We start from the raw sequence: 60,948 nt of genomic DNA on the forward strand, positions 1-60,948 counted from the left end.
GTGTTTCTCAACGCATCGCAAAATTGGATCTCGTTGATATTTTCTAAAGTGTCGTAAAATGACAGCTGTCACCTTGTGTTAACGAGAGGAACTGATAAAATACACTTACAATTGGGTCGCTGTACAACGTCAAACAAATATGTTGGGTCAAGCAGCAAGAAAAGTTGAGAAAAACTGCTTTCAACAACACAACAATTATTATTTTACATTTTGCAGTGGAGACAAAACTCACAATTAATAAAAGTAAAACAGAAAAGAATGAAAGCAATATTAATGGAAGTAAATTTGTAAAAATAAAAAAATGGAAATTTTGTTACTAATATTAATTCAATGATAAAACATGCAATTTCGGTGAAAGTGATCCTCTTGATCAAACATGTTTTTACATCTTTTTTTTATTACCTTGTTAATCGTATTCGTCCTCGCTGTAATCCCTGGACGATATAAAAGTGTTCAGTTTTTAACAATTTAATATATTAAGCAACGCAACATGAAGCAAATAATTCAAAGTTAGAAACAAATTCATTAAATTAACAAAAAACAGTTACAAATTCTTTCTTTCAGTATTTATTTTATATTTGGGAGTAGCCCATGGAATTGCGACATGTGATAACTTTGAATGCATCCCGGGTTTCGAGCAACGAGTAAACCTATCTGGAAATGTTCTGATGTGTCCTGATGATCAGATATGCAACATAAATCCAAAGACTTGTACTCCGTAAGTTGAAGAAACGATCAGTAAATTTTAGAAAATAGTTATAATGATTCTTCTAGATGCGTCGACTGTTTTGAAATTTATAAATGTGATCCCACAGACAGTGAAATTGTTATATTAAATGACAATAAAATGTTTTGCCTCGATGGATTGACATGTAACAAAGAATACGTATTGCCGTGCCATCCGTAAGATCATCTTACATAATCATATCTTGTTAACCGTTGTTTAATCGAGCATTCTTGTAGATGTATTAAGAAGCAATGCGAGCAGCCGCAGAATTTTGTATGCATCAGTGATAACGAAGTCATTGTTGATAATGTATTGTTAACATGTCAATCAGGATTCGTGTGTAACCGAGATTATCAATATCCATGTTTGCCGTAAGTTAAATGATTTACTGTTAAAAACCAATTTATTTATTTTTTCTGTTTTCAGATGCATCGAAGAAGGTATATTGAAATTTTCCAAAATATATAATTATAAGTAATTATCCTTTTGTTTTTTTTTTACCAAAAATAGATATAAATTTAACTACAACTACTTCACCAGGTAAATCAATATTTTTTTAAAATAATTAATTGTAAATAATTGTATTATTGTTTTTATAGAAACAGTTCCAACAACTGTAACTACTACAACACGTTTACCAGGTAGGATTTAACATTTCAATTTCTGCAGTATAAGAAAAAGATATTTTTGTATTATTTTTAATGTTTTTTTTTTCATAGAAATATCAACGACGATAAATCCTGAAAGTACGTATAAAGTAAATGATTTATAGCAAGTTTAAATCAAATTTGTTATTTTTAGGTATAATCTGCGATAAATATAGTGAAACATGCATATATGCTGGTCCAAATGAATATTATAGATGTCTTCCAGTTTGGTGGTGGTACAATAAAGTACGTTTCGATTGCGCAGATTTACCAAAAGACGAGTACTGTTTCGACGCAAAAAATGTTTGCGTTTAAATAGAAAATGTTGTATAAAATAATTATATGCCATGCAATTAATTACGTAATTAAATATTTATTATTATTGCACATTCATTTCACCATGCAATAAAAAGCTATCTTACTTTATGATGTTTTATAGATCAACGTTTCTCAACCTCTTTGCCGCAAAACTTAATATAGTTCTTTGTAGTTGTACTACGATACAATTGCTAAGAGTATTGTACCAGATCCTGGTTTTGACACAAGGTGACAGCTGTCATTTCGTGACGCAATGAAAATTTTGCACGACCAAATTTGGGTTGCGTCCCATAAGTTGAGAAACGCTTCTGTAGATTATTTATCCTAATAAATTAAATAATACATTTTTTGCTCTAATTATATTAGATAAATGTAATTTAAAAAGAACTGATGTTATCAACTTATATAAATGTTGAAATTTGCATCTAAATTTCACAGATTCTAAAATGAAAGCTATAATTGTACGTGGTTCGTAGCAAGTTCAATTTTTTCTTTGTTTATTTTATATTAATATCAATAGTTTTAGTGTCTCTGATTTTGGTTTTATTCACTGCAACTGCGCTTTTAATTGATTGCAATCAATTTGTATGCGTTTCTCACAATAAGCAATTGGTTACTTTATTGATTGTCGACTTGCAATACGAATGTGTTAATGGTTTAGTTTGCAACACAAATAATTCAACTGAAATTTGTGAGCCGTAAGTATTTTTTTGTAAGTAAATAATACGGTTTGGTTATGATTGTTATGTTTTAGGTGTATTACAGAAGGTGATTTATAATATACATATATTAGTAAAGTAATAATTTTATTTCTTTCTTTTTAGCACCTCCACTGCCTCGTAAGTTAATATTATAAGATAATTATATTTTGTATATTTTACATATTTTCAGTATTTTTATTTAAATAAATTATTTATGTGTGTTTAAGCTCCTGACTGTAACGATGGTAATGGCACATTAATTACCTGCAGGTATAACAATGCAACTCCTGAAATATATTACAGATGCAAGCGTGTTTGGTATTGGTATGAACATGAGACTTTTCTATGCTCTGATTTATTAGGTGATTTGACATGCAGGAACACTACAGTATGTAACTAGTAGTAATACAAGTAATTATTGTTTTTTCTTAAAATGTGTAATGTAAATTGCGATTATATCTTTTCAAATGATTAATATCCTTTTATTATTTAGATTGTATAATTTAATTAATCAAAATTGTTTTGCTTCTTTAAAATCGCATGAAAATTAAAAACATATTTAAACCATCATAAAACATAAAACAAAAAAATGAATGATATTTCTACATACCCCATAAGTGTTTGCAATTAATACAACTAAATAAAACATTGCATAATATAATCATAAATTAGTATAAATTATTGTTTAATAAATTTTATAAAATTGAACATAATAAAACAATAATTTATAAATAAAAATGTATTTATTTTCAATGTATATAAAATCTATAATGGTATAGTACTAATTACTTATTTTTTTTTTTCAGTACCAAAATCTATTAACTATGTAATTTTCTTCCTCACAGGTCATAAAAACTTTTTCAAAGAAAATAAAGTTACGCTTTCTATATTTCATCTATTTTCTGTTTTTCCTTTACATAATTTAGATTTTTTTGTATTTTCATTCTTTTGTATACAATTATTATGACTATATGCGTGAATTACTATTATGGTTTAAATAGTCCTTGATTTCTAGAATGAATAATACATTTTATGATGACTTCGGTTTAGGAATAATTCGATTTAGAAATAATTCGATTTTGTAATTTTAGAGACAAACTAGTCTTATAGATCAGTGCTCCCCAGCCTTTTTATCGCCGCAGGCCGGTCAATGTTTGATAATTTTACCGCGGTCCGATGAGGGGGGAGACGTGCCATAACAACAGTTTGTTTCTTTACAACGAGATGGTTCCATCTGGGGGTTTTATGTAGAGGAGAGGAAACCTTTCATGGTCATGGTACTGTGGGATTCTTACCGCACTAAAACCTCTCCCCTTCTTCGATGCTGATTGTCATTGCCTCTCTGGCACTTCCCCTAATAATGCTGGCCTCCACTGCCACTATCCTCGTAGGCCATCTGCAGCCTCCGCTCGTCTTCTTCCTTGCTTAGCAGCACCTCTGTTATGTACGCCGCTACAATATTCCAGCTGTCCACACTCCTCAGCATTTCACCGATAATATTTTCTGGCTATAGCAGAACTCCCAATTCTGTTGTGCATCAACCTGCTTACAGCTGTAGTTGTTTCTGCTGCTTGGATGGCTACTGCCCTGATATGCTCGGCGTTGGTCAGGCTACTGTCAATGGAGACCCCCAGGTATTTAATAACTTTCTTCGGTATTATTTCTGTGCCTGATATTGTAAATTTTATAGGTTTTGCTTTCGTCCTTCCGATCAGTAATACCGCTTCTGTTTTTTCTGGCGCAAGTGTCAGACCTCTCTCTGACATCCAGTTTTGTATGTTGCATGTGGCCTTGTTTGCCTTTTCAGTCAGTTCCTCTTCTGTCTTTGCTACCACCACTACTGCCAGGTCATCCGCATATCCTATGACTGTTATGTCTGCAGGTTGATTGATCCTTAGCACTCCGTCGTAAGACAGGTTCCATAGGGGCCTAGCACTGATCCCTGCGGAACTCCGATATTTATTAGCATTTGTTCTTCGCCTTCGGTGCTCGGGATCTTTATGGAGCGCTCGCTGAGGTAGCTTCTTATAATTCTTTTAATGTAGGGGGTAATTCCTCACTTGTTTACCTCATCCATGATGGTCTTCCATGCGACTGTATTGAAAGCGTTTCTGACGTCCAGCGTCAGTAGTGCGCAGAGCTTTCTCTTGATCTTGGTGCCTGTTCTTGCTTTCTTAGCTATGTTAACCACTGCTTTTATTGCGTCGATAGTAGACCTTCCCTCTCGAAAACCATATTGTCTATCTGATAATCCTCAACATCTATCGATTTCCTCCTTCAGTCGCTTTGTTAGTAACTGTTCGTACAGCTTTCCCATTGTGTCAGTGAGGCACAATTTTGTAGCCATCGCCCCATATGTTTACATTCACATCTTCGCATAATTTTTGCCAGCACTCTCTCTGCCTTTGCTTGATAGCCACTTTTAGTTTACTCCTTTCTGCTTTGAGGTTTTCTTTTTCTTCTGTGCAGTCTCCCCCACGCGTTCTTCGCCGCTGCCTCTGATATCTTCGTCTCGCGTTTTGGCATGTTTACTTTTTGTAAGCTAGGGTCGTCTTTGTAGGATAGCAAAAATGATGATGATTTAAATAGGGTACTGATTTCAAGTCTATACTATGAAGACTATAAAACAAAATTTCGTTGACCGTAAATAAGTTTCTTTTTTTAAATTAAGACTGTGATGTAGAAAATCTGATTCTAATTTCTTAACGACCTCAACAATGTTATATTGACCAATGTTCATTAGAACAGGCGACCCCTGTCTACTTTAACTTAAAATGCTTTTAATAATATAAGATATTGAATAAGATATTGAAGGTATTAAATTTTATTGAGTAATAGATCAAATGTAATAGTAAATAATAGTATGTTATGCTTTTACAAATAGTTTATTATTGCAGGTTCATTTCGCCTCTTAAAGCTATTATAATTTATGATGTTTTGAAGATAGATTAGCTTAATAACTGAAATAATAAATATTTTCATTAACTTAAATAAATAAATCTAATCTTTCAAAAGAAATACTGTTATCAACCTGTATAAGTGTTACATTTCTACGTATATTATTCAGTTTAGCTAAAATGAAGGTCATAATTGTACATGGTTTGTAGCAAGTTCATATTTTTTGTTTCTATTATATTAATACCAATAGTTTTAGTATCTTTAATTTTGATTTTCTTTACTGCAACTGCGCTTTTGATCAATTGTAATCAATTTATATGCGTTTCTTATAATAAGCAATTAGTTACTTTGGTAGATATTGACTTTCAATTTGAATGTAGCAATGGTTTAGTTTGCAACACAAATAACTCAACCTTACCATGTGAACCGTAAGTATTATTTTATAAGTATATAAAAAGATTTGGTAATTATTGTCATGTTTTAGGTGTATCATAGAAGGTAATTTATAATATACTTATAATGGTAAAGTAATAATTATTTTTGTTTCTTTTCAGTACCTCCACCAGCTCGTAAGTTGATATTACATGATAATTAATTATTCTTTGCATATTTTTAGTTTCTTAATAAATTATACGTGAATTTTTAAGCTAACTGTAATGATGGAAATGGCAGTACTAATCGCTGCAGATTGGACCCTTTGAATGATAAAATATATCATAGATGCAAGCGTGTTTGGAATTGGTTTGAACATGAGACTTTCTTGTGCTCTGATTTACAAGGTGATTTGATATGCAGGAACACTACAGTATGTGGATAATTAATCAAAATTATTTTGTTCTTTAAAATTGAATGAATATTAAAAACATATTTAAACAAACATAATAATATAAAACAAGAATATATAAACTGTTAAAAAATGCTATTGGGGGTTTTCCGTCATAAAATTGAATGTTAAATAATTTGTTAATATGCTTTTTCTATGTACTTCTTAAGTGTTTGCAATTAATACAACTATATAAAACAGTCCATAATATAATCATTAATTAGTATAAATTATTACCTTCTACTTACGTCATTAAAACTCCTTTATAGAGATAAAGTGAAGTCACACTTTCTATATTTTATCTATTTGTTGTTTTTCCTTTACATATTTTTGTATTTTCATTCTTTTTGTATTCATTCATTCTTAATGAATTACTATTATGGTTTATATAGTCCTGTATTTCTAGAATGGATTATACATTTTACATTCATTCTTATGGGAAAAATTATTTAGGTTTACGAAGAGCATTTAGAAACGGTTCATTTTAACAAAAGAGCTTCACCTGTAATTTTAGAGACAAACTAGTCTTATAGATGATTGTTTTTATGAGAAATTGTGACTTCCAACCACTCTTTGTAAGCGAAATGAAGATGATTCAAATCTCTACTGATCTCTAGACTACTCTGAAAAATTATTTGACCGTCAACCGCATTAAAACTTTATTTTGTATTAACTTAATAAAATAATTTACCGAGCTTAAATAATCCTTTTATTTTAGTGTTTTCTTTAAAAAATCTGATACTTATTTTCTATCATCCTCGAGAATGTTATACTGACCAAGGTTTATTTTGGCAACCCTTGTTATACAATATATTATTCTTTAACTTAAATTTACTAATCTAAGATTATTTGAATTGAATATAGTGGATGGACTTACTTTATTTAGAAAAAATGCTATGCTTTTGCAAATACTTTATTATTGCACGTTCATTTTGCCTTTTATATATTAGAATGCAACAAAGCTGTTATAATTTATGATGTTTTGAAGATAGATTAGCTTAATAAATTAAATAATAAATATTTTCACTAATTTAAATAGATAAATCTAATCTTTCAAAAGAAATACTGTTATCAAACTGTGTAAGTGTTAAATATCTACGTATATTATTCAGTTTAGCTAAAATGAAGGTCATAATTGTACATGGTTCGTAGCAAGTTCATATTGTTTGTTTCTATTATATTAATACTAATAATTTCAGTATCTTTAATTTTGATTTTATTTACTGCAACTGCGCTTTTAATAAACTGCAATGAATTTATATGCGTTTCTCACAATAAGCAATTGGTTACTTTAGTAGATATCGACTTTCAATTTGAATGTAGCAATGGTTTAGTTTGCAACACAAATAGTTCAACCCTACCCTGTGAACCGTAAGTATTATTTTATAAGTATATAATACGGTTTGGTAATTATTGTCATGTTTTAGGTGTATCATAGAAGGTGATTTATAATATACTTATAATGGTAAATTAATAATTATTTTTGTTTCTTTTAAGTAGTTCCACCAGAACGTAAGTTAATATTATAATTAATTATTTCTTGCACATTTTCAGTTTTTTTTTAATAAAATATTCATGTGTGTTTAAGCTATTGACTGTAACGATGGCAAAAACGTTGTCTGCAGGTACAACATTGCAACTCCTGACATATATCACAGATGCAAGCGTGTTTGGAATTGGTTTGAACCTGAGACTTTTCCGTGCTCTGATAAACAAGGTGATTTGATTTGCAGGAATACTGATGTATGTACTCAGCAGTAATGCAAGTAAAAATGTTGTTTTCTTCAATTTTGTAATGTAATTATAATTTAATCATCAAGTGTTTGTAGCTTGTCAAGTGTTATTCTCAATTCTCGAATATAGATCCAAAATAAAAAAACGATTAATTTCTGATGAATTCCGTTTTCTCAATCTTACACCTTTTTACCGTATCCCACTTATTTGAATTAAGTTCCTTCATATAGATAAAGGAAGTTATATTTTGTTTATTTTTTTATCTATATATATTTTGATTTATACATTTATCATTTAATGTACAATATTTTAATTGTTTTTCTTTCTTAGACGCCAAGCGAGTAATAAGCAAATTAAGTTAATAATTTTATATGAATAAATATAAAATTATTGACTTATCTTATTACTCGCGTGGCGTCTGAGAAACTATGTATAACGTTAGTAATTAATTTATATAAATATATAATTGATTAGATTGAAAAAATAAAAAATATTTGTAAGAGTCCAATAAACAGTTCCAATTCTGCTTTCTCTACTATTTTGTCGTTTTTTGCTATACTCTTTACATTATTTTAATAAAATATTATAAAACCAGTACCCGCGTGGCGTCTGATAGTCTCTTCTAAGAATGTTTTGTTGTTAAAAACCCCATTAAGATTAACAGACAATAATTGTAAAGAGCTTTTCTCTAATGTTATCAATTAAAATTTTGATCGAATGTTATCTAACAAAATGCAATAAAGTTATAGTAATTTAATTTATAATTAGGATTATTAATTAGGATCATATTAAATAGATAAATCTAATCTTTAAAAAGAAATACTGTTATCAACTAAAATGAAGGTCATAATTGTGCAAGTTTATATTATTTATATCTAATAATCTAAGATGAGCAGAATATTAAGGGGTTACTGCTGGTTTCTGGAGAGGGCTTTACCAACGAGGCCTTCAAGAACTGACAGAACAAGGATTTGAAGAACGCGATCTGAAGACGATGAACCAAAAGAACTAGCTATAGATTTTCTTAGAAAAAGTTTAGAAACAATAACTATAACTATTAAAAGCACTTATCTTATAACGCTATTTCGCTTAGCGCTCTGTTTTCAGGAACGTATCAAAGTATACTGTATATAAAATAACGTTTTTTCATGTTTTGACGTTAGGTAACAGTTGTCAATTTTCAAACAATCAAAAAATTAAAATTTTGAGAAAGTCTCTTTTATGATGTAATGCGCTTATTTGATATTATATATGAGTAATCATGTATATCAGCGTTTTTCAAACTGCCTCTCAGTTTGAGAAACGCAGATCAATTCAAGATTATTGTTACAATCTTAAAAATGCTATTAATTATTAATGATAGGAATTCGAGTTAGTCCGATTTGAAATTCTGAAAATAAACTTAAAATTTTAATTATTATTATTCAGTCAAATCACTTTTTGAGATACTTCTTTAGTTCCTAGATTATTTCGGTTTGAAACTGTCAACTGTGCAAAATATATTGTATTACTATTGTGGATTGGCAATAGAAATAACATGAGTTTAAAGAATTTCATATACTTAGATTGAACTTATTTTTAATTTAATGTTTGAAAATAAATAACGAAATTTAAAAAAAACTATAAACAACTTGTTTATACAAGCACTTTATTAGCCAATAACAAATATTTTATATGCAGCAAAACAATATAAGACTTCAATGTTATCATAATTGCAAAAAATGTTTTTATGTGCGTTCTGTTATACAATAAGATTTGCACGTAATTTCGAGAATCTTATTTAAATAGCTCGCACTTTCAAATTTATGTAAATATTAGCACGTGTACACGTGAACATGTTTCAAATAACATGTAAGTAAATAAAATCGTTTAATAATACTAATAACATTTTTTTTATATATTTTCTTTTCAGTATTTTCATTTCTGATAATGATTTCTTCCACAATTAAAAGTCAATCAATTTTTAACAGCCCAGATTGTATAAAAATCAAATGTATCTCAAATAAACCGAATTCCATAATAATTGGAAAGTCTTTATTAAGTTGCCCTAATGATAAAATATGTAATATAAATGCCTCAACTACTTGCGACAAAACGTAAATGTAACTACAAATATTAATAGGAATCATATTTACGATATTCCTTTTAGATGCGTTCCAAGGATTTGCAAAACTATTGTCGAATGTATAGACAATTCGCCATCATTTTATTTACAGGATAATAAAGATCTCCGTAAGTGCTCGGATAATAAGATTTGTAATAAAAAATACAATTCGACGTGTGAGTTTCCGTACGTTTCTCTTTATTTTATTTTTATTTTATATTACAGATTATTCACTTTTTTTAGATGTGTCGATGACGACAAAACTACTACTACCACTACAACTAAGGCAACAACAACAATAACAACAACGACACAGAAAGCACCATCTAATTGTGAGCAAAATAATATTTTTTTTTTCACTTAATTTATGTTTGATTTTGTAGCGATAAATTGTAATTATCGAGCGGAGGAAGAGCCTTGCAGGAAGAGCAAAGATTCCATGTTTTACTACAAATGCCTGAAAATTGTTTGGTTTTACGTACCTAAAATCCATTTGTGTTCAACGATTAATAATGATTATACATGCAGGAATACCGGTGTTTGCAAATAATTTTTTTTACGTAATTAGAATTAGTATGTTGAATTAATTTTATAAATTAATAATAAATTCATAATATTCTACAAAGAAATAGTAATAGTTGAATAGTAATGCAATATTTGGAAAGACTTTGTCACTCATAATTGTTGTGAATAAAGATGTTTAATAATAAAATAAAAGATCAACTGTTAAGGGACTATTACCATAGGTTTTTCCACCTCTTTCCTTATAATAATTTTAAAAACCTATGTTTAATTTAGGAAAATTTAATATAACTTTTTATTAACTTATGTAAGGTGTTCAGATTTTAATTTTCTGGCATTTCTTATATTTACTATATATTAGGTTTTTAAAGGAAATTTTATGTAATTCGAAATCTGGTTATTTTCAACAAAAAAACGACTTGAAAATCTCATTTTATTCTTTGAAGTTTGTCTTTTAATATCCACATTCAATATATATTAGATGTATTAGTTTTTAAGTAATTAACGTGAATGAAACTAAAAAATAGTTTAAAAAAGCAAATTTATTATACTAAGAAAAAATACAATTATGTAAACTTTGGAAAATTAATGAACAATATCAAATATGATTATATGATTTTGAGAGAACAGATGTGCCGCGAAAATTTGAAAACATAATTATTTCATTAATTTTCATATGAAGATAAAAACATGTTTAGATGTTAAGTGTGCCCCAGACGTTAAATTATATGTTCAAGTGTATCTTGGCACATAAAATGTTAAAATGTCTGGTCTAAATAATATAATTCAAATGGAAAGTTTCAGTTGTCAGTAAATAATAAAGCTTTGCAGAAAATTACAGAAGTTATAATGAATATGTACAAAATATTATAATTATGTAGGGTGTCCCAATAAGAGTGCTGGATTTAGTTTTTAAATTATTTTAAAAGTGATATTAATGCAATTCTATACATAATTTGTTTGTTGTATGGTTAATTCTTGTTATGTTATTTTTTTTTAATGAATGCTATATAGGAGTATATAGAACTATAAGGACTATAATTGTATAGAATTGTATCTTAAATTTTTGTAATTAATTTGGAATTTGGATTTGGAAATTCCACCAAACTGCAAAGTTTAGTTTAGTTTTGTCAACCTTAAACAAATGGCGTTAAATTTTGGCCTTTTATTAAGTATAAAGTGAGCAAATTTGATCAATGTAGCAACTAAAACCTTTATAATAAGAATGTTATTTGTTATATCAATTTACGTTATTTTTCGAGCTTGCGGCAGAGAAGATATGTTAAGCTCGAGTCGCATCTTTGAATGCATTATATTTGTTTATCGATTACGCACTGTATTTTTAATATGCACAAATGAAGATAGTAAAAAACATTGAAGAAAATTAAGATGAATGAATGAAAAGTGAAGAAAATATTATAGAACACAATTTGAGAAGCGGAATAAATACTTATGGGATGCTGTTGAACGGAAACCGCGCTGTATGAGTACCGCGTTATAGGAGGGCTGTCGCAATTTCAGCTCTGCGTTATATGGAAACCACGTTCTGAGAGTACCGCGTTATAGGAGAGTTGACTGTATATTAAAATCAATTTAGTTTAATTGTAATAAATGCATATAAAATTAAATATATTATATAATATTATTATTGTTTCTATTTACAAAATAATCCATTTAATAATATGCCTAGATAGATCTCAATGTAAATAGAGTCAATATATTCATGTAACTTTTATGTATATTAATTAACGTACAAGTTTTACGCATTGAGATTAATGTATAAAGAGAATTGTGACGAACGATTTACATTTGAAATAACTTTAGTTTTTTTATAGTTTTTATGACGTAATTTCGTTATCGAAGTGTACGTATAAAAAGTTGAAAAAAAGCTAATAATTTTCAATCCCATTTTAGTACACCAAAGAAAATGGTTCAAAGTAATACTGATTCCATAAGAAACAAAACAAAAAAAAAGATTTAATTCAATTATCTTTTCAGATTTAGCATTTTTCTTTTTAATTTGGTATTCCGGTAAAATTTTAATTCATGCAGCAGTAAATTCCACATGTCCAATTATTAAGTGCTTCGATGAATATCCAAAGAAAGTACTTTCTGAAGGCAGTTTAATGGAGTGTGGACCGAATCAAATTTGCAACAAAAATGTATCTGGAAGTTGTGGTAAACCGTAGGTATTCAAATAATTATTGTATTAAGAACTAAAGTATTCATTTATTTTTAGTTGTATCTTTGAAAAAGTCTGTGATGTTGAAATGATAATTCCTAATAATGATCCTAAGCGTTGTTTGGTAGCTGGAAATCTCATGTCGTGTCCTGAAGGTCAAATTTGTAATAAAGATTACAATGCTACGTGTGTCATGTAAATTTTAATATTTTATTAATTATAGTTGTTATATTTTGATTGCGGTGCTTTAGGTGTGTCGAGGATAAGAATTTTAAACCTGAAGAAAATAACAACAACAGCAACAACAACAATGGTAACTCCAATGGCATAGATTGTAAGAAATGAAGAAGGTTGTTAATGTTTTATATTAATTTATTATTTTTAGCAACAAATTGTAACTTGAATGCAGACACTACTCCTTGCAGGAAGAGCAAGAATGCAAATTTTTATTATAAATGCGAGCGTAGTTTTTGGTTTTTCGTGGCTAAAATCCATTCATGTTCAAATATTCAAAATGATTCTACTTGTAAGAATAAAGGTGTATGCAAGTAGCAGGAAAAATTCAAATGTATATGTATATTGTTTCAAAATATTTAATAAAATACATATACTCTACTAATTAATATGATTTATAACTAAACCTACCAAATTTTTTTGTATATATATTCTAACCATGCAAAATCCATATTTGTTTAAAGTTTATGAAAAGTTTTTGAAATAAACATTCAACTGACATGCAAAGTACAATAACATTTAGAAATATGATTCTAAAGTTGATTGTTTGATTTTTTTTCATTTTACACTAATCGCTTAAAAATAACATTTCTTCTTAAATCGGGTTAATTTTTACACAAATAAAAGTTCAGCACCTTTTAAATTTGTGGCAAGAACTTCTTTAATTTTGCCTTCATTTTCTTTGTCTTTGCCATTAACGATATTTTCTAAATCTTCTACTGAAAAACCATCATCTACTGCATTTAATGAATTTCTAACATCATTTTCATTGACATTGTTGAAACATATGTATATCTTTCTAATTTTTTGGATGTTATATTCTTCACAAAGTATAACTTGTGGCCATTTTTTCTGCCAAATTGTTTTAAAGAACTTTTTACTAACTTCTTTCTAAGAACTATCAATATTTACGGACAATTTTGGACTTTATTATAAGGAAACTAAGTTAACCGAGGTATGATATTTTTTTCGTTTCAAATTCTTTATAAATTCACAATGTTAGTAAATTAAAAAGGTTGCAAGGTTTCCCAAACTTTTCCTGCAAGTAAACACTTCGTAAATCTTGAAATGTTCGAGGAACTCTTTGTTTTTTTTTTTTAAATTTTACTTTATTTAAAAAATTGAGAAAAATATATTAATTATTTATTTGATAATTATTTAATCCCAGGTTTTCACGGAATATGTATTAACATAGTTTGGGAAATCCTGTTTTATTCAAAGAACAACAAAAAAATAATTTCAATAATAATTTAGTAAAATTTATAAATGCAAATACTTTTTCTCTTGAGAAATCTCAATGTCAAAATATATCCAATTGATAAATTGTCGTCTTCGTCCCAATCTATCAAAAAAATTGCATTTAAAATTGCAAAAAAAATAATTCAAAATAGTTTCTCTTATTGACTGTTGCTAAAAGTTTTATTTCACAAAGTTTTAATGTATTATCAAAATTAATCCACTTTTTCTCTTAAATCACCAATTTATATTTCGATATTAAACATAATATTAATACAGAAATAAAATATGTCAATTAATCGAAAAGATTCAACAAATTTGATAACTAAAAACAAAATTGTTACATAGAGTTACATAGAGTCTCTGTAATAAAATAATTTACTGAATTTGAAATATATTGAAGAAAACATGTACAAAAGAATATAGATTAATGTGAACATTTACGTTTCCTTTACTTTTGTTTGAATTTTTTTCAACATTTAATAAATTTATGAAGGTTTCTTTTGAATTTATCACCTCGTTAAATGCACTTTGTTTTTGTAGAAATAGTATAAATTTAATCCATATTCTATTGTAAAAAAACAAAAAAACGCTATTAATTTTAGTATTATCTACCGCATTGATAAGTAAAGTAATGTTTCAACCGTGCGTTAGCATAAATGAAATTAGAGCTATTAAATAGGTTGTTTCAATAAAAAAAATAGTTGAATTCTTTAATCCTCAATGAAGACAACAACTTTTATTATTTCGACGATTATTTTATGTAAATGAAATGGCAAAATTATTTAATTGTAAGTATTTAATATGAAATAATTATAATACGGTGATAATCATTTTTTTTCAGTAATTTTATTATCAATATTTATTCTATATTCAATGTATGTTGATGCAAAAGATTGCGTCAAAACGAATTTTACGTGTGGTAGTGATGAATATAAAGTAAAGTTAAAATCAGGATCGGAAATGCCTTGTGGCAACGGAACAGTTTGTAATAAAGATTATGAATCGCCATGTATGCCGTGAGTTATAAATTAATGAAAGTTAACAAGAAATTTAAATAATACTTAATATTATAGATGTGTACCATGCAAGAAATCAATAAAGTATGAATGCGTACCTGATGATAAAAATAAGATAAAACTTGTTGATTTAGGTTTCAAAGTTGATTGTAGTGATGGGAAAATTTGTAATGCTGACATTGATTATTGTAGACCGTGAGTTAAATAATAAATGTTTAATTAATTTAATAGCTCTTACTATGATTATGTTTAGTTGTATCGATGATTCTACTACAACGGAATTTTGGACTACTACCCAAGCTTCGACGATTAAGGAATGTGATAAAAATGTATTTCAATGTTTTGATGACGATCCAAGAAAAGTTAAGATTAATGGTTTTGATGTAAAATGCGATGATCAAATGCAATGTAACAAGGAATACTTAGAGCCATGCAAACCGTAAGTTGAAGTTACGGCTTTTTCAATATTTATTGATTGATTTATTTTAGTTGTATCTCCATGGAGACGACAACTGAATTATCTACTACTGAGCTTACAACAACAATATTGACAACTGAATTATCAACTACAGAAGTGACAAGTGAAGCATCAACTACTTCATTATCAAAAGAGACAACAATTCAATTGTCCACAACAGAAGTCATAGTACCCTCAACTACAGAAGTTACAAGTGAAGTATCGACTGCTTCAGTAACTACTGATTCATCAACATCAGAAACAACAATTCAACTGTCAACCACAGAAGTCACAGTACCGTCAACTTCAGAAACTACAAGTGACATATCAACAACTGTTTCCTCAACTACAGAAATTACAACAAAAATTACAGTACCATCTACTACATTATTAACAACTGACTTATCAACCACAGAAACATCAACAGAAGCTACAGTACCGTCGACAGTAGTTACAACAGACTCATCGACTACAGAAAATATGATATCATCTACTACAAAAGATTTAGTATCGTCACCTACAGAAGTTACATCTGTCTCATCAACTACAGAAGTTACAACTGACTCATCAACTACAGAAGATATAGTATCATCTACTACAAAAGATACATCTGACTCATCAACAACAGAAGTTACAACTGACTCATTAACTACAGTAGTTATAACAGACTCATCAACTACAGAACATATAATATCATCTACTACAGAAGGTGTTGTAATGTCAAGTATAGTAGCTTCAACAGACTCATCAACTACAGAAGTTATATCTGACACATCAACTACAGAAGATGTAGTAAAGTCGACTACGGAAGATGTTGTATCTTCCACTACAGCAGTTACAACAGACTCATCTACTGCAGAAGATGTGGAATCCTCGACTACAGAAGTTACATCTGACACATCAACTACAGAAAATATAATATCATCTACTACAGAAGTTACATCTGAGTTATCAACAACAGAAGTTACAACTGACACTACAACTACAGAAGATGTTATATCGTCGACTACAGCAGTTACAACAGACTCATCAACTACAGAAGATATAATATCATCTACTACAGAAGTTACAAGTGACTTATCAACAACAGATGTTACAACTGACTCAGCAATAACAGAAGATATGGTATCATCTTCTACAGAAGATTTTATATCGTCGACTACAGTAATTACAACAGACTCATCAACTACAGAAAATATAATATCATCCACTACAGAAGACGTTGCATCGTCAACTATAGTAGTTACAACAGACGCATCAACTACAGAATATATAATATCATCTACTACAGAAGATGTATTATCGTCGTCTACAAAAGTTACATCAGACATATCAACTACAGAAGATTTAGTATCGTCGACTACAGTAGTTACAACATACTCATCAACTACAGAAGATGTTCCACCTTCGACTACAGCAGTTACAACAGACTCATCTACACCAGAAGATGTGGTATCGTCGACTACAGAAGTTACATCTGATACATCAACTACAGAAAATATAATATCATCTACTACAGAAGTTACAATAGACTCTTCAACTACAGAAGATATAATATCATCTACTACAGAAGACTTATCAACAACAGAAGTTACAACTGACTCATCAACCACAGAAGATATAGTATCATCTACTACAGATGATATAGACTCGTCAACTACAGAAGTTACAACTGATTTATCAACCATAGAATTATCAACTGAACAATCAAGTACACAATTTATCACTAATATATCTACTGAATTTACAACTGAAATGTTAATAACTTCAACAGTAAAATCTTGTGACGAAAATGTATTTATATGCTTTGATGATGATTTAAAAAAAGTAGGTATTTTAGGTTTTGATATGTACTGTTCAGATAACGAAATATGTAACAAAAATTATCAAGATCCATGTAAACCGTAAGTATTTATTCCAATCAATGATTTTGATACAATTTGAACCAATAAGATGATTCGTTTAACAATAGTAACAATAATTAAGTTCAATAATATTTTAGTTGCATTTCTTCAGTCGACTTCTCAACAACCGAATTATTTACATCAACTACCATGGAAACGACAACTATGATCAACCAATGCAAGAAGATTTTTACCTGTCCAGATGATCCGGTAAAAGTCAAAATTGGTCAGTTTGAGTTTAGCTGTAAACCCAATGAAATATGTAATAAGAATTACGTGGAACCTTGCGATCCGTGAGTTGAACTATATCAAAAATCAATTTAGTTTTTAATTATTTATTGAATAACAGATGCATTTTAAACAATGATTCTACATCTACTGAACTTTCCACTACTACAGATGTGTCAACAACAGAAAAACAATGCAACAAAGAGAAATATACCTGCGTTTTAAATGATCCTACGACAGTGAAAGTTGGAGAATTCGAGTTCTCGTGCTCGAGTAGTAAAATTTGCAATTATAACTACGAGGAGCCTTGCGATGCGTAAGCGAATTATAAATAATTTTATTTATCTTTTGAATTGTTTATAATTTGATTTTCAGTTGTATCGATTACGTGAGCACAACAACTGAAACTGTTACTACTAGTTGTCCTAAGAATTATGAGTGCGTTGTTGGAGAACCACGAAAGATTAAGGTGGGAAGCTTCGAACTGTCTTGCGAAGCTGGTAAAATATGTAATTCCGATTACCAGGAGCCGTGCCAACCGTATGTACATAAATGTTTTAAAGTAATCGTATTGAAGATATTGTTTCAGTTGTATTATTTCCAATGAGATAACGACAATTAGTACTCCAGATGTATGCACTTTGGAATTCGAATGCTTTCCCGATGACCCAACAAAGATTAAAGTTGGCGAATTCGAATTTTCCTGTCTTGATGAGAAAATCTGTAATAATGATACTACCGTAATTTGCGAAAGGTATAGTACTACAATATAAATTATATATATATATTTGTAAAATATTTTGGCTTCAGTTGCATTTTGTCTACTACTACAATTACCACAGTTACTACTCCCATGGGTTGCATTAAGCAATTTGAATGTGTTTCTGGAGATCCAACAAAGATTAAAATTGGTGAATTTGAGCTTTCATGTTTTGAAGGAAAAATATGTAATGATGGTATAAGTGAATCATGTGAACCGTAAGTCGTTAATACACTTAATATCAAGATGATAATAATATATTTGCCATAGTTGTATTATTTCAACAACTACCTCCATTCCGTCATCCACTACAACACCAAGTAGTTGCATAAAGAAATTTGAGTGTGTACCAGGAGACCCAACAAAGATTAAAATTGGTGATGCTGAGCTGTCTTGTTCTGAAGGAGAAATATGTAACGATGGTATAAGTGAATCTTGTGAACCGTAAGTCTTTAATACACTTAATACCAAGATGATAATAATATCTTTGCCACAGCTGTATTATTTCAAATGGGACAACTACCTTCATTCCGTCATCTACTACAACACCGAGTGGTTGCATAAAGAAATTTGAGTGTGTACCAGGAGACCCAACAAAAATTATAATTGGCGACGCTGAGCTGTCTTGTTCTGAAGGAGAAATATGTAACAATGGTATAAGTGAATCTTGCGAACCGTAAGTCTCTAATATACTTAATACCAAGACGATAATGATATTTTTATTATAGATGTATTATTTCAAATGAGACAACTACCTTAAAACCGACATTTACTACTCCAAGTGGTTGCATGAAGAAATTTGAATGTGTACCAGAAGACCCAACAAAGGTTATAATCGGTGATGTTGAGCTGTCCTGTTCTGATGGAGAAATATGTAACATGGATACAAGCAAAATATGTGAAACGTATGGTTTACCCTATATTTTTCTACAAGATAATTATTTTTTTTTCAGTTGCATTAAAGATGATAGTACTTCTATTCTTACTACACCGATGACAACTGAAATCATGACCACTGCTGATGTCTGCCGTGAACAGTTTAAATGTTTATCCAATGATCTGAGTACAGTTCTAATTGGGAACGATTTGGTTGAATGTGAAATTGGCCAAGTTTGTAATATCAATTACGAATTTCCGTGCGAACCGTAAGTTATTAATATTATCCAAATCCATATAATATTGGTATTTTTTCTATAGATGTATTGCTTCTAAAAATATAAGTTTACAATATATTTTTAATTTTACGACATATTTTTTTGGTTGTAGATGTATAGAATCTGATGATAATATTCCATCGAGTTGCAGTAAGGACAAATTTCAATGTATAGATAATGAACCTGGTCAAGTCATAGTTAATGGTGGATTAATTGAATGTGGTGCAAATACTATATGTAATAAAAATTACGTAGATCCATGCAGTCCGTAAGTAATTTTACAATATATTTTTTAATTTACAATACATTTTTTTTGGTTGTAGATGTATAAAATCTGATGAAAATCTGATGAATCTGAGTTGTAGTGTAGACAAGTTTGAATGTGTAGACAATGATCCTGGCAAAGTCATAGTTAATGGTGGAATAATTGAATGTGGTACAAATACTATATGTAATAAAAATTACGTAGATCCATGCAGTCCGTAAGTAATTTTACAATACATGTTTAATTTTAGAATACAATTTTTTGTTGTAGATGTATTGAGTCAGATGAAAATATTCCATCGAGTTGTAGTAAAGACAAGTTTGAATGTGTGGACAATGATCCTGGTAAAGTCATAGTTAATGGTGGAATAATTGAATGTGGTACAAATACCATATGTAATAAACATTACGTAGATCCTTGCAGTCCGTAAGTAATTTTAGAGTTTCACTATTCGTTTTGTTACAATTGGTTTGTTTAATTTTAGGTGTGTTACAAATTATGAGATGTCTCTTGATGTACCTAATAACAGTAGTAAGACTAATTAAATCTTGATTGATTTTTATTTTAATCGAATTAATTTTAAGTTATCAACTGTAATGATGGTAATTCTGAGCAGTGTAGGAAGAACTTGAAGGACCCGGACTATTACTATGTATGCGTACGGTATTTACTCTTCTACAAAACAGATATTCGACGATGTTCTGACATACTTGAAGACCCAATTTGCAAAACGACTGACGTTTGCAGAAAATAATTCCAAGAGTGAATTTGTAATTTCTTATTTTCCTCCATTTGGATACATTTAGTCTTTAAAATTTAAGTAGTAGTATTTGAGAATTATAATGGTTTAGAATTAATAAACATTGAGTATTTTATTGTTTTATTTGAAATGAGTATTGTGTTAATAGTGTGTGAAATTCGCACTTTTATAGACTATTATATGGTTGTGTATTTGAGAAGGTTCTCTTGGATACGCACAGAAACGTGCAAAATGTATGATTTCGTAAGCCGTGAAAAACTTTTATCCAGTAAGTTATTTAATAAAATATACTTTTGTTGTTGTCGTAAACATTGATTTGTTTTTTAGTTGCTTTCATTATCCTGCAATCATTGACTGTTGTACTAAGTAAATGCGAAACATGTAACTGTCCATTCCATTGTAACTCATTGGAAGAAGTAAAATACGATAATCAAGATATACCTTTAAAGTGCAATAATGGTACCATTTGTAATATAGATTGTATTTACCCGTACTCTATGTGAGTCAATATGATTAATTCGTCTTTGAAAATATTATGAGCAATATTCTAGTTGTATCCCAGTTGCAACAGCGAAATGCGATGAAAGTAAGTTTCAATGTGTGCCTGAGAATCCCAAGAAAGTAAGGTTTATGGGAAATGAAGTTGAATGCGCTGGACAGAGCATTTGCAACAAGAACTATATTGGCACATGTGAAATGTAAGTTATGAAATGATACTTTTGTAGGATTATAAATTTTATGTTTAAGGTGCATACTATATAATGAAGATGAAGAGAAAAAGAATTGTATGAAAATGTATCATTGCGATAAAATGGATGCAAGAAAAATTGTCATTAATAATCAGACAATTTTGTGTGGAAACGGTAGTATTTGCAATAACCTATATACATTGCCTTGTAAACCTTGTGTTCTTAGCAATTGAATGATGTCAAATTGATGTTGAATTATTTATGTTAAGTTATTATAATTATTTGTACTTTATGAAATATTGCTTCGAATAGCACGGCTTCAATGATTCAGTAATGATTCGCTGTAACAAGGTTTGAAAACTTAATAACAAACTAAATTTTAATGCAGCAAATTCAAATTAATTTAGTGTAAAATATATATATTTTTTTTAATAAATAATCTGTGTTTTTTTCTCTAGAAAGTCAAGTCTTTTTTTTGTACAGTTTTAAAATCCTTGTTTTCAAACATATTTTCAATTACCTATATGTACAGTGCTGTTTATTTACAATCTATATAAAATAGATTATTTTTTAATTTTTTCTTAGTTAAATTTTAACGTCATTATTCTTAAATATTTCCTCAAATCATGTTATAAAGTATTTGCTCAGATTCTTTTAATTAATGTTAATATTACAATGAAATTATTAAATATTGACTTAAATAATTAGTTTCTATAGTTAATTATCAATGATTAATAACTTGAAAGTGTTGAAAGTCGAGATAGAAAATATTATGCAATTCCATGCAAGAAATAAATTATTTGGTAGGCAAAAACGTAAATAAAATATTTTGAATATTGCTGAGTATTCATAATAGAACACTTTTTGATAACATTTAAACCAGTGGTTCCCAAATTTATTTGGCCTACCGCCCCTTTCTAAAAAAAAAATATTACGCAGCGCCCCATGGAAATTACTTGTTTTTTTAAATTTTAATATCAATTAAACAGAAAGATATATGTATTAAATGCAAATGTAGCATCACCGCCCCCAGGTTTGCTGCAGCGCCCACCAGGGAACAGTAACGCCCACTTTGGGAATCATTGATCTAAATCAATGACTGAAACAACAGTAATTACTTTTTTTATGCTTCGAAAACAAATGTGCTATTATATTGTTTTTTTGTGTGTGTATAACTTACAAATAATTTAAGACGTATTTTATTTTATCTACTTTTTTTTATTGAAATATTTGTTGCACATTTCTATAATATTTCTATGCAAAGGTATTAAATATGTATAAAACTTAATTTAAACAGCTTTTTATAATTTAATGTTTTTTTTAATTAGTGTATTTCAAATAACTTAAAACGTGCATTTGTTGTAAATTTACGTGATAACAACTATATAAGGAGTGAACGTTTATGTATTTAAGAAATTCTGTAAAATCTCTCTCTCTATCCAAGATGAACTGCTCAAATTTATGTTAGTAAACACAAAATAGAAGATGTTTATATAATTACTTTTTGTTTTTTTTTTTAGTTATGTTTGTATTTACTTTAATACTAACTATCTTTTCAACTCACGCCTCAGAATGCAATGATTTTAAATGCGATCCAAAATATCCAACAAAAGGTGTTTACAATCAGCATGGAATCAAACATGATTTCGAATGCATTGGAGGTGATATATGTAACAAAAAATGTCTAGCACCTTATTATTTGTAAGTATCATATATTAGATCTATAATAAATAAATGTTATATGTATAAATGATTTTTTTTCTAGATGTGTCAGCAAAGATAGGTAGATGATCAACTTCTATCAGTTAGTATTATGTTTATTTTTATATTATAACTAAAGATAAAATATAATTTCTTACGTACTTATTTACAGATATTTGTTCGAAGGTGCAGGAAACAATACAAAATGAAAATGATTATAGCATAATATACATATAGAAAATGCAAAAACCGTTTCTCTTTATTTTTCCTCTTTATATTTATTACGTATCTGAGTAATTGAAGTTTAAATGTTTTTAGCAATTTATAATAATTTCGAAGTTTATATTTATATTGGTGGAGAAAATAAATAATCAAAATATACATTGTTTTGTTTATTGACTAAAAACAATTATAAACGAAATAACAATACGAATAATGAATAATTTTGATTATTTTTTGAGCATATTTTAGCAGTCTCAGTTGTTCATAATAGAATTTTTTATAACATCTAAATCAAGGACTCAAAGAACAGTAATTACTTTTTTTTTTTTGTGTCCCGGGATTAAGAAATCTCTAGTTATAGTTAGTTATAGTAGTTATGTCGTTGTGGAGTATTAGATATTAAATGAAATATATCTAATTAGTTGTATTGTATATATCAGTGTTTTTATTAAGAAGTCAACTATATATCTGTTGACCTCATGGATTATTAACTAAAAAATACATTCTCTTCTTAAGTTAATAATTAGGAAGACAGTGTTGTTCAACCCCTCCTGTTCCATCTCTCCAATCTTGTGAATACAACGTGCTTTGGTAGAAATAAAACAAGATTAGAACGGGCAAACTGAAAATATTACGAATGATTCTGAATTCATTCTTTTTATGCTCCCCTCATCCACAGAAAAATGGCTAAGTAATTGTACCAACACAAAGGAAAACAATAAACACTAAAGGAAACACAATAAAAGTGTCAGAATTTGCCGTATCCTATTTAACTCCCTGACTCCCCATCCAGTTTTGAGCTTGTGTTACAAATGTTTTTTTATCTAAGTTTTATGATTCAACCCAATATTTAGGGGCAGAAGAGGGTTGTTGAGTATTGATAAGAATGGTCACAACTATACGATTTAATGTGTAACCGTTTTTCGGAATATTCCACAAGTTATTCTAAATAATCACAAACAAGTATCCGTTTGCATATTTGATGGATACGTGAAATATGATTTATAATAATTAAGAGGAAAGTGCTAGACCTAACAAATATACATGTTAATTATACAATAGGTGATAATAGAATGGTCGGCTACGAAACTGCTTCGGAAACAAAATCTGGAGAGTAAGTTTTTTATGCAATCAAAACTTTCCTGATAATCAGATATAACATGAACAGACACGTCTCGAAAGTATATGCAACTTTCAAACTATTTAATGCCTCCCCGTTTCATTAAAATTTAATGATAAAGATTAAAGTTATTAGTAATACAATATGTAAAGCATTGGTTAAATTTGAATATGCTGTTACAGCTTACTGTAACAGGTCTTAACCTCGTTTAGCGCTGCCTTGAGTAACGCTGATTGGAAACTTACCCTGATTCAAATTATCGCATTTAATTGATTTGTATATAATACGATTACGAAAAGACGCTATGCGAAAAGATGAAGACTATGAACCAAAAGAACTTGCTACAGATTTAATTAGAAAAACCTGACCTCCTATAACGCTGTTTCGTTTATCGCTCTATCTTCAAGAACGCGTCTAACGCTAAACGAGGTTTGACTGTATATATATTTTTTATTGCACTTGAATGAGTATAATGTTATTATTATTTAAATTTACATTTAGATAACAAAATCTGATCTGCAAAGGTATTAAATATGTACATAAAATATAATTTCAATAGCTTTTTTTTTAAATTTAATAAACTTTTTAGTTATTGTATTTAAAATAACATAAAACGTACATTTCTGGTAACTTGCATGATAACAACTATATAAGGTGTGAACGTTTATATATTCAAGCAATTCTGTAAAGTCCCTCTGTACAAGATGAACTGCTCAAATTTATGTTAGTAAACAAAAAATAGAAGATGTTTATATAATTACTTTTTGTTTTTTCTCAGTTATGTTTGTATTTACTTTAATACTAACTATATTTTCAACTTTCGCCTCAGAATGCAATGATTTTAAATGCAATCCGAAACATCCAACGAAAGGTGTTTACGATCAGGAAGGAATCAAACATCCTTTCGATTGCGTTGGAGGTTATATTTGTAACATAAAATGTATAAAACCTTATTATTTGTAAGTATCGTGCAGATTTCTAATGAATTAATAAATAATTGTATGAATATAAATGATATTTTTTTCTAGATGTGTCAGCAAGGATAGTTAGATGAGCAATTGCTATCAGTTAGTATTTTGTTTATTTATATATTATAATATTTGCTTTACAAAAATGTTGTATAAAGATTTTTACTTATAACAAAAAATAAAATATAATTTCTTACATATTTATTTACAGATCGAAGCTACAGGAAACAATACAAAATGAAAATGATTACAACATAAAATAAATATTGAAAATGCAAAAACTGTTTTTATTTATTTGTCCTATTTATATTTAGTGCATATCTAAGTCATTGAAGTTTAAATGTTTTTATTATTATACAATAATTTAAAATAAATTATCATAATATAGACTTTGTTCTTGCTGTTGACCTAACACTTGTCGAAAATGGCATCATTTCATTTAATAATTAAAAGCAATTATAAACGAAATAACGATACGAATATAGAATAATTATTTGTATTGTACACAACATTTCACTTCTTAATTCATAGTAATACATATTTTTTTACTATTTTCTCAGCATTAATTATTTTAGGCTGTTTTAGCAGCCACTAATTATATAGAACACTTGTTGATAACATTTAAATTAAGGATTGAAAGAACTTCGGAAACAATTTTTTTTTACTGAATATTTAACTTTCTTGATTATTTGATATAAAATATAAATAAAACATGTACAGACACTTCTGGAGAGTATATTCAGCTTTCAAACTTGTTTGGTTTGTAAATCATACTTGAGGTGTATTATCTTCACATGTTTTTTCCTAGGTAGTAGCGGACCTCCCGTTAGCTTACAAACTATTTAATGCCTCTTCATTTCGTTAAAATTTACTGACAAAGATTAAAGTTATTAGTAATACAATAGCTCAGCGTTATTTGAACTTGTATATGCTATTGTGAGAGTCGAACCGAAATTAATTTCGTTCCGGTTTACGGTTACGTTCCACGTAAATGTTTATCGTTCCAGATTCTGTTTCGGTTCGTCTACAAATTTCAGTTCCGGTTCAGTTCCGGTTAAAATTAAAATCGAATAGAATATCAAATTTTGATTTAATTCTTTTTATCAAATTCCCTTACTATTGTTTTCAAACTATTGAAAATACAAAAGAAATAAAAATGAATTAGTGACTAGTTCAACACATGCACTTTGTTTCTTCAGTCATATTTACAGTAAAATCATTTTATAGTCACTTTCATTTGAGTTTGTTCTAATGTAAGTTGGGCAAGACTTGTGCTGGTCCTTTCTCTTCAAATTTTCGCGTTTTAGTCGGTGGTTGCTTGGTGGTGATTGGTTCCCTTGATGGTTTTGTTTATTATGTATTTGTTTACCGACCGACTAACACAATGTGCACTAGCACCGGCACATTACCATCAAAAAACACACATGAAAGAAAGCGATTAAGAATTAATTCCGGTTTCGGTCTCGGTTTTTCAATTGAGCAATTTTTCGTTCCGGTTACAGTTACGGTTCAGTTAAAAATTCCGGTTAATTTCGTTTACGGTTTTCGGTTCCGTGCTATTATATATATTTTTGTGTATAACTTAAAAATATTTGCATAAACAGATGCAAATGTAATCGAAACTAGAAGAAATGACAAAAAAATCTCATAACGAGAAAATATTGAATACTATAGTAAACATCTGTATTTCTTCAGTAATCAATGATTTACCATTTCATATAATTAGAATCTTTGAAATTTAATCAAAAACAATTACGACTTTGTCTGAAAATTACTAGTGGTTTAGAACTAAAATTTGATGACTGCGTCACTAAAGTAGTAGTGGAATAATGGAATGCTATGGAATTTTTCATAAGCATTGTCTAGTGTGTAAATAATATGGCGGATATAACCGCCATACGTCCGTGGTTAAATCTATTTTCAAGATTTGTTGAGTTGTCATACCTAGTAGATATTTGGAATTTGTCTTTCTATAAATAGTTGTTTTCAGTTGTTTTGCATTAAAACAATGCTTAGAAGAAAGATAAATTTTTATGTTTTTGTTTTCTGGCTGTAAATAATGCGGTGGTAGGAAATATGCATTTCACTTATCTAAGGTAAACATTATTTATTACTTACCGTGCAATCTGCATGGCGAATTACTGCGATTTACTATCAAAGGATCAATAAAATATCATCAAATATAATCAACAATCTCTCAAAGTCGGATACTTTCGAAATGTTTATCAAATTAGAATCAAATACATTGAGAAAATATATATTAGGTATGTATCTAATTAACTAATATTAGTAAAATATTTATTAAATCAAAATTTATTTCAGCTTTTGAAGTTTTTTGTATATTGCAATACATAAATGCTAAATGTGATTGCGATTCATTTGCATGCGATTCTGCAGATGAACCAAGACTAGTAAAATTGGTTCCATTAAACGAGCGTTTGTATTGCTCTCGAAATAGTGTGTGTAACAAGGATTGCATAGAGCCTTGCCATTTGTAAGTTAAAACAATTATATATTTCAGGTGTGATTAATATAGAAAATTTTAGGTGTATACCAATTAATTCAACATTACCAGATCCGTGCAAGACAAAATATTATGAGTGTAGTTCAGATAATCCTAAGGTAGCAATTATTAATGGAATTGAAGCAAAATGCGTTGGTGATAGTATTTGTAACAAAGACTATGAACCACCGTGCGACATGTAATTATTAATGATTATAAACTAAAATTATTAATAATAAATTCGATATCAATATTTTCAGTTGCATCGTAAACGATTGCGTTACAAAGTATACATGTATATATGGTGAACCAACAAGTGTAAATGTTAGTGGAAACGTTTTGCAATGTCCGAAAAATACCGTCTGCAATGTGAAATATGTTCCACCTTGTAATTTGTAAGTATTCATTCAGTGCATTAATCACGCAATTATTTCATGTTTTGTTTTAGCTGCATTTGAAGGATTGTTTTATTTAGAGAACATTAAGAATATAGTTAATAATTACATAATCATGTGAAAATTCACTTTATTGCAACCTATTTTTTTTAATTTGACAAAATTACGAGGAATAATTGTAGATCTTCTGAACTCTTCTGAAGATGTCTCAAAAGGATAAACTACGTTTGACAACATCTTGAAGATCCAAATACTGAATTGTTCCCAACAATTACTTCTTACCTATAAAACATGTAATTAAACCAATTAAAATAAATTTATTTTGAATATAGAAAAAATTCCATTATTTATACATTTTAATCAATAAATATAATAAATTTACTGAATGATTTAACATAAACATTAAACTATTGTTTTATTTAGAGAACATTAGGAATATTGTTAATAGCTACACAATCATATGAAAAATTCAATTTACTACACACTATTTTTTTTAATTCCACAAAATTACGAGAAACAATTATAGACAAAAACTTATGAAGATGTCTCAAAATGATATACGATGATTGACAACATCTTGAGGATCCAGATATTGAATTGTTCCAAATAATTTCTTCTTACCTATAAACATATAAATGCAATTTCAAGCGAAGTTTGGGAAAATTTGTTATAAAATAATATCCAATAAATAAAAATATTCAGATAGCTAAATAAATAAGTTTTGAAAATGTTAATGAAGAGAATGTTATAAATGTATTGAACCAAAAAATGATGTTTTTTAATGAAATTTTTAGAAAACCTTTTAACAACTAACACAAAGAAAATGAAGACCAAATTAATGAATAATTAAATGGAATAACTCCGTATATGAAATTGTTAAATAAAAGTGAAATAATCTACATTAGGCTCATATTGTTTATTTAATGTTTTTTTTTGTTAAAAAATAACGTTTCATTTACTTTACGAAAAATCTGTTAATTCTGTTCATAGTATGTTTACTCTGAATACAAACTACAGGTATCCCCCGACATACAAACTAGTTCCGTTCCAAAGGTTTGTTCGTAAGTCGAATTTGAAAAAATCAAAATATACTTATTTTACCACACTTTACCATGGTTTTTACTTTTATATATGTTAAATTCAGTATTACTGACTGTATACATTTGAAACAATAGTTTAAAATAAACAAAATACTTACTTGCAATTACTTTTCAATGTAGACATCACAATTATTTAATAAAAAACGACAAAAGAAACAAATACAACAAAACATATAGTACAGCTTCCAAAAATATTATATTTTATTAAAGAAATTATCAAGTTTTTTTTGGACAGTTAATTTTTTATCACTATATATTTCTTGGTAACAAGCTAGAGCTTCTAGAATGTTTTTCGTAAGTAACCTGTATTGCTTAACTAACGAATTTCATGGAACGCATTCTATTCGTTACTCGAGTTATTACTATAAATATTCGGTTGAAAGAAATTAATTACGGATTTTTAGTGTCCAATAAAATTCATTTCTTATATATAAAGAAGGAACTTGAATGAAATATGTATTTTTTATTTTTCAAGATCTGGAATTCATTCACAATACTGGAAACTTCATTATCAGTAAAAAACTGAAGTAAGTGCGATTTAAGGTCATCATAATTAGTGAAGGTTTTACCATTCCAAAAGTTTTGCAAACTTCGAAATAAATAGTAATCTAATGGTTTCAGGGCTATATCAGCAAACACTTTTTTTCCTTTGATGTATCTTAAAGAACATAAAACCTTTCTAATCTTATCAAATTTATAGAATGATCTATTTTGAAGCTTTTCAATGTGCATTGTGCTCGTTCATTACGCTTGGATTCTGATAGTTTTTGATTGATCGTCTACAATGATTCATGTGTTTACCAATGATGATGATTCGTTTAAGAATCTACACGAATGTCGAGAGTATTCACGAGTCCAACATATTTAAGTGATTTTCAGTTGGTGTATGTGATATATTTAATCTCTTTGCACAGTTATATAATCTGATTCAATTATGGATTTGGTTATCATAAACTTCAGTATAATAATGTTAAAATTGAACTAAACCAACAACATTTTTTTATCTATTTGTGATAACCGATATTTCTTTCTTGCCAACACAATATTATCTTGTAAGCATGGATTTTGTTGTACATTAGATATACAAAAATGTACTGCGTTTTAAAGTAATAATTTAGAAAAATACTGGAGTATGATTAGGATCCTGCATAAAATATTAAAATAAGTCTATTAATATTTTTGTTAAACCACTAAAAAATATATTAAAATATTATTTTCTTTATTTCCTTTTTTTATGTTTTAAGTGTTAAAATGATCTTAAAACAATAATAAACAAACAAACAAAAAACTTATCGTTACATTTTATTATAGCTTTGAAAATATAAATGAAATGTTTCTTCACAGATTTTAACATTCACTTGAAGAATTTAATATGGGTTTCAAAATAGGTTCGCCATTATTTATATAAAATATACATTAAGATATATTAATTTCATTTTTAGTAAAATTATTCTTTATTTTATCGATGGCTTTGGCAGTTTCTGCCGGTTGCGAAGAATGCAGCGACTTCCGATGTGATCCTTATGATCCCACCAAAATATATGAAAAAGATTTTTACAATAGTTATCATTGTCATCATGGTGAAATTTGCAATATTAACTGTGTGCCTCCTTATACTAGGTAAGTGGTTAATTGAAAGTACTGCAAAACCTTGTTTAGCCCGGGTAATTTGTTGAAATGTTTGAAACCGGACTAATTGTGAAACCAAATACTCTATCAAAAACTTAAGATATATGAGATTAATCTTGTTCATAGCTGCATTTATCCTCAATATGGTGATTTAGAAGATTACCCTATGGCTCTAGACATCAAAAATTCCACTTGCAATAAAGAAAGTTATCAATGTTTTGATGATGATGTAAAGAAAGTAAAGATTGCCGGAGTTAAATTTGAGATGACGTGCAGTTCTAATAGTGTCTGCAATAAAAATTATGAACAACCATGCGCTGCGTAAGTTTAATTATAAAACTTTGTATGAATTTCTTTATAAAATTTGATTTGCTTTTAGTTGTATTCCCGTGGAAGTTATAGAAAAACCAACGACTCCTAGACCCAAGTGCACGAATTTCAAATGTTTTCCATATTCTTTGCAGAAGGTTAATATGAAAGGAGTTGGTGTAGTCAATTGTTCTTCGGATAAAGTGTGTAATAGAGAAAATAAGGAACCATGCGAACCGTAATTATTATTATGCTTTATTTGTTATACTATATTGATTTTGTTGTTCTTTTCAGGTGTATTTCAAAATGAATATTATAATTAAATTTGATTTTGTTATATGAAAATATAAATGAATTATCGATTTAAAAATATAATTAATTTACTTTTAAATTTCTTTTCACAATTATTTTCCTCGTGTCAATCGATCAATCTACCAGATCTACCAAAAAGGGTAGAAAGTCATTGATCAAGTAAAAAAATATGGAAATTGATACAATATAAAATTTAATAAACTTATGTATATGATTCTTTTTTTTACAATTTACGATCTAACCTACCTGTTACGGCAGAAGTACAAAATCATTTATTTGTTGCTTCTCATCAATATTTAAAAAAAAAAAAAAAAAAAAAAAAAAATCTTTAAAATTCTAACCTACCTACAATTTACGTTAATTTCTTCTAAATAATTGTTATAACGAATGATGTTTCAATGTGATTTGGCCTGCTCTAATGGTACCAATAATTATTTAGGTATTAAAATTTCTTCATTTTTTTACAAAAATATTTTAACTATTATTAAAATTTTCGTTTTATCTAATTTAAAATTAATCAGAATTACTTTTGAATGGAAATTTCTTCAAATTTGTACAAAAATCTGTTAAGTAATATTTTGTTGGTAATAATACGTTAGTCTACAAAAAATACTTATTAGTTATACAGCAAAGTTACCAAGAAAATGTTTATATTGAAATTTCCATAAGTGTTTAAACTATAGTGTTTTTTTAATAATACCTTCGTCTGCAAACATTCTCGTTTTATCTGCTCTAATTATTTATTGATTTTTTTTCAAATTTCTACAAAAATCTGTTATGTAAAGATTTTCATAAAATAATGCGGCTTATACAACAAATATAATATTCTCCATCTATTCTACAATTAGTAAAAACATGTTTTCAACATAAAACACAACTTTTAAGTTTTTTTTTCTACAATATTACTTTAGTCTGCATAAAAATAATTAAATGCTCACTTTATCTACTTTAAAAGTTTCTGAGAATAATTTTTGTATTAAAATTTCCTAGAATTTGTAGAAAGCAATTAATAACTCAATATTCAAAAGCTAATTAATTTGCTTGTGTAAGTTTTAACTCTAATTTATTAATATATAAAAAGTACTTTTTTTAGTAGTATTTATGTAATTAATTGTATAAAATAAAGATGTTAAAAAGTTGAATAACTTCCATCATTTAAAAATTAAATATTATTGTAATTATCGCTAATTATAATCCAAATTGGGGGCAATATATTATTGACAAATTCAATGGTATATGCTTGATAATTATTTTATTGATTATCTGTTGATTTACAGGCAAACATCTAATAATTTGCACTTGTTGTTATTTTTTTCGTTTTTAACGAAATCCGTGCATCGCTGAATGGACTTTTGATAGCGGAAAATGAAGTGATTACACTTGATGTACAATTTGCTATCTGTTGGATGCCTTCTACATGGGAAGTTGCTTCCATTGCCATCATTGCAATCAGTTGCTAAAACAACAAAAATATTAATGAAGAATTTGAATTGTTTCATTATAAAAAAGGATTTACTTACAGAGAACTTCTTTTTTACCAAGAAATCCACCTTCACTTGATTCTATACATCTAAATAGAATTGAAACATTAATTAAAGTATAAATATAAATAATAGTAAACAGTTTTTTTTATCCATAAACTCTATTTGAAATCTAAAACAGCTCTAACACATTCTAAACGCTAATCGAGGTCTTTCTGTAGTAATATTAGACTGGAATGATCTAGGGTTGGTAGACTTGCATAAAGGTTGTTTATTACAAAAAAATATTTAATTATATAGAATTTTGAGGTAGAAAAACTTACGGTATACAAGGTTTTTGGTATTCACTGTTGCAAACTGTATTTCCATCGCATGACATCTTCATACCATTATCCATGCTAACTTCCTTCAAATCTGTGGGATTACATGTGTACTTCTCCTGAGAACATTTGATTTTTTGGTCTGCGCCAGTACAAACTGCTACAGTTATAAATACAACTAAAAAATAATACTATTAGTAAATGAATGTGTTAATTGTTATTAGAAATTATACAGCTCCAGTTAATGTATCCCATTTTTGGTGACCGAAAGTTCAAACCTCGAGTGAAAAACATAACTTTTCCATCTGTATTTATACCCGAATGCAAATCATAATCTATAATTTATGCGTCTATAAAGATTTTGAATAATACTATGAAATGTGCTTTTAACAGTTAACTTGTTCATATTTAATAAAAATGAAAACTTTATTGCTTTTTTGGATCGTTATATAAACTGCTGTAAATAAACATTTTTTGTTCAATAATAGTTTTAAAGTGCACAAGAAAAATATGTTGTTGACAAAGGAGTGTAAGTGAATTTGATTTACTTATTTATTGATTCAATTTGATTGTATTTAAGGTTTCATATTATTCATCGCTGTTGTGATAACTTTGATCAATGCTGAGTGTGACAAGAGCCATACGTGTTCAATCACAGACCCAAAGTCTGTAACGTTCAATAACATGGAGTTTTCGTGTATGGGGAATTCCATATGCAATAAAAAATATGAAGAACCATGCACTTTGTAAGTTAACAACAATTTATGTATTTACCACTTTTAGACATAGAATTCCAGTTGTGTCGGATTGAAATGTAATGTCAACTTCATGTGCATCGTGAGCCACCCGACATCCGTCGTTATCAATGGAAGTCTCATGGAATGTCCTGATAAGAAAACCTGCAATTCAATGTACAAAGAACCATGCGAACCGTAAGTATATTTAGTACAGCAATACATAGGCTTCGATCTGTCCGGATTCACTATAATCCGGTTTGACAATTTTCAAAACAAACTAAATTTTAATTGAACAAAATTATAATTTTTTTATTTTTTATTCCTCAATTAGTCCGGTTTCAAACAATGCGAACAAACAAAACCGGATTATACAAGATTTTTGCTATATACGTTTTATCAAATAATAGTTATAAACATAATTGCTCATATTTGACTAAATAAATTTTTGATGAATTTTAATTAAATAAAGATAATTTTAGCAAAACAATGTCTAATAATGGAAATTACGTCTAGTGTACTGAGAATTCAGACGGAGTATTTAGTGTACAGTAATAAATTAAATATTGCATAAGTGAAAATATACGTATTTGTATTTCAGATGTATTAGTCAAGATTGTCCAGATTTCAGCTGCATCGTGAATGAACCGACAATGATATTGATCAATTCAACTCTATTTTATTGTCCGAATAAGTCGATTTGTAATAACAATCCTGGACCGACTTGCGATCCGTAAGAAAATTTACAAAGTTTTATGTGATATCAATGTAAATTATATATTGTTTTAGATGCGTGGATAATAACAAATCATCGAACTTGATGTTGAAATTAGCGAATACTGTTTATGAAAAAGTATACCCATGAATTACGTGAAAAGTAAATTTAGTTATTATATGATTAACTTTATATGTTTTCTTTTTCATAGTTTTTGTTGTATTATTGTTTAAAATATATGCAATTCATTTAATTATTTAAAATTATAATCAATATATTTACTTTGGGTCGGTTAGAAAGTACGTTTTTAGTGTGAAATAAAACTTATTTTTTTTTGTATACAAAGAATGAACATTAATCAAGTATACCCATACCTCATTTTACGGCGAAAAGAGTAATAACGAATCAATTATTTGTATGTTTGCATATTCAGATTTTTCACATTTAATTTATTTTTTTGGCCGTAAACCAAAAAGTTCTATAATTGAAGAATTTTGTCCGATAACCTTTTGGCATCTTCCTGGCAACTTCATGGTTCCACATAAAACTGCTGATCTTTATTAGCAATAAACTGAACAAGTGCAATTTTAGGTTATCATAATTAGAGAAAGTTTTGTCATTCAAAGAGTTTTGCAAATAAATAGTAATCAGATCTATATGACTTACCAAAATGTGTGAGGATTTGCATTGATTTGGTGGAACATAATTTACCAATTCTGGCCAATTTTCTTTGATTGATTCCTCCAGTTTCATTAGTTGTTGACAGTAACCATATTCATTGATTGTTTAGTTCCATGTATACAGCTCTAAATATATACAACACCTATATAATTCCACCGAATTGATAGTAATGATCTTTTTTGATGCAATTCAGTTTTTGATGTGGTTTGATTCTAACCAATGATCGTTTTCGAGTGATGTTATTTTAGACGATATATTTTTCAATGAATCCAAAAAAGGGATGATTTTATTGCGTTTGATATAGATATTGCAAATATTGATTCGTTGTGTTAAGTGAATCATTCAAGACATTTAAGTGATTTTCAGTTTTTGTATGTTCTTTTGTTACATTAGATATAATTTACAAAGTTATCTTAGATAATGTTTATGTTTTCCCAAAATTTTCCATACAATCGTAAATTGTGCTAATCTCTGCAAATATTGATGATGTTTCCATTATATAAAGAAGAAAGTTCCATTAATTGTTCATATAATAAAGATAATGTTAAAAGGTGAATAAGTTTAATATAATAATAGAATCAACTAATTTATTTAACTTACAGCTATTATAATTTGTCTTGCATTTTGCGTGTTGAAAATAAATGCGCGATGCTATTCCAAAAATTTCTCTTGCAATCCGAAAAATCCGACTGAGGTGATCATGTATTCAGGTCATAAAGTATACTGCATGCAGGGTCAAGTCTGCAACGTACACAATGTCTATCCATGCAATCCGTAAGATTTATTATTTATAAATTATGAAGCAAACTATATTAAACATTAACATTTAGATGCATCTATGATGATTACAAATGCGTAGGTAATCACGAATGCGATAACGACGATCTTAGTTCAGTGTACATTGAAAACATGAAATACAAGTGCGGCGAATATAATGAATGCAATATTCGTGACGAGAACTTATGCGAACCGTAAATAAATTATTAAATATTGCGTAATATATTTTATTAATTATTTTGTTTTTTTTTTAGGTGTATTGAGAAGAAATGTCCAGAACCACGTTTCTTCAGATGCGGAAAGGACAAAGATACAGCAATCATTTTTAATTTTGTGGTTCCCTGTGTCAAAGGAACTGTTTGCAACAGACATTATAAGCAACCTTGCAAACCGTAAGATGATATTTTCAATTATATAACAGAATATTATATATTTTATTTTATTTAGATGCATTCAAGAGGTAGATGATGATGATGATGATGATGACGAAGATGATGACAATAACAGTGACTACGATTATTATTCTGATGAATATTATAATTATTTTGATGAGATGCACCATTAGTTAAATTAATAAAAGAAAATTCAATTATATTTTATATGGTTTAAAATACAAATTAATACATTTTTGTTTGTATACATTCAAATATCCTTTATTCTATTTTAATTAAATTTGTGCACAGTTGACGATTAATTTATTTGATTTAAATATAGCTTATATTGGTTCTAGCGAATTGTAAATAAAAAATAAAGAAAATGTAATAGAAGATTTGCGATTAAATAAAATATGACTTATGTCCATTATTCTAAAATGGCGTAATTTGCTTTTACAAATCGTCAGTCAGTGTGAAGAAGTACATAGATATGTTTTTTGTATCCACTGGCTTCTCAAAGACACCTTGCGAGTAATGAAGGGTTAAAATGCTTTTTAGCCGCGTGCCTCAACATATTGAATTGAAGTTGTACGACAACCTAATTGTACTGTGGTGCTCACTCCAGCATGTTTATATGACGTCACTTCCTTTCCCCAACTCAAAATAATCCTCCAGTTTGAATGATACCCTAAGCTAACCTATACCCTCTACAAATTGGTCTTCTTCACAAACATTCTCGACTTTATAAAAAAAACTCCAAGGCCGTCTCGCATCCCGCATATCCCTTCACAGACACTCCACCCTATCACTCTTCATATTCCATTCAGAGGCATCCCTCTCCAAAGCCAAAATCCCTCACCCCCGCATTCCATGTTTGCACGCAACGCCGATTCCAACGACCCGATCCTAACCTAACTCCTCGAAAAGATTAACAAACAATGCTTACCCCTCCCCCAGTGACCTAAAACCACACCACATACCCTTTTTCGCTCTAATGTGTCGCTCAGTGTTATAATGTGTTCCGTGAACTCTATTGCAACAACATTTATTTCTGTGTTTTTGATGGACTGGGTGAAAAGTTAAATATCTTACGTGAATTACAAACTCAAACTTTTCTTTTAATCATTTTTAAACAGTTTATAACAATTGAGAGAAATGTGTCTCGCAATTTATTTTGTAAAGTATTCAAAAATTATGTCATAATATTACGTGATATTCTAAATTGCTTCAAGAATTATAATAAACAAAATCACCGAGGCCGATTGCCGTGGGAACGCTTAGTCATCAATATAAACAAACCCTACAACCGATCACAACTCCCACCCCGTATCAATAAGAATTAACTTTGTAAGTAATATAAGTATTTTATAATTAGTCTCAGTAAAACGTTTATATGATGAGCATAGTCTCAGTAAAACCTTCAGATTGATAGTCTTAGTCAACCTGTCGATTAAACTACATTGTCTTGGAAAGTGACCCCAAGAGTACCAATTATAATAAACTTGTTTTAAACCAATTGAATTATTTAATTCCCAACTACTGAGACTCCACAACGATAACACCAGACAATATTCCACTGTGTCCAGAATTCCATCCCTGGGACACGACAATATGATATTTGCGGTTATATTCAGTCAAAATCAGTGGCGTCAAAACTATTATATAGGGGTCCCTTAATTTTATGTCATATTTTCTATATTACTTTACTCTATGTAGACCAGCGGTTGCCAAAGTGGTGAGAAAATTTCGCTGGTCCGCAGAAAAATGTGGAATATACTTACTCATCATGTTAAGTTATCCTATTAGTGGTCCGCGGGATTTAAATTATGAATTAACTGGTCCGTGAGGTCAAAAAGTTTGGCGACCGCTGATGTAGACTATGTACTCTATTAATGAATGTGTTTCTATATTGTAATTTTCTGAAGACCGAAAGAGGTTAAAGCCCATACCGGTCTCCATTATCATGTACAAATTATGTATGAATTTTAAAAACAATGAAGATTAATTAAAATGAAAAAAACATATTTGGTCTTGTGTGCTTCGGACTCTCTGTAAGATCTCTTAAACTTAAAGCGAATAACATAAGCATGGTTGGGTGTATATACATATACGTAAAGATACATATATATACATATTAAGTATTTGGACTTAAGATGAGGAAGACGACTAGTCTCATTTTCTTTATCACTGGGTTCTAGTACGGCCCAACGAAAATCGGATGATAATCCACATGCCTTCGCGCGTAAGAACCGGAAGAGCTTGCTTCATTAGCAACCGGTCGACCGGTTGCTGCATTATAACAAGTTTCCAAATTTGTTTCATACGTACGTGCCATACAACTATAACCACTACCATCCAGCAATCTTCGAAGTCGTTATAATGCAGCAACCGGTAGACCCAAACACTAACCAACCAATGACACGACAAGAGCTTGTGAAGCAAGCCCGTAGCTCTTCCGGTTGTTACGCAAGATTAAGTTCCACATTGACCAGCAACAGTTGAGAAGATGCGCTAAGGCATGCGGATTATCTCCCGATGTTCGTTGGGCCGTACTAGAACCCAGCGATGAAGTAGATGAGAATTCGCCGTCCCCCTCATCTTAAGCTCAAATACTTAACTTTAAGATATCTTACAGCATAGCGAGTCCGAGGCTTTCCAGAGAGGGATTATAGATATTCTACAGCTTATATAACCTAAACAGGGGTACGGGCTGGAGCGGGGCGCACTATACCGGATTGAAGTGGGGCGCACTATACCGGATTGAAGTGGGGTGCACCGTACCGGGCTGGAAAGTGACAGCATATAAAGGGGCTGGAGTGAGCACCACAGTACACATTATGGACCAGGCATCGCCATCGATTCACTTCAAGCAGCAACCCGCCGGTTAGAGAATTGGATGAGAAGGTGGCGCATCAAACCTAATCCCAGCAAATCTTCGCTTCAAGAACGTCAACCCACAAATCACGCTTTGGAACCAGGAAATTGAGGGAACCGCCAGCTCCAAATACCTCGGAGACCAACTTAACCGCTTTCTAAACAAACGATACCGCCTCATTGCCAGCCTTCGATCCAAATACGGCGGATGCTCCGCAAAAACGCTACTACACACATACCACACATTTATCCACACAAGAAAAGTAATCCGGAAAATCCTGCTCTTCCCACCCAGATACCCCTCCGAACATCACTATAATCTAGTAAACCCCCCAAAAATCACCGACATCAAAACCCTCCAAGGCAGGCTGGCTCAACGCATTCTCACACAAGAACACCACACATCATCACTATTTCGCCTTCCTTCAGGAAAATGCCTTTCTCGGAAACCCCAAATTAAAAATTCCATGCCCTCCAGCAATACTTGCAATATGTTCAAATTACGAAGATCCAATCCTCACCGCACTCGCAGAAGTCATCAATCCAGCATTCAATTGCCACAAAATCACCAAGTAACCCACACACTACTCATACACACCACCCTCATAAACACTCTTCTATACACACTTCATCTGCAAACAAAAACTCACACACACAACACTCCATATCAAATCATGTAAAACTTTTTATGTAAACTCACACTCACCCGTAAATTAAGCCAAATGTAACACTTCCTTTTTTTTTCTTTTTATTTAAAATTGTAACTATCGTAATGCCGAAAAAGCTAAGGCTTACAGGGGCATGGAATGCGTATACAAAAAAGCATTTACGTTAAAATTCCCAAGGTTTTCAATTATCGTCGTTTTCTATTAAGTGCAATGAAGACTTGCTTTCGCTAATGCTACTATATGTGTTTCCCTCATCCTTCGCTCTGTTACGCAACGCAAAGTTAATTTTTATAATTCGTGTGAATTACCACAATGATAAGTTTCTTCGAAGATTTTAAATTCTTCACGTCGTATTATTTACGAATTTCGTGAATATGCATAAAATTGGTCATCTATGAAATTATCCTCCTCTTCCGTAAATAGCCGCACGTAAACTGCAGCATCCTCCAGACACCACATCCTTTTACTTTTTCTTTGGTATTTTAATCATCGGCCAATTATTTTTGATTGACTATTATTTCCTCACTCATAATACCACCAGAGTATTCATATTATTCTTATGTGTTTGTGTCGCTTTTACTTACCTACAATTTTATGTATTTTTCAAAAGAATGTTTTTATTTATGCACTATTTGTAATTTGAATTTACCAGATATTTTTTCATACTTCGTTATCAGTAGTTATGCATTTTTGATGTAGTGTCGTAGCCGACCAATTTATTATCATTTTTTGTATAATTAATATGTATACACGTATTAAGTCTACCACTTTCCTCTTAATTGTTACAAATCATATTTCACTTATTCGTAATTATTTAGAATAACTTGTGGAATATTCCGAAAAACGGTTACACATTAAATCGTTTAGTTGTGACCATTTTTATCAATACTCAACCCTCTTCTATCCCTAAATATTTCCTTTCCGACGCAACCCCTTTTTGAAATAGATACATTATATAAGTTACTTGGATAGGAAAACAGTTTTGACCTTGTGGGAGAACATGGTCTTACTTGGAGAGTTGTATAGTTGACTTCTCAATAAATAACTCTGATGTATATAATAAAACTAATTAGGAATATTGTATTTAATATTCATAAACCTCTATATGACTTTACAACGACATAACTGCGAGATAATTCACAGTGTCCAGTGGAACAATCAGATTTTTAAATAAATCTAATTCTTCGGATAAGCACTACATACCTTTCTGTATGCTTTTATTGTTGAATCGTTTAGAACTAATCGGATTTGTAAGAATAGCGAATAGAGAATCTATTTATAGAACTGTGTTGTACGAAAAATGTTCTCTTTTTATGCGGTAGATACGTTCCATAGGAAAACGCATAAAAATAAATCTTAAAAAGGACTAGAAACACGTATAAAAATAAAGGATACGTTCCATTATTTTATAAAACCGCATAACAGTAAATCAATGAGTTACAATATACCGAAAATCGCATAAAAAAGGGTATATTAAATTTCAGAAAAATAATTAGTCTTACTATATTCTTTCTGAATTGTTTATTCATAATTTTATAAAAACGTTAACAATCATAGACAAATTTATTAAATTTCAGAAAAATATAATCTTAACATATTCCTTCTAAATTTATACGGAAAAATTTTACAAAAAAAAATACAGAATTTTTTTATGAAAGTTAATCTTTCTTTACATTTTTTTCTTTAGAATTATCGTCGCTATATGAGAGTGTTCGGCATAATTTGCGAACTGGTTCGAAATCACTTTCATCACTAGAAGAGATAGTCAGCATATTAGATCAAATATTTATCCCCCCTAGCATCAAATTTGCTTTATTTTAGCCAATTCATGAACGCATACACATTTAGTTTACACATTAGACATAAATTGTATGTAAACAATAAAATTGAATTTTTATTTTCATAATTAATGAATCGTGATTCTTTTAGTTATCTGAATTAAAAAAAATAAAAGATCTATTTATAATTATATGATTTATACAACTCACATTTAATTTATTTGTTTTATAAACATTAGTTGTAAATTTTATTTTTCCAACCAACGTTCCTGATAATAATCGCAGCTAAAACAAATAAAAACGTATGATAAAAAAAGTAATTTTTCTATTGGTAACATTATTTTTATCTCTCACCTTCATTAACGCTTATAAATTAAAACTCATCTCATTCTGGTATTATTTTATTATATTGTTGAGCAGTGATTACCAAAAAAATGAACGGATTCATAGGTAAGTAATAATTTCATCATTTTTTGTCTTATATTTAAGAAATTATGAGTATTTAAATGTAAAGTTGCCTCTGTTTCCAAAATACGTCTGTAAATTTTGTTTTGCTAAATTATATAATTATATAACAACTTTGATATTTTCCAGACTTACGTATGTCCGTATATGAAACTTAATTTTTTATTGAATCTAATAAAAATTTGTAAAATCTTTTAAGAATACAACTAATTACAAATTTATTGGATAGGGGATTTTAACAATTCGTGATTTTAACACAAAAAATATGATTTTCTTTAGATATATTCTTAAAATCGTGTAATTATTTAAGAATCTCTTAGATAATTATTGTAATTAATACGAATCAAATTATTTTAGCACAATTTATTAATTAACAATATTTTTTTAATTTATTTTCAGTTTTGTTAGGAGTTATATGCACAATCGTCGGTGCATCCGGTAAATGCGAAAGTCCTGCATTTACCTGCAACAAAAACAATCTGCAAGAAGTATTTTTGAAAGAGTACAATGTAACAGTGAAATGCGAGGAGACTCATCAATGCAATACAATCTTGGTTGATTGCCAACCGTATAATTATTTTTAATATAGATATTTGAAGAAATCCTCAATTATTTTATTTGCAGGTGCATCCAGAAATCAGATACATGCTATGATCAATTTAAATGTTTGAGCGAAACTTCTGTTCAAATTGGCGATAAAGGAATATTTAACTGCATTGAGTACGAAGTTTGTAACTCCGAATTTGTGCAACCATGCTCACCGTAAGTAAAATCTTATATATTTAATTATTCTTAATTTTATTATAATTTTAACTAAATTTATTGGTCTTTTTGACAAACATATTTCTGCACAAGTTTTTTATATTTACAAGTAATAATAGTAATATTTACAAAAAAGTCAATCTTTTCGTCGAATTTCATAATTTTACTCTAAAATTTACAAAATTTTGGTAAATGCTTCAGGAAGATTATATTTTGTGTATAACTATGGAGTTTTTGGATTAAAGATCATTTGATTTTTATTTATATTACATTTAAAATATCAGTTTTTTTACTCTTTTGCCCTATTTCTACCCTCTTTCGGATTTAACGACCCCCACAGTTAATTAGAATAAAATAGCTGTATATGTAGTTGCATATCTATAAGAGTTATGATTTCATTTATTTTTTGTGATTAAAAAAATACAGAGTGACGAAACAAACTGGAAACTCAAGGTTCTAATATGTAATTATTTAACAATTCATAAATTCTATCGTTTATAAATATGTATTTATTTGTATTTATTTATGTATGATTGTTCTTAGATATATTTTTTTTTATAAATAAATAATTTATAGTTTCAAAAGATATCAAGAAAAATACTACTGTTATTTTTGTTTATAGATGTATAACGAAGATCTGTGATGAACCTAAATTTTCATGTGATCCAAATGATAATACTTTAGTTTACAAGTTTAATATGGTATTCAAATGTGCATCTGGTTACTTCTGCAATTCAGAAAATAAATTACCTTGCACTGAGTAAGTAATCAAATTTAATTATTATAAGAATGAGTAATAAAGTACATATTTTTTTACAGATGTATCAACAATGAAGGATACGCTGGACGTTCCATATTCCAATTTATGCTATGAAGACAATATTTTTATCATCTAAGTATTAATAATCTATATAGTGGGATAATCTGTTAACAAACAGTTCCGATTGCGTACGATTAGGATAAAGAACACTTTTGATAAATATTTGTATGTTCGTACAATAAAATATGGTCGGAAAATTAACACTTTTCAGTACATTTATAAAAAAATTTATTTGTAAATCGATGATCAATTAGCGAACATCTCATATAAACATCTTATAATTCTTATAATTATGTAATAAACCAAAATAAGTGTCCGATTTAAATATGCAAAGGGATATATAACGTGTCTTTTCACATCTAAACTATAACATGAAATGGAAAACATTTGAAAATATACACTTATGCCAATAGCCATTTTTCATTTATTGCGGAAATTATAGAGTTTTTGGGTAGTTTTTACAATGACGACCGTAATAATTTACCTTAAAAAAATTGTCAACGGATAAAAAATCAAACTAACAATTGTTACAAAATTTTACCAGTTCACTACAACAAATTTTTTGACAAATGTCAAACTTCAAGCGGATTTCATGCTTAACATAAATAATAACTACTGATACATTAAATTTCATTATTTCATTAATCCACTAAAAAAACTTATTTTGGAACAAAGGAAGTATTAAAATTTATATTACCATTGACAATTGTACGAAAATATAAAAAAAGTCACTTTTGCACAAATGAATGCTAATAAAATAAATAAGCATTAGAAATTAATTTCTCTAATTTGCGTAACACTATAGTCAAATATAATAAAATGTGAGTTAGATTTTTAAGTTGTTATATTCCATTCATTGATTTTTGCTAAGTAGATTTATACAATGCAACAATTCTTTTCTGAATTATTTTAATCTTATAGTTTTTAATGCATTTAAGTAAGTATCAATAATAAATCTTAATTTAAAAATAAAGACAGAAATTAAGTAGTAATTTACATTTATAAAAAACAATTTGTACAAATTTTATAATGATGGTGAAGGTGTAAAGCTCCCTGCAGCTGCTTGCATGGATCGGGTGAGATCTTCGACCGCATTTTTCAAGTCTTCCTCCGACTTCAGCCTAATATCCACCCTTAACACTGTCTCAAGGTATCCTCTGAACTGGTCACAGTTGGTTCTATTCGTACTCAGGGTTGGTGGTCTATCCCGTTTCAGAAACTCCGAAGACAGTGTCACAAGTATTGGCGAATGGTCGGATGATAGGTCCAAACTCGTGTCTATGGAAAGGTAGTTATTGGAGATACCCTTCACAATGCCGATATCCAATTACGTCTGGTTGTTTGGCTTTGTCAGTTGGCCAGTAGGTTGGTTTACCGGCGGATAGATGTGTGAGGTTTCTCCAGCAGCAATGAAGCGACTACCCAGAATGTCGAAGAACTCGACAAATTGCTCAAGTTTGTTGTTGTGTGTCGGTTTTCGGAAGTATATTGAAGATATGGTAATTGCATCTCTCCAATCCTCTACAACAGAGGTTCCCAAACTTTTTTGATATTGATTTTTTGTAAATTTATTATTTATATTGGGACATCTTTATAATTATTAAGATCTTTGCTCTGAGACTGCGCGTATGTTTGTAACAAGATGATACAGGTATATCATTATGTGTAGGTTTTTACAAGTTAAAAATGTATTGCAACCACAAAGCGAATGGTTACATCCTACAACTTACATAATTTTATAAATATATATATAATTTTTTTTTACTTCATAGGTACTTTTATAAATAATGTATATGTCTTTATATTATAAGATAGTATAATGTAAGTAAATAGGTACTATCAGTGTATGTTGAGATCCACTATCGTGGACCCCCATTTTCATTTCATGGACCCCCAAAATTTTTTTTCACTGACGTAGACCTCTTGCAGGTTGTCATAGACCCCTGGGGGTCGATATAGACCACTTTGGGAATAACGACGCTTGTTGCCTGCAAGTGCTCTTCCTGAAAGTTTGGCAATGGGTAGTGCTTAATGCTTCTTATTATCAGGGCCGTTCATGCATGTGCAGTACCATCAGGATGATTCGTCGCATAAACCGTATAATTTGGGATGATGACATGGCTTTTTTCGGTGAATTGAGTTTCATAACTAAAATGACATCCAAGTTATGGGTTTTTATAAACCATATGAGCTCTTGGATTGCTGTGTCAAGCCGTTGGCGTTTCAGGCTGCTATTTTCAGTTGTTGGTTAATCATTTAGCTTCTTGACAACTTCAGTGATGAGAGCAAACATACTGTCCATCCGTCCCATAAGTTGAAACATCATATCATATAGCCGTTTTGCTCTGTATTCCACCAGCTCAGCATCTATTCTGTTCAATTCCGTGTTGCTACTGCTGCTTGTACTGCAACTCTCCGCACTCACTTGCTTTGCCTGGATTGTAACGTTTTGCCGCGTGTTTGCTTTTTTGGCCCTCTGAATGGAATGTTTATCTCTGTTTTTTCTTTGGTCTCTTCCTTTTTTCTCGGGTGGAACATGCTCTTCGCCGTCCGAAGAACCTTCGTCCGCCATTCTGGTTGGCCCTACCAGCACTATTACTGATTGTTTTCACTTACTATTGTTTGTTCACAACTGTACAGAAATAACGACTACAACAAATTAATTAGAAAAACCTAAGACGGAGCACCGAACACACGTCTTATCACTTCAGCGACTCAAACTGAACTCAATTTTTAAATGAAAGAGAAAAAAAAGCACAAATTATCAACTTTAAACACATACTTTGATATGTGATTTCACTATGTATGTTTTTTTTAAATTTATAATCATTTTATTTACAATTTATTGAATGTGAATAATAAGTAACTTGTTTCAATATTACTTTGTATATAAGTAATTTATTCTCTACAAAGTTGCAATCATAGTAATTCCTAAAACACTTTCCTGTGACACCCCTGAATTTTTTGGATGTAAATCGGATGCATTCGTCTTCAATTTTTATATCAGTTATGTAAGAAATTAGTAAAAATTTCTTCGACAAAAAAATGTAAGTATGTAAGGATAATTAAATATAAAAATGTTCAAATTTAATTAAAATGTAGAAATTACTGTATTCATACTTATTTTAAATGTGTAAATATTGATGTAATTTTATAGCTGTTGATGTATAAATGTTATTTTACAATATTTCACAATATATTCTTGTGCACACATTGCATTTCTGTAAAACATTTTTAGTTTCAACTGAAATGCGCAATTTCTAAATCCCGTAAGATTTATAAATATTAAACAAACATAGTAAATATATACTTTTAGATAATATTATGTGTTTATTAATATATATATATATAAGTTAGAAAATACACCCTGAATATTTAGTGTTCATTCTCATAAAGATGATTTCATTAGGTACACACTTTTTTTGATTTTAATATGTAATTAATTAATTAAATTATTTGTAGAATTTATTGTACTACTTTGTACATTGCAAATAATTAACGGTGACAATTTGCAGGATGCTTTAACCTGCATTGAACCATCATTTAGTTGCAATCAACATGATAAAAACGTTGTGAATCTGAATGGATCTGTGATTAGATGCGAAGCTGGAAAACAATGCAATTCCGAATATTTATTGCCTTGCGATCCGTGAGTTACCTTAAATAATATTTAACTTATTTTTATTTAATTTAAAATTTTCAGTTGCATCGATATACCTCCGAAATGTGAAAATGCGTTCTTTTGTAACGAAAATGATTTAAGCAAATTTTATACCGACTCTGGCGAATTTAAGTGTGAAAACGGTTATATTTGTAATGCGAAATACGAACATCACTGCGAACCGTAAGTTACAGTTTGTGGTAATTTGCAATAATATCTAATAAAATATGTTTCAGTTGTGTGAAAAAAACATGTAAGCCTAAATATCCGTGGACGTGCATCAAAGAAAACTTATTTATTATGAACGATTCTTTTCATAAGTGTCCCGAGGGAACGTTCTGCAATAAATTGGATAAATATCCGTGTACACCGTAAGTTTTTGTGTGGTTGTTTTTAAAAGAAAATAAATAAATTTCGTTATTTTTTTTTTGTAATTTCAGATGTATCAGTTCTTATAGAGAACGTCATTATGCCAGAAGGTTGTCATTTTATAAATAAAATACTTATCTTGAAAGATGTATCGATATTGTTGGAAATGTATTAAGTACAAACATAATTAAATAAATATAGTAACTCCAACATATTCTTTTGTGTTTCTTAAAAAAATGTCATTATTTAGATTAATGTAAATAGAAGATTTAGTTCTAATTAGATCATACAAAATTCCCGAGATTTTCCTCTACCGGTAAATATTTTAAGTGAAACCGGTTAATTATACATATATTAAATTATTTGAGAATTACTGAAAATACCGGTATTTTTTGTCCAATTTTAATAGTAACAAAATGAATATTTAACAAATATTTGCAAATTGTATACGTTTTTTCACCTTCACAATAAATCTTATGTTTTTTTTTTAATAATATTTTATACTCAAAAAATACTTATTTTATTTACATTAGAATTTCGGTTCTGGGACGCCTTTCTAAACAATTAATTTCTAGAATACTACAAAATTTCGGTTTCCGAACAAATTTATTATTTACTAAGAAATCCCAACTTTTACTTACGTCATAAACTTTCCTTACATGGAATATTTAGATTAGTCAAAGTCAATTAAGTTGTGTATTTATATATTATTCATATGTTGCGTTTGGTTTATATAATTTTTAAGTTTTTATGTATTTTTGTTTCTTTTTATATAAAATGATATACTCAAAATCCTACTTATTTAATTTATATACAACGGAAATTCACTTCATCGACGCCTTGGAACTTAAAAAAATCAGTTCCACAATAAAAATTTAATAAAAAAAATCGAGTTGCGAACAATAATTTGGTTCTCGAACAAATTTTTGCTATTTCAAAACAAACTTGTAATCAGGTACGTGAGATATACACCGAGATAATGTATCTTATTTTCCTTCCTCTCTACCTTTAACTTACGTCATAAACTCCCATTACATGGAACATTTAGTACAGATTATATTTTTCTTATGTATTTTTATATATTTATTTTGTTTATTGCAATAATTGTCCATATTATTTGTATAATATTTTATGTATTTTCCTTGTTTTTGAAAAAGATTTTTGCAGCTTAGAATTGAAATTACTTTTTCATTAATTATATGATAATTTAAATAAACAAGACATTAATTTTCAAATATATGCAAAACTTAATATGTTTTAGAAGTAAAAAATGTTAATGTTTTGGTACCATATGGACAGTACCATATGGACAAACGCCTACAGGCGCATAGCATTCTAATAAAAAGAAAAACTGGTTTATTGAAATTGTAAATTCGGCGGTATAATGCACACGAAAAGATTGGAATTTAGAAACGTTTAGAATTCATTAGAACTTTATTGCAGGTGATGATAATGATAAACATCAGCAATTAAATTCCAGTATTATTATTACCTTAGAGAGATTATTTTTCTAAAAATCTTAATTACATGCAACAGGTTGAAAATGTCGAGACTGAAATTACGGAAGAAAAATTATAACATCGAAAAATATACATACTTATATAATATAAAATATTATAAACTAATTAATTAAACAGATGTTGGCGAACTGCCTTAAAATTGAATTCTTGTTAAGCAAATCATCATCTATGTATCTATGAAAAAATATTGGAATTCAACCCTTCTTTGTCATAAATTCAATGTTCTTATCGATCATTGCTCTCCATGGAATTTCTTTAAGAAGGATATCCTCGATGGAATATGTTTGTGAATGATATGTTTCAATCTGTCATTGTCCTCGATGGTGTGTACCCTTAGTAGTAGGACACAACTCCCTGGTTTAGATTCTAGATTCAGATTGTCTGCACTCACTCACTTTTTAAACACAAACTAGAAGCTTTACTGGTAGTACCCGACTTCACATATAAATGGCGGTTTAAAATAACTACTATGATCATAAAGTTTTTAAAATTTAAGTTTGAAGATGCTACGTTGTTTAGTATTTATTTGACAGTCATCAATAGTGAACGCTCTTAGTGAATTTGTAACATGGAAAAAAATGGTCATCATTATGCGATACAATACTTTCATTTAAAAGATCTTAGTCGAACCAATATCATGGCAAACTAGATTTTACTCTTGGGGAGTTTGGTTCTTTGTTTACAATAAAAAATATTGGGTGACTGAGTTTAAATGAGGTCGTACGAGCTGCCAAGACAAACATCGCAGTGGTCGAACAGATAAGGTGACCACGCCAGAATAGGTGAAGAAAATTCACAAAATATTATTGGATGACCAACCTCTGAATGTGCGCGAGCTAGCAGACATGGTAGGAATTTCAAAAAGTGCTGTGCATCGCATATTGGCTGACAATTTAGAGATGAGGATGTTGTGTAAGATGGGTGTCTCGTTTGGTCAGAATCAAGACAATGCACCAGTTCACACATACGTTATCACAACGGCCAAAACAAATGAATTAAAGTTCGAATTGCTTTCTCACGCACCTTATTCGCCAGAGCTAGCCCACGCTAGTCCAAACTTAAAAAAATAGCTTGGTGGTGATTTGCCAATTTGTAGAGCTTGACGGTTTTTCTTATAAACAGGGTACCGAAGCTGTTGAACATTGCTGAGATCGAACTAAAAGAAGACTATGTTGAGATATTTATTTCCATTTTTTGTTTTCTTTGTTAGGTCGGGTACTTCTGGGACTACTCTCGTAATTATGATATTTTTATAGAGAACTAACATTATATTATTATCAAAGGTTTGCAACTTTTTTAGAGCAAAGAGCCAATTGTAAGATATTGTCTGTCTAAGAAGCAGAAATTTTTCCTCAAATTAGTCTAAATTCTTATTTAGAGATGAATATAATACAGTTACAATTCTCGTACGCATTTTTTTTAACTTTTTCAGATAATACAATATGTATGAAGTTTTATTTATTAAAATATCTTCTTGAATTGTAGTCTTACTCAATTCAGTTTATATATTTTTATGGTTGCTGGTACCTCATTTTTTGAACTTAACTGTTGCTACCGATTTTTTCGAGATTTTCAAGCAAGTTTTATTTGTTCTAATAGAATTTAAATGGAAAGACTTCTACGCAAAATACATATGTAATTTTATTTTATTGAGTAAATTTTAAGAGATAATAATAAATTTATTTAGGAAATATGAAGAAGTGTTGAAATAACAGTGTTGAATAACAACTATTTTAGTAATACACAAGCATATAAATATGTTATTAACTTATTATGTTGAAAATATTTATTTAAGGAGGTAAATTGCAGTTAATAAAATCGGATTATCATCTAACACGCATTTATGTTTTTTTCCCAACCCATAAATTTAGTAAGCTTAAAACTAGTAGGCAAATATATTTTCTTGTATAAAAGACCTATAATAGCAGAACAAATGAAATTTGTAGCATTCGTTCAACATATGACAAAATGGCTTTGAAATGTAAGTTAAAAATGTTCGATTTAAAGTCAAATTAATACATTGTTTCTCTTTCAGATCTTGTATTATTTGTTTGCTGTTTGCAATATTGTAGATCAGCAGAAACTATAGGTTGTGATAATCCAAGATACAAATGTGTTAAACATGATCCACAAGTTGTATTATTAACTGACTTCAATGATATGGAAGTTAGATGTCCGGAAAACCAGAAATGCAATAACATGCACACATCTTGCGATGCGTTAGTTCTGAGGAAATTAATAAAATTTTGATTTTAATTTGAATTTTATTTTTAGATGTGTTGAGTATTCAACAAATTGTGATGGAAAATTTACCTGTGGGGATAATTCGACTATATTTCACACTGAGGTTGGTAGTTTCGAATGTGGAAAGAACAAAGTTTGCAATGTTGATTTTAAACAACCCTGCGACCCGTAAGTTAAAATCAAAATCAATTAACAACACCTAATAAATTGTATTTATTAGATGTGTCGATAGAGTATGCCGTGAACCAGCAGACTGGAAATGCTATAGTTCGGATGTTGTAATTTGCAAGAATATGTATTTCCAGTGTGCCAAGGGATTCTTCTGCAACAAAGATAATAAAGCACCTTGCAAAGCGTAAGTTATCTTTTATTAAATAATGAATATAGATAATATATAAATTAAATTATATTTCTACTTGCAGATGCATCGATCAAAACGGAAACGAGGGAACATTTGTAACATATAAAATGTGATTGTATCTTTAATTGTTCAATTATTTGTAGCTTATATTTAGATAAAATTAGAAATTAATAAAGAAAATATTTAATTTTTTACTGATTTTTTTTATTTAAGTTTATAAAAATAAGCAAAATTTATCGATTAATGAATTTGACGAGTTTCTACATGATTTATGTCTTGAATTATTACAATTAGAAAATAGTTAAAATAGTTAATTTTAAGTTTGTGCCTAAATATATTAGAATAGTTAAAGAAAAACAATTAACTTAAGTACAAATTCTGAAATGTAACATTTCAATCATCTTCAGTAAAAAGTTTGGTTGGGATCAAATAATATGTGTCAGTTTAGTACACTCTTGAAGATGGAATAAAAATAAGTGTATTTGTGACTTTGATACTTTTCTGTTACTAGAAAGACAAAAATGCAACTAAAGTAATAACTACGAAAATTTTGGTAAAAGAACTGTGCGAAATAAAATGAGCTGTTAATTTCAACAAATTTTTAGAGAAGTGAATCAGACAACTTCGTTAACTGAATAAACATCGGATATGTGCATAAATATATTAGAATAGTTAAAAAAAAAACAATTAACTTATGAACAAACCCTGAAATGTTACATTTCAACCATCTTTAGACAAAAGTTAGGTTGGGATCAAATGATATGTGTCAGTTTAGTACACTCTTGAAGATGGAATAAAAAAGTGTATTTGAGACTTTGATACTTTTCTATTACTGGAAAGACAAAAATGCCACTAAAGTAATAACTAAGAAAAATTTTGGTAAAAGAACTGTGCAAAGAAAAAGAGCTGTTGATTTCAACAAATTTTTAGAGAACTGAATCAGACAACTTCGTTATTAATTGGTAATTCCTCTTTCCTCTACATTTTCTTCAAAATTATAATAATGCCCTATCTTTTGAACATGTCCAGTACCAAAAGATGGTACATTGAGTGTACCACCACCCCTCAAAGAGTTAAATGAATATTATAAGCTTAGTTATGGACAAAAATAACAACAGTACTAGCCCTTATGTCTCTTTTACTACCACAGAATAATTTTTAGACTAAGTTGTATTACTCCACCCAGTATTGACCAGAGATTGCACATTCTGTTTTTAATTTATTCGTTTTTTTTTTTCAAAATCCATTAAAAGCAAGAACTTTTCATTTTTAGTCGACATAAAAAAAACAACTAGATTTTTTATTTTATGAAAAACCTTATAAATTCTGGGAAGATGAAATTTTTAAGTTGCGTAAAAAATGAAGAAATGTTTTAAAAAGGACGTAAATGTATAGATCGATAAATAAATGTCTTGATTTTTAATTTTCGTGAGAAATCAACACGAACTTTCTAACAAACAAATACTTATTGTGTACATTTGTACTTAAATTTTAAGTAAACAATATTTACTAATTTCATCCAATAAGTATTTTTAGATATTAGTCAAAATTTATTATATAAGCAAGTTTTCAACTAGTCTTATGTCGTGTAAATATTATCATGGTCATACTGATAATCTTGCATATTAACATTTATACTTAATAAATTATCAACGAGGTTATTTATATAAGTACAAGTAAATATTGCAATTTTTCTTTACAAGAAAATGAGTATTTAATGTTGCTCTCTAATACTCAGTCAGGAGTCATCATGTTTCAGTTAAAAAGTAAGGAATTGCTCTAATACAATTTTCATACATTTTCTTTTAGAAACTTCTAAATTCTTATAAACTTATACGTTTACAGATATAGTTGTAGGCTTAGTCTTATACAGCTTGATAATAGTGATTGACAGCCAAAATGTCGTTCAACAATGCCCAAGTACGCCAAACTTCAAATGTGACAGAAACAATCTAACTTTCGTAACGCTTGGTGGTATTACATTGAAGTGTCTAAATGATGAAATATGTAACATAAACAACTTCCACCCTTGCACTCCGTAAGTTTACATACGCAAATGCATATTTTGAGATGTTTATATTGATTTTATAGATGCATTAAATGTGTTGACCAACATCAATGTACCATAAACGAAAATCATGTTATAATGCAAAATAATACATATGAGTGTCCTAAATATCATATTTGCAACAATAATCCAACGCCTGGGAACTGCGATCCGTAAGTTTTTGTATTTAACGAATCGTTAATCTAAATTTAATTAATTCTGTCAACAGTTGTGTCGAGGCAAAATGCGAGCCAGCTTACTACCAGTGTCTTCCAAATAATCCATCTACTGTTATTATTGGACAGATGCAATTGAGTTGCAAAAGGGGCAGTATTTGCAATAAAAATAACAAACAACCTTGTTCACCGTAAGTATAAAGTAGTACATGTTTGGGGAACTTTTTTACTCAATATCCAAAATTATATTCATTTATATCTTCATTTTTGGGTAATTTACACCGGTTCACCAACCCTGATGTATACAGTGTTGTTACTAACATTTTTAACATTTGTATGCAATTATTGGATTTTGAGAATATTTTCCAATTTATGTCATAAATATTTTAACGATATTTAACAGGTTGTCGTGAGTACTAAACCTACTCACTTAACAAATTATGTATCTTTGAATCCTACCACGAATCTAATATTTATTCGTAAGTCACAAAAAATCTTGTAAGCCCTAAAAATATTGTGGGACTTAGGTACTAGAGAGCTTAAGTTGTAAGACGAATTTGATGGCGAGGAATAAGACAGATTTGGTTTTGATTATTTTCAAATTATTCTATACTGATTTATTCAACAGAGAATTTTCTAGTAAAATCTCAAAAAAAAAACATTGGTATAATTTGATCTTACTTCATGTACATTTATATGAAGTAAGTATTATTATCATAAATAGTGCTTAGTAATATTTTTTACGCATTTTTCTTAATCTTTATCAAATTCGATGTATGTATTAATTATATCTATAATATTTAGAAAAAAAAAATGTATTTTTCTGTTTTTACAGATGTATCGAGAATATTAGAAGTTTACGTAAGTATCTCAATAAATTAAATAGAATATTTCATTCATGATATTTCTCTAAGTCTGTTTATATTGAACGGATAAACTGTTGTAGTCAATAGAACTTTTATATTTTTATAAATACTATATTATTTTAGTTATTATTATTATTATAAATATTAATAAAGTAAATTGCAATGTTTTTAGTACTTCTAGAAGATAAAACTGTTCCGGAAACATATACAACATTTGGTAAGTTTTCTTCATTGCTTTGTGAATCAACTTTAATTTAAATTTTATAGTGGTTCCCGATTGCAATGATGGATTGAGTAGAAGGATGCCGTGCAGACCAGGACCAGCAGGATCTGATTATTACTTCAGATGTAAGAAAAGGTGGTGTTGGTATGAGCAGGAGATGATGCATTGCAGTCAACAGCTTTCGGATAATTTATGTCTTAGAGATTTTAACATTTGTATTAAACCTTAATTAGTAATATTATATAATGCAGTGTTCAAACTACAATGCGCCAAAAAATTATGTTCTTTAACTTAAAATTATACTTTTTTTCAACTCAATATTAAATTGTCCTGAGTTCTTCAAATAAATATATTCAACAAGATTTAAAATCCAAGAGGAAGAATTTTAATATACATTTTATTTTTACAATTTTCATAAAAAAAATGTTAGGGATCCGCATATTATATTATATTTTGAGGTGGGGTTACAAATTTGAAGTTTTGCCATTGTGAAAATGTTTAGATATTTTCCAATTATATTCAGTGTAATTTTATGTAAATGTATAATAAAATAACAATTTAAGTTATAAATTACTTTGTACTAATTAATTTTAAACTTAATAACAATCTGAATCAATCTGATCACTTCTGAATCTCTTCTCATCTTTTGTTAATGGCATCAACTGGAGTTTCACTACCTTGCTTTAATTACAATAACCAATTGGATTCACTAACACGTAATGTTCTTCTGGAAATGACTCTTTGAGATGGTTGCTTTCGTCCCTATCGGATATCTTATTCTGACATAACTCTAAGTTAGCATTCGTGCAATCACATTCAATAGCAATTTTCACTTCCTCGCTGTCATTACAATAACCACTTAGGTTCTTTGACCTTTTGGGTTTAGATATTTCCCAATTATATTTAATGTATTTTTTTTTGTTGATTTATAATAAAATAACAATTTAAGTTATATATTTCATGGTAACAATTAACTTTAAAGTAAATAAATATATTAATAAATTATTCCTTAGTATTTGTCTCAGCATATTCCATTGCACAGTTTTTAATGTAAATAAAGTTAAGTGAAATATGTACATAAATAAATTATCATACATTAACGTGTGTTACTTATGTATTAAATCCTTATTTATTTTTCATCAAAAAAACATTTTAAATTATGTAGTTTGTTTCGAACATGATATCCCTATTTACGTAGAATGGAAACTTTCTACTAAAATTGTTTATTTGCACTAAAGTAACCACATTTCGGTAGTTTCTTATCAAGATACACTTTATACCAAAAAATGTTTATCTTGATTATAATATAATAATACAGTTAATATTAATATATTATAAAATTTTATTAATTTATTTATTTTTTATTTATCCATTATATATTAAATAGATGCATGGATTAAGTTAATCTGTCTTATACATTAATTTGTATTTTGCATACATTATAATACAAAAATAGAATTTAAAAAATAATACAATAAAGATTGAAATGTATAACTAATATTACATTACAATTTTAATCTATTTTGTGGATGCGCCGGGCAAGAAAAAATAATTTCGGTTTTCACAAATGTATATCATTATGTTAGTTTAGTTTAGTTGTCACTGTAATGAATTTTTTCTATTTGTCATTTGAAATATGTCACTTTTAGCTTCCTTTAGAAGCCAATGGCGTTTAATTTTGTTTGCAGCTGTTAGTTTAGGGTCAATTTTAACATAACTGCAAAAACGAACATTTTGACATACATTGGAACCTTGCTTAATGAGTTTAATCCATTCGAAAATTTCCGGATTTTTACTCGTATAGTCAAACGTAGGAAAAAATACACATAATATGTGTACAAAAGTTTTAAAAATGATGTAGCTGGTGCGCAATGCGGGACTTCTCTTCGAGTCTGCGGGACTCGTTATGCGTCGCTCATTAAGCGAGTCATTTTTCTTACAATTCATAATGAAACTGAAGCAATCAAAGAAAAAAATTAACCAATTTTACCAAAATCCCTGCCCACGTTTGGTATCTTATCAAAAATGATTGAAGCTTGGTTGGAAAGTAATGTCGCATCTCGCATATAGCCCTGACATTGCAACATCAGATTACCATTTATTTTGAAGTTTGCGAAACTCTTTGAATGGTAGAACTAAAAATGATATCCTGAAATCGCAGTTCGTACAGGTTTTTGCTGATAAGGACCAGAAGTTCTCTGAGCGTGGAATCATTAAGTTGCCAGAAAGATGATGAAATGTCATCGGACAAAATAGAAAATATATAATTGATTATAGTTTATTCTTTCTATATAAAAAAGAGTTTTATTTCACACTAGAAAACTTTCTTACCGACCCAATATAAGTCATTTATTTATACATTTATTTACTTAGTTTTAATCTTAACAATTATATTACAATGATGAAATGTCATTTTTTATTATTGTATATACATAAATATCAGTTAATTTAATAAGCATTACTATTAAGTTTTTAATTAATTCAAATAAAATATTTGCTCTGAGCTATGAACATTATTACAATAATCATGAAGTTCTAGAAAAAAGATAATAAATATACGCAAGGTTCATTTGTCTACTTTATTAACATATGATTACTATAATTGCTGTTAGATAGTGTGAATCCTTCAAAGAACAGTCAAAGTTACATTCTTAACGTTATATTTATTTATAATTTCAAATATAAAATTTTAATAAACGCAAGTATACAAAGCAATATTGATAAGTTAAACAAGAAAATAACTAAAGCTTGCTGTATTTTGCATTATTTCCAATTTGATATGAATTGAAGCTTTTTTTATAACAATAAATATGAATAATAACTGATATTATTTTTTCATTTGTTTTAATTTTTTTCTATTTTATTGTTATAATTTTACGTATTAAAATCTAATTATCTAAATAATTGATTATGCGACCTTCATTAAAACAAATCAATTTATTTTACTTCTTATATATGTAAATCATATATTATTTAGCATTTATCTTTTTGTTTTATTATTATTGTATAAACATATTTAATTTTGTTTTTTTTTATTGTTGCAATAAATTTCTTCATTAATATTTTGAAACTTCCTGAAATTAGTATATTAATCAATGTTTTATATGTATTTTATAAACAAGTGTTCAAATAGTATTAAGTTCTGTGTAAATACTGTGACGGCGACACTGATAACTTTATATGTAAATATTTAATAATTTTTACTGAGGTTAGATTATGCTGCATTAATAAATAATGCAATTTTTCTTTTACACAAGAAAATGACTATTTAAGGATCTACATGTTTTCATGTTCTGTCAGTCAGGATTCACCATGATTCAGTTCAAAAGTAAGACATCACTTTACCAAGATTATAATATATTTCTTACATATTTATTTATATACATTTACAGATATTGTTGTGGGCTTAGTCCTATATGGGATGGTAATAGTGATTGACAGTCAAGTTGCCAACAACGATTGCCCAGATGCGCCAATCTTCAAATGCAACAAGAACGATCTTACTTACGTAACGATTGGAACTCACAAATTGAATTGTATGAATGATGAACTGTGTAACATCAATAACTTTTATCCATGCTCTCCGTAAGTTTAAATATGTAATTACAAATTTTGCGATGTTTATATTGATTTTTATAGATGCATGGGTTGTAATGAACAATTCAGTTGTACTTCAAATGACGAGAGTCACGTGGAAATTCTAAATAAGACATATGAGTGTCCTAAATATAAAATTTGTAACAAAAAACCAGAACCGGGCAACTGTGATCCGTAAGTATTCGTATTTATTGTATCGTTAAACAAAAATTAATTAATTCAATAGTTGTGTAGAGTCAAAGTGCCAAGAACCTATTTACAAGTGTGTTCCAAATAAACCATCTGTTGTCATCATTGGACAAATGGAAATGAATTGCAAAACGGGCAGTATTTGCAATAAGAATAACAAACAACCTTGTTCGCCGTAAGTATAATTTAATATATTTTTATAAAGTCCAAATAGTTACTTTTAACTTTTGGAAACATTATTTTCTAATTTATGTGCTAAATTATCTAAAAAAACTAGAATATAACTTGATTTTTTGTTGTAAGACTCAGCATTATTTTGAAATATCGTAGAATTTCTTGCATATTATTAAGATAAAATATTTGTTTTAGAGTTTGTTTAGTTGACTCTCACTCATAATTAATAAATGATAAGTTAGTAACTTTCACAGCTGACTTATACTTTTTTTAAGATATTATTTAAATATTGAGGAACAAACTTTGTGCTAAATTGAATCATATTGATTAAAATGTATTAAAAAATCTTGAATAATTTTGCCTAATTTTAAGAACTTTAAATCTTTCAACGGTTCTTTTTTACAATACATTGATACAATTTTCTTAAATTAAATTACAATTAATAATTGTAAATCTAAAAACATATTTTTTTGCATAAAAAATCGTGTTACATGCATAAATATAGGTGAACAAAGTATGACAAATCAATTAGTAGTAGATATACTGATATGAAGTAAATCGAATAACATTATTTTATTCCAAAAATTGTTCTTTTTTATTAAATTCTACGAAATATTTGTTAAATTATTCACTACTTTATTTTAATGTCTTTCTGTCGTATTTTTCTTATATTTACTAAAATACTAATTGTATTTTTCTTTTCTTATAGATGCATCGAAAATACAGGTAATATACGTAAGTTCATAATTAAATTAAGTATAACATTTTTTCCTTAATATTTCTATATTTATCTCACACATTGTGCGTACAAAACTGTAGTAGTCAAATTCCTTTTGTATTTGATACGTATACAATAATTTTGAATTAATATAAAAACTAATTAGCTGCAATGTTTTGTTTTATATATTTAGGTGGTATTACTGTTCCGGAAACAAATACAACATTCGGTAAGTTTCCCTCAATGAATCATATATATTCGTGAATCAATCAACATTACTTTTATTGTTATAGTACTACCGGATTGTAACGATGGATTGAGCGGAAGGATGCCTTGCAGGTCAGGACCAGTAGGGGCAGACTACTACTTCAGATGTAAGAAGAAGTGGTGTTGGTATGAGCAGGAGATGATGCACTGCAGTCAGATATTTTCGGATAATACATGCAAGCGAGATTTCAGCGTGTGCAGACAACCGTAATTGCATAAAGTTTATAAGATATTTCCCCATATATATACATTGAAATTTGATGTTGATTTTTAATAAAATAACAATTTTAAAGATTTGTTTCTTCACTTTACATATGTATATTTAAGAAGATTAAATTTGTAAAACTGAAATAAATACCTATAGTAATAATATGGTTTGAAGAACAGCGTTTCTAAACCTATTTATTTTTGGTTATACTGCAACCCAATTACTAATAGTATTTGATTATTTCCTAGCTATCACTTT

The 60,948-nt window shown here is 28.8% G+C and overlaps 6 protein-coding genes and 1 long non-coding RNA gene across 7 annotated transcripts; 6 read left to right on the forward strand and 1 right to left on the reverse strand.

Annotated features, from left to right (window-relative positions):
• Nucleotides 1-7,327: 7,327 nt before the first annotated feature.
• On the forward strand, nucleotides 7,328-7,944 carry LOC108567919. The gene is made up of 4 exons (XR_001891265.1): nucleotides 7,328-7,485; nucleotides 7,542-7,555; nucleotides 7,615-7,626; nucleotides 7,703-7,944. It is a non-coding gene; the product is annotated as an uncharacterized LOC108567919 (long non-coding RNA).
• Nucleotides 7,945-14,991: 7,047 nt separating this feature from the next.
• LOC108567890 (probable GPI-anchored adhesin-like protein PGA55) lies at nucleotides 14,992-20,734 on the forward strand. Its single transcript, XM_017928608.1, has 18 exons — nucleotides 14,992-15,145; nucleotides 15,203-15,340; nucleotides 15,399-15,584; nucleotides 15,635-17,506; nucleotides 17,605-17,799; nucleotides 17,856-18,050; nucleotides 18,110-18,274; nucleotides 18,324-18,488; nucleotides 18,545-18,712; nucleotides 18,765-18,938; nucleotides 18,991-19,170; nucleotides 19,223-19,399; nucleotides 19,448-19,639; nucleotides 19,761-19,916; nucleotides 19,972-20,130; nucleotides 20,184-20,339; nucleotides 20,398-20,444; nucleotides 20,498-20,734. Exons 1-18 carry the CDS (start codon nucleotides 15,003-15,005, stop codon nucleotides 20,665-20,667), a joined length of 4,638 nt encoding a protein of 1,545 aa, XP_017784097.1. The 5' UTR covers nucleotides 14,992-15,002; the 3' UTR covers nucleotides 20,668-20,734.
• A 12,158-nt stretch (nucleotides 20,735-32,892) lies between these two features.
• On the reverse strand, nucleotides 32,893-33,687 carry LOC108567891. The gene is made up of 4 exons (XM_017928609.1): nucleotides 33,656-33,687; nucleotides 33,426-33,600; nucleotides 33,142-33,191; nucleotides 32,893-33,077 (listed from the first exon to the last, which is right to left on the reverse strand). Exons 1-4 carry the CDS (start codon nucleotides 33,675-33,677, stop codon nucleotides 32,893-32,895), a joined length of 432 nt encoding a protein of 143 aa, XP_017784098.1. The 5' UTR covers nucleotides 33,678-33,687.
• A 245-nt stretch (nucleotides 33,688-33,932) lies between these two features.
• LOC108567892 lies at nucleotides 33,933-35,021 on the forward strand. Its single transcript, XM_017928610.1, has 5 exons — nucleotides 33,933-33,951; nucleotides 34,003-34,168; nucleotides 34,220-34,354; nucleotides 34,758-34,889; nucleotides 34,946-35,021. Exons 1-5 carry the CDS (start codon nucleotides 33,933-33,935, stop codon nucleotides 35,019-35,021), a joined length of 528 nt encoding a protein of 175 aa, XP_017784099.1.
• A 1,186-nt stretch (nucleotides 35,022-36,207) lies between these two features.
• On the forward strand, nucleotides 36,208-36,894 carry LOC108567894. The gene is made up of 4 exons (XM_017928611.1): nucleotides 36,208-36,326; nucleotides 36,383-36,523; nucleotides 36,584-36,721; nucleotides 36,777-36,894. The coding sequence occupies exons 1-4, from the start codon at nucleotides 36,253-36,255 to the stop codon at nucleotides 36,892-36,894; spliced, it is 471 nt and encodes a 156-aa protein (XP_017784100.1). The 5' UTR covers nucleotides 36,208-36,252.
• Nucleotides 36,895-47,466: 10,572 nt separating this feature from the next.
• Nucleotides 47,467-48,254, forward strand: LOC108567895. The gene is made up of 5 exons (XM_017928612.1): nucleotides 47,467-47,479; nucleotides 47,533-47,719; nucleotides 47,774-47,914; nucleotides 47,968-48,102; nucleotides 48,172-48,254. The coding sequence occupies exons 1-5, from the start codon at nucleotides 47,467-47,469 to the stop codon at nucleotides 48,227-48,229; spliced, it is 534 nt and encodes a 177-aa protein (XP_017784101.1). The 3' UTR covers nucleotides 48,230-48,254.
• A 10,595-nt stretch (nucleotides 48,255-58,849) lies between these two features.
• Nucleotides 58,850-60,716, forward strand: LOC108567918. Its single transcript, XM_017928706.1, has 7 exons — nucleotides 58,850-58,865; nucleotides 58,930-59,122; nucleotides 59,177-59,308; nucleotides 59,361-59,498; nucleotides 60,207-60,223; nucleotides 60,409-60,444; nucleotides 60,509-60,716. The coding sequence occupies exons 1-7, from the start codon at nucleotides 58,850-58,852 to the stop codon at nucleotides 60,691-60,693; spliced, it is 717 nt and encodes a 238-aa protein (XP_017784195.1). The 3' UTR covers nucleotides 60,694-60,716.
• Nucleotides 60,717-60,948: the final 232 nt, after the last annotated feature.

The sequence above is a fragment of the Nicrophorus vespilloides genome, unplaced genomic scaffold (genome assembly GCF_001412225.1).
Source record: "Nicrophorus vespilloides isolate i.1.1-1 unplaced genomic scaffold, Nicve_v1.0, whole genome shotgun sequence".
NCBI lineage: Eukaryota > Metazoa > Arthropoda > Insecta > Coleoptera > Silphidae > Nicrophorus > Nicrophorus vespilloides.

Coding starts and splice junctions, on each gene's coding strand:
- LOC108567890 (XM_017928608.1), top strand. CDS start 15,003: ATGTATGTTGATGCAAAAGATTGCGTCAAAACGAATTTTACGTGTGGT. Junction 17,800..17,855: donor TACGTGGAACCTTGCGATCC/GTGAGTTGAACT, acceptor ATTGAATAACAG/ATGCATTTTAAACAATGATT. Junction 20,131..20,183: donor TACGTAGATCCATGCAGTCC/GTAAGTAATTTT, acceptor TTTTTGTTGTAG/ATGTATTGAGTCAGATGAAA.
- LOC108567894 (XM_017928611.1), top strand. CDS start 36,253: ATGTATTCAGGTCATAAAGTATACTGCATGCAGGGTCAAGTCTGCAAC. Junction 36,524..36,583: donor GACGAGAACTTATGCGAACC/GTAAATAAATTA, acceptor TTTTTTTTTTAG/GTGTATTGAGAAGAAATGTC. Junction 36,722..36,776: donor TATAAGCAACCTTGCAAACC/GTAAGATGATAT, acceptor TATTTTATTTAG/ATGCATTCAAGAGGTAGATG.
- LOC108567918 (XM_017928706.1), top strand. Junction 59,123..59,176: donor AACTTTTATCCATGCTCTCC/GTAAGTTTAAAT, acceptor TGATTTTTATAG/ATGCATGGGTTGTAATGAAC. Junction 59,309..59,360: donor GAACCGGGCAACTGTGATCC/GTAAGTATTCGT, acceptor TTAATTCAATAG/TTGTGTAGAGTCAAAGTGCC.
- LOC108567891 (XM_017928609.1), bottom strand. CDS start 33,677: ATGGGATACATTAACTGGAGCT. Junction 33,192..33,425: donor TACCAAAAACCTTGTATACC/GTAAGTTTTTCT, acceptor AATTCTATTTAG/ATGTATAGAATCAAGTGAAG. Junction 33,078..33,141: donor TGGTAAAAAAGAAGTTCTCT/GTAAGTAAATCC, acceptor TTGTTGTTTTAG/CAACTGATTGCAATGATGGC.
- LOC108567895 (XM_017928612.1), top strand. Junction 47,720..47,773: donor TATTTATTGCCTTGCGATCC/GTGAGTTACCTT, acceptor TAAAATTTTCAG/TTGCATCGATATACCTCCGA. Junction 48,103..48,171: donor GATAAATATCCGTGTACACC/GTAAGTTTTTGT, acceptor TTGTAATTTCAG/ATGTATCAGTTCTTATAGAG.
- LOC108567892 (XM_017928610.1), top strand. Junction 34,355..34,757: donor TACAAAGAACCATGCGAACC/GTAAGTATATTT, acceptor TTTGTATTTCAG/ATGTATTAGTCAAGATTGTC. Junction 34,890..34,945: donor CCTGGACCGACTTGCGATCC/GTAAGAAAATTT, acceptor ATATTGTTTTAG/ATGCGTGGATAATAACAAAT.